At 48.8% G+C, this 71,897-nt stretch overlaps 2 protein-coding genes across 2 annotated transcripts in view; both read left to right on the forward strand.

The window, feature by feature from the left end:
• LOC140720220 (nuclear factor 7, brain-like) overlaps positions 1-6,417 on the forward strand; it is a 14,544-nt gene extending 8,127 nt beyond the window's left edge. Inside the window, exon 6 of the mRNA XM_073035107.1 lies at positions 5,802-6,417. Within this exon, the coding sequence (XP_072891208.1) occupies positions 5,802-6,334 (533 nt within the window). The 3' untranslated portion in view covers positions 6,335-6,417. The remainder of the gene's footprint in view (positions 1-5,801) is intronic.
• Positions 6,418-28,902: 22,485 nt separating this feature from the next.
• On the forward strand, positions 28,903-56,381 carry LOC140738231 (zinc-binding protein A33-like). Its single transcript, XM_073065360.1, has 6 exons — positions 28,903-29,321; positions 29,400-29,495; positions 36,050-36,283; positions 37,344-37,366; positions 37,463-37,581; positions 55,760-56,381. The coding sequence occupies exons 1-6, from the start codon at positions 28,908-28,910 to the stop codon at positions 56,296-56,298; spliced, it is 1,425 nt and encodes a 474-aa protein (XP_072921461.1). The 5' UTR covers positions 28,903-28,907; the 3' UTR covers positions 56,299-56,381.
• Positions 56,382-71,897: the final 15,516 nt, after the last annotated feature.

Raw genomic sequence — 71,897 nt, forward strand, 5'->3', positions numbered from 1 at the left:
CAGAATTATCTTATGCAAAGTCACGGTCTCAGTCCCCTTTCCAATACCTTTGATAATATTCACCACCATATCACCATATAACAATTACAGCACGGAAACAGGCCTTCTCGGCCCTTCTAGTCCGTGCTGAACACTTACTCTCAACGCCCCCGACTCTCAAATCTCCATCTCAGCACCGAACTCCAAAACACTCTTTCATATCAGTGACTGAAAAGCTCCAGTATCGCTCCAGATTCTCACTGGAACCGGAGTTGATCCCTCCTTCACAGACACAAACCCATTTGAAATAAATCTCTCAAATCCCTCTTGAACTCGGTCAGACCCCTCCTTCTTCAGTGGTGTTTTAACCGTCTGAACGCAGGCATTTGGGGTTCTCTCTCTCTCTGTCCTGTTTTCCCTTTTCATAGCAAAACAATTGGATGCCGCATGACCAGGCTTCCCACAAAAGTAACACTTGAAACTGGGAAATTTTTCTTTTGACTGCTTCCCTTCCTCCTGACTTTTATCACTAGTCCCCGGTTTACTCTCTGGTTTAGCCGGTGGGTTATCTTTGTTATCCCTGCTACTCCTTTGGTAGCTCTTGCTCGGGAAAAACTTTACCTTGTGGGTTAAAGCATACTCGTCTGCTAACTTAGCAGACTCTGACAGAATCTCAGCCTCTCTCTCATTCAGGTACGTCCTTATGTTGTCAGCGACCCGGGTTCATGTCCCGTTACTGCCTGTCAGGAGTTTGTACGTTCTCCCATGACCACGTGGGTTTCTTCCAGGTGCTCTAGTTGCACAGTCCAAACCTGTACTGGTTGGCAGGTTAATTGGTCATTGTAACTTGTCCCATGGTCAGGCTGGGATTAAATCAGGGGTTGCTGGGTGGTGGGGGTCATTGTAACTTGTCCCATGGTCAGGCTCGGATTAAATCAGGGGTTGCTGGGTGGTGGGGGTCATTGTAACTTGTCCCATGGTCAGGCTCGGATTAAATCAGGGGTTGCTGGGTGGTGGGGGTCATTGTAACTTGTCCCATGGTCAGGCTCGGATTAAATCAGGGATTGTTGGGTGGTGATGGATGTCATTGTAACTTGTTCCATGGTCAGGCTCGGATTAAATTGGGTTGCTGGGTGGTGGGGGGTCAAAGGGTCGGAAGGGCCTATTCCGTGCTGTATCTCAATAAATAAATTACAGCTGATGAAAGTGCAGTAGACATCGTCTCCATGGAGTTTAGCGAGGGATTGGACAAGGTAGCAGAGAGTTAGATCACATGGGATACGGTACGATCTGGAATAGGATACAGAGTTGTCTGGGTGGAGTCCTGTGACCAGTGGTTGTTCTGCAGGGATCGGTGCTGGGTCCACTGTTTTTCATCATTCATATGAATGATTTGGAGAGAATGTAGGTGAAGTGTTTAGTAGGTTTGTGAAGGACTCTAAATTTGGTGGTTTCATGGACAGTGAAGAGGTTATTTATTTATTTAGAGACAGTGTGAAACAGGCCGTCCCAGACCAACGACCCGCTCCACCCAGCACCCCAACTATTTAAAACCAGCCTAATCACGGGGCAATGTACAATGACCATTAACAACAACACAGGCCCTTCAGCCCATCTGGTCTATACTGAAGCATTTAAACTACCTGCTCCCATCGACCTGCACTGGGACCATGGTCCTCCAACTCCGACCATCCATGTACCGTCCAAACTTCACTTAAATGTTTAAATCGAGCTTGCTTGCACCACTTGGGCTGGCAGCTCGTTCCACACTCTCACAACCCTCTGAATGAAGCAGTTTCCCCTCATCTTCCCCTTAAACTTTTCATCTTTCACCTTTAACCCATGACCTCTGGTTGTAATCCCACACACCCTCTGTGGAAAAAGCCTGCTTGCATTTACCCTATCTATACCCCCTCATTATTTTGTATACCTCTATCAAATCTCCCCTCAGTCTTCTATGTTACAGGAATAAAGTCCTAAACTATTCAATCTTTCCTCATGACTCAGGTCCTCCAGTCCCAGCTACATCCCTGGAAATTTTCTCTGTACTCTTGCAAACTTATTTACATCCTTCCTGTAGGTAGGTAACCAAAACTGTACACAATATCCCAAATTAGGCGGCCCCAGGTCTCAGACAACTTCAACGTAACATCCATCTACCTGTAACATCACTTTCAATGTATTCTGGACCTGTGTTCCCAGATCTGCTGTAGAACAGAGTCCTCAGTGCCCGACCATTCACTGTGAAAGACCGACACTGGGGTCCTACCGAAGAGCAACAGCTCACACTTGTCTGCATTAAATTCCAGCTGACACTTTTCAGCCCATTTTCCCAGCTGCTCCAGATCCCACTGCAAGCAATGATGGTCTTCCTCGCTGTCCACTCCTCCCCAATCTGAGGGATGAATCCGGAGCACCCAGAGGAAATGCACGAGGTCCCGGGGAGAAAGTACAAACTCCTTACAGATGGTGTTGGAATTGAACTCTGAACTCTGGAATGCCCCAAGGTGCAACAGTATTGTGTTATCCACTACATAACCCTCTTGCTCATGGTTTATCCAAGATTACAACGAGATCTTGATTAATTGGGTCTCTGGGCCATTGGATGGAATTTGATTTTAATTCAGAGAGATGAGGGTGTTGCATTTTGGAAGGTAAACCAGGACAGGATTTACACATCAATCGGGGGCCCTGGAGAGTGTTGTGGAACAGAGAGACCAGGAGGTGATTGCCTTCATCAGACAGAATACTGAGTACAGGAACTGGGACGTCACGTTATGAGTGTACAAGACATTGGGAAGGCCACATTTGGAGCAGAGTAACATACAAACTGCTGGAGGAACTCAGCAGGTCAGGCAGCATCTATGGATATGAATAAACAGTTGATGATTTGGGCCAAGGTTTTGTGTGTGTTGCTTTGGATTTCCAGCATCTACAGACTTTCTTGTCTTTATGATTTTGATCACCCTGTACAGTTCTGGTTATCTTTCTACAGGAAGGATGTCATTAAACTGAGAGGGTATAAAACAGATTTACAAGGATGTTACTGGGACTGGAGAGTTTGGGTTATAAGGAGAGGCTGAATATTCTGGGTCTCTCTCACACCCGTTTCCACTGCTATCTCCCGTCTTTCTTTCCAATCGAGGAAAGGTCTCGGCTTGAAACAGCGACTGTACATCTCCCTTATCACACGCTGCTTGACCCGCTGAGATTCTCCAGAATTTTGTGTTGTTGATCGAGGAAAATCCGCTCTCCATGTCGAGGAAAAACCTCGGGACGATGCCGGTTGTCCATCCGCTGTATTTGGGTAAAACCCCGGGAAAGGGTCCTGTCGCCCATCCAACTGCGCCTGAGGCCCTGCGGCCTCTCCCCACGGTCCCGGGGCCGCGCTGCCCGAGTCTCCCCCCGATCCCCGGGGCCGCGCTGCCCAAGACTCCCCCCGATCCCCGGGGCCGCGCTGCCCGAGTCTCCCCCCGATCCCGGAGCCGCGCTGCCCGAGTCTCCCCCCCGATCCCCGGGGCCGCGCTGCCCGAGTCTCCCCCGGTCCCGGAGCCGCGCTGCCCGAGTCTCCCCCCCGATCCCGGGGCCGCGCTGCCCGAGTCTCCCCCCGGTCCCGGAGCCGCGCTGCCCGAGTCTCCCCCCGGTCCCGGGGCCGCGCTGCCCGAGTCTCCCCCCGATCCCCGGGGCCGCGCTGCCCAAGACTCCCCCCGATCCCCGGGGCCGCGCTGCCCGAGTCTCCCCCCGATCCCGGAGCCGCGCTGCCCGAGTCTCCCCCCCGATCCCCGGGGCCGCGCTGCCCGAGTCTCCCCCGGTCCCGGAGCCGCGCTGCCCGAGTCTCCCCCCCGATCCCGGGGCCGCGCTGCCCGAGTCTCCCCCCGGTCCCGGAGCCGCGCTGCCCGAGTCTCCCCCCGAACCCCGGGGCCGCGCTGCCCGAGTCTCCCCCGGTCCCGGAGCCGCGCTGCCCGAGTCTCCCCCCGATCCCCGGGGCCGCGCTGCCCGAGTCTCCCCCCGATCCCCGGGGCCGCGCTGCCCGAGTCTCCCCACGGTCCCGGGGCCGCGCTGCCCGAGTCTCCCCCCGATCCCCGGGGCCGCGCTGCCCGAGTCTCCCCACGGTCCCGGGGCCGCGCTGCCCGAGTCTCCCCCCGATCCCCGGGGCCGCGCTGCCCGAGTCTCCCCCCGATCCCCGGGGCCGCGCTGCCCGAGTCTCCCCCCGATCCCCGGGGCCGCGCTGCCCGAGTCTCCCCACGGTCCCGGGGCCGCGCTGCCCGAGTCTCCCCCCGATCCCCGGGGCCGCGCTGCCCGAGTCTCCCCCCGATCCCCGGGGCCGCGCTGCCCGAGTCTCCCCCCGATCCCCGGGGCCGCGCTGCCCGAGTATCCCCCCGATCCCCGGGGCCGCGCTGCCCGAGTCTCCCCACGGTCCCGGGGCCGCGCTGCCCGAGTCTCCCCCGGTCCCCGGGGCCGCGCTGCCCGAGTCTCCCCCCGATCCCGGGGCCGCGCTGCCCGAGTCTCCCCCCCGATCCCCGGGGCCGCGCTGCCCGAGTCTCCCCACGGTCCCGGGGCCGCGCTGCCCGAGTCTCCCCTGGTCCCGGGGCCGCGCTGCCCAAGACTCCCCCCGATCCCCGGGGCCGCGCTGCCCGAGTCTCCCCCCGATCCCGGAGCCGCGCTGCCCGAGTCTCCCCCCCGATCCCGGGGCCGCGCTGCCCGAGTCTCCCCCGATCCCGGGGCCGCGCTGCCCGAGTCTCCCCCCGATCCCCGGGGCCGCGCTGCCCGAGTCTCCCCCCGATCCCCGGGGCCGCGCTGCCCGAGTCTCCCCACGGTCCCGGGGCCGCGCTGCCCGAGTCTCCCCTGGTCCCGGGGCCGCGCTGCCCAAGACTCCCCCCGATCCCCGGGGCCGCGCTGCCCGAGTCTCCCCACGGTCCCGGGGCCGCGCTGCCCGAGTCTCCCCTGGTCCCGGGGCCGCGCTGCCCAAGACTCCCCCCGATCCCCGGGGCCGCGCTGCCCGAGTCTCCCCCCGATCCCGGAGCCGCGCTGCCCGAGTCTCCCCCCCGATCCCCGGGGCCGCGCTGCCCGAGTCTCCCCCGGTCCCGGAGCCGCGCTGCCCGAGTCTCCCCCCCGATCCCGGGGCCGCGCTGCCCGAGTCTCCCCCGATCCCGGGGCCGCGCTGCCCGAGTCTCCCCCCGATCCCCGGGGCCGCGCTGCCCGAGTCTCCCCCCGATCCCCGGGGCCGCGCTGCCCGAGTCTCCCCACGGTCCCGGGGCCGCGCTGCCCGAGTCTCCCCTGGTCCCGGGGCCGCGCTGCCCAAGACTCCCCCCGATCCCCGGGGCCGCGCTGCCCGAGTCTCCCCCCGATCCCGGAGCCGCGCTGCCCGAGTCTCCCCCCCCGATCCCCGGGGCCGCGCTGCCCGAGTCTCCCCCGGTCCCGGAGCCGCGCTGCCCGAGTCTCCCCCCCGATCCCGGGGCCGCGCTGCCCGAGTCTCCCCCGATCCCGGGGCCGCGCTGCCCGAGTCTCCCCCCGATCCCCGGGGCCGCGCTGCCCGAGTCTCCCCCCGATCCCCGGGGCCGCGCTGCCCGAGTCTCCCCCCGATCCCGGAGCCGCGCTGCCCGAGTCTCCCCCCCGATCCCCGGGGCCGCGCTGCCCGAGTCTCCCCCGGTCCCGGAGCCGCGCTGCCCGAGTCTCCCCCCCCGATCCCGGGGCCGCGCTGCCCGAGTCTCCCCCGATCCCGGGGCCGCGCTGCCCGAGTCTCCCCCCGATCCCCGGGGCCGCGCTGCCCGAGTCTCCCCCCGATCCCCGGGCACTCTCTAATTCTCTGCTTCTCCCCCCAGTCTCTGTCACCCTGGATGTGGAAACGGCGCATCCGGGGCTCGAGGTGTCTGAGGATCGGAAGAGTGTGAGATACACTGGGACCCGGAGGAATCTCCCTGACACCGGGAAGAGGTTCACAGACCGGGCTTGTGTGCTGGGATCGGAGGGATTCACATCGGGGAGACATTACTGGGAGGTGGAGGTGACGGGGAATCGGGGCTGGGGTCTGGGAGTCGCCGCAGAGTCTGTGGAGAGGAAGGGACGGGTCACAGAGAGTCCGGAGACCGGATTCTGGACCATCTCGCGGCTTGATGACGTGATGTGGGTTTACATCTCCCCTTTGTCTCGTCTCCCGGCCGATCCCATCCCCAGGAGGGTGGGAGTTTATCTCAGTTACGAGTCCGGGACAGTTTCATTTTACAACGCGGAGACCAAGTCCCATCTCCACACCTTCACCGGGAATAAATTCACGGAGAAACTTTATCCTTTCTTCTGGACTATCTATAAAAACGAGTGGCTGAGAATCTGCTCCGGTTCCGCTCCGGGTCTGTAAACGGGTCGGGTCCGGGACCGGCGTCAGGAGTCAGTCAGTGTAAATATAAATGTGCGGAGAGTGAAATAAACACGATGTGAGAATTATCGATCCATTAATTTTAACTCGTTCACCGCATCCGTCAACGGAACAGAAACACTGCGGATTCAGCAGCAGCCGCGGGCGGCGTGTCCTGAGCTCCCCGGCTCCCCCGGGTGCTAAAGTCCACCAGGACTGACAGGGTAACTGGGGCAAGTGGTGGTGGTGCTGACTGGGAGAGGGAGGTCAGGGTGAATCTTGGTAACACGGGACATGTTGTGGTGGTAACACACAAAGCGCCTGGGTCTCCCACCGTGTCAGGCAACATCTATGGAGGGAAATGGGCAGGTGAGGGGTGGATCCAGGTGAGGGGTAATACCTGAGGGAGGGGTGATAGATGAGGGACGGGTGGAAATGTGTCAGAAATTGGGAGGTGAGAGGTGTCAGTGACAAAGGGCTGAAGATTTTGGAATCTGACAGGAGGGGAAAGTGACCCCGGAGTAAAGGGAGGGAGGTGGGGATGAGTGTGAGGGTGATGGGCAGATGGAGAGGGTCAGGAGGAGAGTGGGTGATCGGCAGATGGAGAGGGTGGGGAGGAGTGTGGGGGATGGGTAGATGGAGAGGTGGGGAGGAGTGTGAGGGTGATGAGCAGATGGAGAGGGTGGGGAGGAGGGTGTGGGTGATTGGCAGATGGAGAGGGTGGGGAGGAGTGTGTGGGGGATGGGCAGATGGAGAGTGTGGGGAGGAGTGTGTGGGGGATGGGCAGATGGGGAGGAGTGTGTGGGTGATGGACAGATGGAGAGGTGGGGAGGAGTGTGTGGGTGATGGGCAGATGGAGAGGGTGGGGGGGGGAGTGTGGGTGATGGACAGATGGAGAGGGTGGGGAAGGAGGGGAAAGAGAGAGGGTGATGGGGCTGGTGGAGCAGGAGGAGAGAGACAATTAAACAGGAAAAGTGACAGGGAACGACTTCCAGAAGTTTGAAAGTTCGATGTTGATGCTGCCAGGTTGCCAATCACCCTGACGGAAAATGGGGAGCTGTTCCTCTAATTTACGAGGCAAATAGAGTCCGGATCTCTACTTTGAATCAGATATTCAGTTTTGGACCCAGTTTATATGCAGGAAATGCTGGAAAAACACAGCAGGTTGGTCAGGATCTGTGGAGAGAGGAACAGGTTTCACGTTCCACGTCGGTGACCTCTCCCGGAATTGATTCAAACACTGCCTGCTCTGTTGTGGGTTTCAAGTAATTTCTGTTTTGTTTTAGTTCTTCCAGCATCTGATTGAAGAAAAAATGGGAGTGCAGTGTAATTTCATCTGGAAGGGGGATAAAGAAGGAGGAATGTGATAGGAGAGGGGAGTGGACCATTAGAGACATCGATGCTCAGGTTGGAACTACCCAGAGAGGTACGGTGAAGGGGAGAGAGACGTGGACATGATATTTTGGAGCCGGAAGTGTGGCAACACATGCAGGCTGATCCCAGCACAATCCTCGGGCAGACTGTGTTGGTCATTGACGCAATGGAGAAATGTAAATGGTGAAGCCCCCTGTGTGTATTTGTGTATGATGGAGACAGAGAGAGAGACTGAGATTTACTCCAGGCTCCCCAGGTAGATGTAGGGATGATGTTTCTGGTAACGGGAGTGTCAGGATGAGGAGACACAGTGAGGGGACGACCTTTCAGAGGTGAGTAAATGTATTTACACAGCTCACAATCTAACAGGGCTCTGCACATTTACACATTAACTATGTTGAGGAGAGACGTGGATAGAGTTTTGGATACAAAGTGAATCAGTAGAAACAGCATGAGCACAGGGAAGTGGTATTGATCATGTCTAATGGGAGAGCAGGTGTGAGGGGCTGAATGGCCTCCTTGCTTCTGTTTCTGATGTTCTTCAGAGCAGTGTACAGACTGACCAGAGGGAGGATAGAAGGGTCCGGGGAATAAATAGAGGTGTAAAGCAGGAGGGTGGAAAGGTGATTAAATATCGATTATTTAAATTGTCAGGAAAATATCTTTGACACTGAAATGGGGGATCTTGATGCAGCAGAAGATTGTGAGGTGTTGGATACACTGGGATTACTCAAACACGAATGCAGGAAAACTTCCTGACTTCCCCCCTGTACAGCCCTGCTCTGATGTGAGGTTCCACTCTTCCTAATGAGACTAATGGAGGTGACAGCACACACACCGGCCCTTCGACGTAACATGTCCCTGACAACCAAGGTGGCTTCCTCAGCACGTCCCACTTGACAGCATTTGGCCAGCATTCCTCTAAACGTTTTCAATCCAAATGTCCTAAAAATGTTTCATTTCTATCGGCCTCTACCATTTCCTCCGGCAGCTCATCCCATTTACCGACCACTGACTGTGTGGAAAATTTGCCACTCAGGTCCCCTGCTAATCTTTACCCTCTGAGCTTAACTCTATATCCTCTAGTTTTAGACTCCCCTCCCCTGGCGAAAGACTGTGACCATCGACCTCATCACTGCCCTGCAGGATTTCATCAATCACAATAATGTCAACCCTCAGTCTCCTTTGCTTCAGGAAAACAGTCCAGGTCGATCCAGATTCTCCTGAAGCCCTTGAGCCCCGGTAACATTCCTGTGAATCTTGTCTGCACACATTCCAGCTGAATGTCATCCTTTCTACAGCTCGGTGACCAGAACTGTACCCAGTACTCTGAGTGTGGTCTCCCCAATGTCTTGTACAGCTGTAAGATGACAAACCATCTCATGTACTTAATCCCCGATCGATGAAGGCCAGCGTACCAGACCCCTTCTTCACTACACTGTCTACCTGTGTCCCTACTCTCAGGAACTATGTACTTGTTCCCCTGGGTGTTTCTATTCTACAACACTCCCCAGGGCCCTGACATTCACTGTGTATATTCCGAAAATTTCAGTTTCTGTGCCTGTTCCTGTGCTGTAATGTACTGTTGTCACTTTGCCCATTTCTATTTTGAATTCTTTCTGCCATTCCTTTGCCCATATTCCCAGTTGTTTGAGGTCCTGTTGTAACTTTAGACAAACTTCACAGTCCACATCAGAAATTTCAGTTTCTGTGCCTGTTCCGTACTGTTGTATGTTCTCAGAGAACATAACATTCTCCTGTTTAGAAGAATGAGAGGAGATCTCGGGGAAGCGCAAAATCGTTCAGGGCTCAACAGACAGGATGCAGGGAGGATGTTTCCCCTGTCGGAGGAGTTGAGGGTCAGGGGTCACTGTCACAGGATGGAGTGAACCCTCAGTGACTTCGCAGACTCTGGATCTTTCAATGATTTCACGTTCCCTGGCCCCGAGCATCTTATTTTCACTGTGGATGTCCAGTCCTTGTACACCTTCATCCACCAGCAGGAAGGTCTCAGAGCTCTCTCTTTCTTTCTGGACACACGTCCCAACCAGTTCCCTTCCACCACCACTCTCCTCCGTCTAGCGGAACTTGTCCTCACTCTTAATAATTTCTGTAATTTCCACCGTCTCCAACAGGATCCCACCACCAAGCACATCTTTCCCTCTCCCCCACTTTCTGCTTTCAGCAGGGATCACTCCCTACACGACTCACATCCATTCGTCCCTTCCCACTGAACTCCCTCCTGGCACTTCCAGGTGAGGCGACACTTCATCTGTGTGTCAGGTGGGGTCATACACTGTGTTTGGTGCCTCTGGTGTGGCCTGTACATCGGTGAGACCCGACATAGATTGGGAACATAGTTTCACCCATCACCTCGTGTTTCTCACCCTCCCCTCCCCCACCACCTTTTGACTGATTCCTCATGTTTTTTTCTCCAGTCCTGCTGAAGAGTCTCGGCCCGAAATGTCGACTGTACTTTTTTTCGTAGATGCTGCCTGCCCTGCTGAGTTTCTCCAGCATTTTGTGTGTGTTGCTCGGATTGAATTGAAATGACTTTATTTCTTACATCCTTCACATACATGTGGAGTAAAAATCTCCGTCTCAATGTGCAATCATAGTAATTTATAATGAACAGAACAGTCAGTGTGATGTTTGATGGCCCGATGGGAGAAGCTGCACTGGAGCCTGTTGGTCCTGGGGTTTATGCTGTGGTACCGCTTCCCGGATGGTGGCAGCTGGATTAGATTGTGGTCAGGGTGACTTGTGTCCCCAGTGATCCTACGGGCCCTTTTTACACACCTGTCCTTGTAAATGTCCTGAATCATGGGAAGTTCACAAGTACGGATGTGCTGGGCAGTCGGCACCACTCTCTGCCGAATCCTGCGATTAAGAGAGGTACAGTTCCCATATACCAGTCAGGATGCTCTCAATTGTGCCCCTGCAGAAAGTTCTTAGGATTTGCGGACCCCTACCGAACTCCCTCAACCGTCTGAGGTGAAAGAGGCGCTGTTGTGTACAGACCACGTGAGTTCCTCAGTGACGTGGATGCTGAGGAACTTGAAGCTGTTTACCCTCTCAACCCCAGATCCAGTGATTCAATAGGGGTTAGCCCGTCTCCATCCCTCCTGTAATCCACGACCAGCTCCTTTGTGTTTGTGACATTGAGGGAGAGGTTGTTTTCTTGACACCACTGTGTCAGAGAGATGACTCCTACCCTGTAGGCCACCTCGCTATTGTTTGAGATAAGGCCAATCAATGTCGTGTCGTCAGCAAATTTAATCAGCAGATTGGAGCTGTGGGTGTCGACACAGCTCTGAGGAGCTCGTGTGTTGAGAGTCGGAGGGGTGGAGGTGAGGGAACTGCTGGCGATCTGACAGGAAGTCCAGGATCCAGATGCACAAGGCAGAGGTTTCTGAGCTGCCTGTCGAGCCTGGAGGGAATTGTGTTGAATGCTGTAGTCCAAGAACAGCATTCTCACATAAGCATCATTCTTCTCCAGATACGTAAGGACGGTATGTCGAGCAGTGGCTATTGCATCATCTGTTGATCGGTTGTGAATTGTAGGGGGTCCGGTGGGTGGTAGCAAGCTGTAGATGTAGTCCTTGACCAAACTCTCAAAGCATTTGCTTATCATTGAGGTGAGTGCAACAGGACGTTAGTCGTTCGGGCTTGTTACCTTGGTCTTGTTTGGTACAGGGACGATGGAGGATAATTTGAAGCAGGAAGGTGCTCCACACTGGGAGAGGGAGAGGTTAACAATTTCCAGCACTGCGGATTTTCCCTTGTTTCTCGTTTCACGGTGCAGGATCCCCACCTGCTGCTGGGAACCGGTACTGCAGGAAGAGCAGAACACAATGCTGTAACTCGGCTGGAATGTGGGCATTGGTAGCTGGGCCAACATTAACTGCCCACCGACTGCCCAGAAGAAAGTCGAAATGAGGTACTTGTGGCCCACTCATACACAGACAGATCGCTAAACCGAGGAAGGAATCAGAATCAAATCAGGTTTATTATCAACGGCATGTGTTGTGAAATTGTTAACTTAGCAGCAGCATTTCAATGCAATAGATCATACAGAAGAACAAAGACTAATAAGTAAATAAATAAGTAAATCAATTACAGTATACGTATAACCAAAAAACCGTATAACAATTATAGCACGGGAACAGGTCATCTCGGCCCTTCTAGTCCACGCTGAACGCTTACTTTCATCTAATCCCACCGACCTGCACTCATGCCATAACCCTCCATTCCTTTCCTGTCCATATTCCTATCCAATTTTACTTTAAATGACAATACCGAACCTGCCTCTACCATTTCTACTGGAAGCTCGTTCCACACAGCTACCACTCTCTGAGTAAAGAAATTCCCCCTCGTGTTACCCTTAAACTTTTGCCCCCTAATTCTCAGATCATGTCCTCTTGTTTCAATCTCCCCTACTCTCAGTGGAAAATGCCTAACCACATCAACTCTATCTAACCCCCTCATAATTTTAAATTCCTCTATCAAGTCCCCCCTCAACCTTCTACACTCCAAAGAATAAAGAACTAACTTGTTCAGCCTTTCCCTGTAACTTAGGTGCTGAAACCCAGGTAACATTCTAGTAAATCTTCTCTGTACTCTCTCTATTTTGTTGATATCTTTCCTATAATTCAGTGACCAGAACTGTACACAACACTCCAAATTTGGCCTTACCACTGCCTTGTACAATTTTAACATTATATCCCAACTCCTATACTCAATGCTCTGATTTATAAAGGCCAGCATACCAAAAGCTTTCGTCACCACCCTATCCACATGAGATTCCACCTTCAGGGAACTATGCACCATTATTCCTAGATCACTCTGTTCTACTGCATTCTTCAATGCCCTACCATTTACAATGTATGTCCTATTTGGATTATTCCTACCAAAATGTAGGACCTCACACTTATCAGCATTAAACTCCATCTGCCATCGTTCAGCCCACTCTTCTAACTGGCCTAAATCTCTCTGCAAGCTTTGAAAACCTACTTCATTATCCACAACACCACCTACCTTAGTATCATCTGCATACTTACTAATCCAATTTACCACCCCTTCATCCAGATCATTAATGTATATGACAAACAACATTGGACCTAGTACAGATCCCTGAGGCACACCACTAGTCTCCAGCCTCCAACCTGACAAACAGTTATCCACCACTACTCTGTGGCATCTCCCATCCAGCCACTGTTGAATCCATTTTACTACTTCAATATCAATACCTAACGATTGAATCTTCCTAAATAACCTTCTGTGCGGAACCTTGTCAACGGCTTTACTGAAGTCCATATAGACAACATCTACTGCTTTATCCTCGTCAACTTTCTTCGTAACCTCTTCAAAAAATTCAATAAGATTAGTCAAACATGACCTTCCACGCACAAATCCATGCTGACTATTCCTAATCAGACCCCGTCTATCCAGATAATATTGACTAGATTAAAAATTGTGCAAAAGCAATTATATTAAAAAGTTGAGGTAGTGTTCACAGGGTCAGTGTTCATTTAGGAATCGAATGGGAGAGGGGCAGAAACTGTTCCTGAATCACTGAGTGTGTGCCCTCATGCTTCCGTACCTCCTTCCTGATGGTAACAAGGAGAAGAGGACATGTCCTGAGTGATGGGGGTCCATAATGATAGACTCTGCCTTTCTGAGACACCGCTCCTTGAAAATGTTTTGAATACCATGGAGGCTAGTAGCCAAGATGGAGCTGACTAATTCTACAGCTTTATGTAGCTGCTTTTGATCCCGTGCAGTCACACCGTCCCCAAACCAGACAGTGATGCGGCCTGTCAGAATGCTTTCCATGGTACATCCATAGAAGTTTTCAACTGGTTTAGGTGACAAACCAAATCTCCTCAAAATCCCAATGAAAAATAGCTCCTGTTCTAGTTAGACCAGATTAGATCTTCAGAGATCTCGACACCCAGGAACCAATTGCTCACTCTCTCCGCTTCTGATCCCTCTATGAGGATTGGTTCATGTTCCCTCGTCCTACCCTTTCTGAAGTCCACAATCAGTTTTTTGGTCTTACTGACGTTGAGTGCAAGGTTGTTGCTATAACTCCACTCAACTAGCTGGAATATCTCTCTCCTGTACTCTCTCTCGTCACCACCTGAGATCCTACCAACAATGGTTCTATCATCAGCAAATTCACAGATGGCATTTGAGCTTTACCCAGCCACACAGAGAAAGTAGAGCTGTGGGTGAGCACACGTCCCTGTTGTGTGCCAGCGTTGATCGTCAGCGAGGTGGAGATATTATTACCAATCCGCACATATTGTGGTCTTCCAGTTTGGAAGTCAGTGATCCAGATGCAGAGGGAGATACAGAGACTCAGGTTCCGTAGCTTATTGATCAGGACCGTAGTAATGATGGTGTTAAACGCTGAGCAACAGTGAATGAACAGCATCCTGATGGAGGTATTTGTATTGTCCGGGTGATCCAAGGCCATGTGGAGAGCCATTGAGATTGTGGGTGCTGTAGACCTATTGTGGCGATAGACAAATTACAGCAGGTCCAGGTCCTTGCTGAGATAGGAGTTGAATCTAGCCACGACCAACACTCAGTCACTGTCGATGTGAGTGCTACTGGACGATAGTCATTAAGGCAGCTCACACTACTCTTCTTGGGCACTGGTATAATTGTTGCCCTTTTGAAGCAGGTGGGAACTTCGCACCATAGCAACGAGAGGTTGAAAATGTACCTGCCAGTTAGTTGGCACAAGTTTTCAGAGCATGACCAGGTAGTCCAACAGGGCCTGCTGCCTGGCGAGGGTTCTCCCTCCGGAAAGCCAGCCTGACATCGGCCTCCGAGACAGAGATCACAGAGTCACCAGGTGCACCTTTCAAAGCGGGCATAGAAGGCGTTGAGCTCATCTGGTAGTGAAGCATCGGTGCCAGTCATACTATGGGGTTTCACTTTGTAGGAAGTAATGTCCTGTGAACCCTGCCAGAGTTGCCATGCATCCGATGTTGCCTACAGCGTTGCTCGGAATTGTTTCGTCACTCTTGAAACAGCCCTCCACAAGTCAGACTGGCTTTCTGGTTCAGACCTGGGTTGCCAAGACTCATACCACAGATCTAGCCCTCAGCAGACGACATACCTCCTGGTTCATCCACGGCTTTTGGTTTGGAAATGTACGGCAAATTTTAATAGGCACACACTCATCCACACAGGTTTTAATGAAGCCGGCATTAAACAACTGCGGCAGACTCATCTGGATTCGAAGATGAATCCCTGAATACAGTCCAGTCCACCGATTCAAAGCAGTCCTGTAGGTGCTCCTGTGCTTCCCTTGTCCAAACCTTCTTGGTCCTCACTGCTGGTGCTGCAGTCTTCAGTCTCTGCCTGTACTCCGGGAGTCGAAGTACAGACAGGTGATCAGACTTCCCGAAGTGAGGTTCTGCTGTTTCGTGTTTAGCACAGAATTCATTTCCTTCACTTCCACCATTCCCCCCACCCCCCATTAAACTGTTTACTGCCTGGTCTTCTGTTAACTATCCTCTGTTAAACCGTTCATGGTGTGAAACTCCTCCGTTCACTCTCCCCTCGTCCTTTCTAGCTCACTTCCTTCACTGCTTTGTAAACCTGATGCAGAATTTAGGTTTTCTGCCATTGTCTGTGCCTGTATTGCTGCTGAAAGTGTTTCATTGCAACACATGAGCTGCTGGAGATGGTGGGGTGTCTGATTCCTCAGCAGGGTTAGGGGTCAGGCAGCATCTATGAAGGGAGATGGACAGTCATCATTTCCCCTCAAAACCCTTCCTCTGAACAGAACTGGACTGCCTGTTTCCCTCCACAGATACCGCCTGGCCCACTGACACTCCTCCAGCATTTTGTGTGTTGCTCTGGATTCCAGCACCTGCAGCCTGTCGTGCCTCCAGACTGTAACGATGCCTTGTACACACCACAATAAATTCGGCAGGACTTCACCTGATCTCTCTTTGCTTGGAGGACAGCCCTCTTCCCTCCTCCCCAGTCTTTTTGCACAATCAAAATCCCTCACTCCACACATGTCCTGTAGGGAGCATTTATTCCAGTCACATACCGACAGTGTGAGGTACCATTGCACGGGATCGGAAACCATCACAGAGGTTTGAAAACTCAGCCGGCTCCATCGTGGCACTAGCCTCCCCACCATTATGGATATCTTCAAATGAGGCTGCCTCCAGAGTGTGGAGTCCATCATTAAAATCCTTGCCATCCAGGACAAGTTCTCCGATGCCATCAGGGGAAGGTACAGGAGCCTGAAGACACATTTGATGTTTTCGGGACACTTTGTTCTTTCCGCCATCACATTTCTGAATGGGCCATCAGCAGTCTCACTACTCTGCACCACGGATTTATTTCTTATTGTAACGTACAGTAAAATTATTTACTGCGCTCTCCTGCTGCCGCAGACCAATAAATTTCATAACATATGTCAGCGATAATAAACCTGATTCTGATTCTAGTTCTTGACCCACACTGGGAAATCCTGTCTTCCTAAAGTGCGGTGAGCAGAATTGGAACCAAGTCTCTATCGCTCAGCTGCGGAGACGTTCCCATTGTTTGTCATTTCCCTGCCAGAGTTTCTGTTCACAGCTTTTGCTCTCAGCTTTCCTGCCTTGCTCACCTGTCATCTCTTTCGGAAGAGATATGACTCACCAGTCTCCCCCACCCCCACACATAGTGCTGATATATTTTTCTCTTGTCCCCTGTCTCACCCAATAACCTGGCATTCCATTTGTTAATCATTACAGCGCCTTGTGTGGGTTAAGTCTGGTAACACATGACTGTAATTCTATCCCGTTGCCTTCTCATTCTGAGACTTGACTTCCTTCAAAACCTGTTGACCTAAATTTGCTCTTCACTCTTTGACAGCCAGTTTCAAGTCAGCTGCTGTTCAAAGTGTCTTACTGTTGTACTCCAGGGACGATCGGTTCCCTTCCCTGGCCCATTTTGTCTCTCATCCTTCACTCCTGGGTCGGGTGGCTTGACGATCAGCGTAGCGGGGGAAACTCTGGGACGGTGATATTGCCAAGAATCTGAAGTCTCGTCCAGTCCAGAGGGGGTAAGGAAGGCAGCTGTCCTCCCTGAACAGCATTTGTGAATTTAAATTGGCTTTGCCTGTCACACTGAAACATACAGTGAAATGGGTCGTTTGTGTCGGTCACCAACACATTCTGAGGCTGTGCTCCGGGCGAGAGTCACCACTCTTCTGGCCCCAACACAGCACGTCCACAACTTACTGACCCCAACCTATACATCGTTGGAATGTGGGAGGAAACCGGAGCATCCGGAGGAAACACACACGGTCACAGGAAGAATCTACAAACTCCTTACAGACAGCAGCGGGAATTGACCCCGGGCACAGGCTCTGAAATAGTGTTACGTTAACGACTGGGCTACCGTGACACCCGAATTGGGTGGATTTTTACAACAATCCTGTAAAAATGTCACTGTCACCGATGCTAGTGTTTACTTAAGGCAAGATTTAGTTGTATTAGAAGTATTAGTTATATTAGTTGTTTAGAAGTATTTCCCAGGTCAGCAATGGCTAATACGAGGGGGCATCATTTTAAGAAGAATGGAGGAAGATCTGGGGGGGTTGTCAGAGGTAGATTTTTACACAGAGATTGGTGGGTGCGTGGAACGCTCTGCAAGGGTGGTGGTGGAGGCAGATACATTCGGGGCATTTAAGATGCTCAGACAAGCACGAGGATGAAGGAAAAGTGGAGAGCTATGTGGAAGGAAGGGTTATGTTTATGGTAGAGCAGGCTAAAATGTCAGCACTCCATCATTAGGTGAAGCACCTGTACTGTGTTGTATTTATGGAGAGAAATAAATAGTCGATATTTTGGGCCGAGACCCTTCATCAGTATCTCAAATCATCGCACACTGATGAATGGTCTCGACCTGAAAAGCCGAGTCTTAATTTGACTCCAAAGATGCTGCCCGACCTGCTGAGTTCCTCCTGTTACGTACCCCGTCACTGGGCTAACAAACCTGCAGAAATGGAATGGTATGTTGGAGTCTGGTGGTACTGTAACTAAAGGTGTTTATTAGTAAACTAAGTAATACAGTATCAAAAATGCAAATATACATATAAAACAGGTTAGCAATAATAAAAACAGAAGTGTAGGAATAAGAATCAAAACCAAGCTCCATCGAAGTCTAGGGGTAAATGAATAGTCTCAAGCTAATGCAGAGTTCAGTTCAGTTCAGTTTGGGTTGAGGTAGTTGCTGTTGTGACGTGAGAGAGAGAGAGAGAGAGAGAGAGAGAGAGAGAGAGAGAGAGAGAGAGAGGAGAGAGAGAGAGAGAGAGAGAGAGAGAGCGAGAGAGCGAGAGAGAGAGCGAGAAAGAGAGATAGAGAGAGAGGGGAGAGAGAGAGAGCGAGAAAGAGAGAGGGAGAGAGAGAGAGATAGAGAGAGCGAGAGAGAGAGAGAGAGATAGAGAAAGAGGGAGAGAGAGAGAGCGAGAGAGAAAGAGATAGAGAGAGAGAGAGAGAGATGTGAACAGATGCAGCAGACAAACCTTCCGTTGTCTTCTTGTTCCGTTGTATCGTTGTGGTCATTTGGTCAGAACAACAACACAACACAACAAAAACAAGACCACAACAGCAGAACAAACCTCTTTCCCACCCTCTCTCTCTCACACACACTTCCAACCACAGGACAGGGCACCTCTAGGCCTTCAGTCCTTGACTACAAACTCACATCCTGGCTCAGACTCGCAGACAATAGACCTCTGACTCCGGACAATCTAACCCATCGGACCTCTGTATTTTCTTCTTTATTCCTTTTTATTACACTGTATTTACTTTTGTAGTTTATAGTGTTTCTATGTCATCACATTTTACCCTTTTCTCGCTGTTGCCATCAGGCAGAAGGTACAAGTGTCACGACTGGCCACTCCACCACATTCAAAACAGCTCCTACCCCTCAACCATCAGTTTCTTTCACAAAAGGGGATAAATACACTCATTCTGCTTCTGGTGTTCCCACAGCCAATTGTCTCACTTTACAAACTCTTTATGTTGTTATTTCATGATCATTATTTATTGCTAGTTATTTATATTTGCATTGGCATGGTTTGTTGTCCGTTGATCCTGTTTACATACTGTTCTATAGATTTGCTCAGTGTGCCCACAGAAGAAGAATCTCGGGGTTGTGTGTGGAGACGTGTCTGTACTCTGATCATAAAGTTTACTTTCACTTTGAACTTTGCTGCTGCAAAACCACACATGTAAGCGGTGATGATGAATCTGTGACCCTGAGGATTGGATTCAGTCCTGGGGAGGAGGGCCACGCTTCAGGGAAAATGTGCAGGATGTAGAGAGAGTGCAGAAATGTTTGACTGGAATTAGTCCAGGGATGAGAGATGGTCGTTCCATGCATAGTCTGGAGACCCTGGGGTTATTCCACATGGAGCAGAAGAGGATCTGATAGGTAAGACCATGAGGGATCACGGGAAGGGTTTGGAGAGGATGTGGAAGAGGTTTACCAGGGAACTGCCTGGATTACACAACACGATAATAGGAGGCTGGGTTGTTTTCCCAGGAGCGACGGAGTCTGAGGGGAGATCTGATAGAGATTATGAGAGGAACAGATAGAGTAGACAGACAGTATCTGTTGTCTAGGGTTGAAATCTCTAATACCAGAGGGCATGCAGTTAAGACGAGGGGGGTATTTTCAAAGGAGATGTGAGGGGCAAGTTTTTTCTTACACAGAGAGTGCTGGGTGCCTGGGGTGGTGTGGGTACATATGGAGCTTTTAAGATATGTTCAGATAGGCTAATTTCATTTCGAGATGGCTGGGGTCCTGTCAGTGATCTACAGTTGAAGTTCAGACTATGGTTCTCCACGGGCAGTGGGTTCTCATCGTGTGGTCCCGCGTTTCAGTATCTCCAGGTGTGGCCTGGAAGACGCGCGCCATTGGACGCGGCCCTGTGGACCACGCGGTTCCTCGCTGATGTCACCGACTGCAGCGTTGCAGGAGACTGAAACAGTGGGACGGTGGGCAGTGTGCACTGCTGTCGGAATGAAGAAAAATTACTTGTAAAGAGTTGTTGAAGGTGAGTCTAGGGTGTGGGATCGGTTCCGAGTTGTGGTGAGTGAGTTGTCCACGCCGGTTCAAGAGCCTGATGTTTGTAGGGTAACAGCTGTCCACGAACTTGGCAGTGTGGGACCTAAGGGTTCTGAACGTCCCGTTCGATGGGAGCGGAGAGAAGAGAGCATGGTGTGGATGGTTGGAGTCCTTGATGACGGTTGCTGCTTTCTTGTGGCAGGGCTCCGTGTAAATGGTCTCATTGCTGAAGATTAGAACATTTGCAGATGATACCAAGATTGGGGGTGTAGTGGACAGCAAGGAGGACTAACAGAGCTTGCAGTGGGATCTGGTCCAGCTGGAAATCGTACTGGAAAATGGCAGATGGAATTCAGTGTGGACAACTGCAAAATGTTGCACTTTGGTAGGGCCTACCTGAGTGAGGAGTGCAGCAGAACCAAGAGATCTGGGAATACAGGTCAAGTATTTTCAGTTTATTTTGAGTTATTTGAGCATCTGATTCAAATAAACAAACAAGCAAGCAACAACAAATGGATCTGACAGACGAGAGTCTGCAGACGCTTGAAATCCCGAGCAACACAAAATGCTGGAGGAACTCAGCGGGAACGGCTGCATTTATGGAAGGAATAAACAGACGATGTTTCCCTTCATCGGGACTGGGAAGGAGGGGGTTAAAGTCGGAATAAGGCAGAGGAGGGTAAGGAGTACAAATGACATGTGATAGATACACCAGGTGAGTCTGGGGTGGGAAGAGGTGAAGAAGGGCTGAAGAGAATCTGACTTTCTTTTTCCCGGCACCCCTTGCAGTACCGGTTCCCAGCAGCAGGTGGGGATGTTCACCGTCAAACTGCTCCTTGGACAGCTCACTATCCCCATCTACTGGTTGAAAGCGGTACCGCCATGAACTGAACGTCCAAACGTTTATCAGCTGGATTGGCGGAATCCTGAGTTCAGAGCATTAACACGATGTCTGAGTGTGGGTTTCTTTCTGCCCCTCCTTCACTCACTGTTCCATTGCCCCTTTCGGCCCATCCATCACTCAGCCTCGCTCACATGATCATTTGTCACCCAAGCAAGGATTGTGTCACCCACCCGAGTGGGAAGGTTAAACGGTGGGGGGAGGGAGGGAGAAACACAGGGTGAGAGGTAAAACCGGGAAGGGGGAGGGGTGAAGTGAAGAGTTGGGAAGTTGATTAGTGAAAGACGTACAGGGCTGGAGAAGGGGAAATCCAATAGGAGAGGACAGAGGGCCGTGGGAAAAAGGAAAGGGGGAGGAGCACCAGAGGGAGGCGATGGGCAGGCAAGGAGATAAATTGAGAGAGGGAGAAGGGGACAGGGAATGGTGAAGGAGGGGGTGAGAAATCGATGTTCATGCCATCAGGTCAGACGATTCCCAAGTAGAATATAAGGTGTTGCTCCTCCAAACTGAGCGTGGGCTCATCGCGACAGTAGAGGAGGCCATGGATTGATGTGTCGGAATGGGAATGGGAAGTGGAATTAAAATGGGTGGCCACTAGGCGATCCTGCTTTCTCTGGCAAATGGAGCATAGGTGCTTGGCGAAGCAGTCTGCCAATCTATGTCAGGTTTCACTGATGTACAGGAGGCCACACCGGGAGCACCGGACACAGTATACGACCCCGACAGACTCACAGGTGAAGTGTCGCCTCACCTCTTTGGGGTCCAGCATGGTAGTGAGGGAGGATGTGTACCAGACGTTCTGTTTGCCAGGAGGGTGATCAGTGAGGGTGGCGAATAGACAAGGGAGTCGTGTAGGGGGAGAACCCTGCAGAGAGCAGAAAGTGAGGGGGAGGGAAAGATGTGCTTGGTGGTGGGATTGTGTTGGAGATAGTGGAAGTTAGTAGAAGTTACAGAGAATTATGTGCTGGACACAGGCTGGTGGGGTGGCAGGTGAGGACCAGAGGAACCCCATCCCTGGTGGGGTGGCAGGTGAGGACCAGAGGAACCCTATCCCTGGTGGGGTGGCAGGTGAGGACCAGAGGAACCCTATCCCTGGTGGGGTGGTAGGTGAGGACAAGAGGAACCCTATCCCTGGTGAGGTGGCAGGTGAGGACAAGGGGAACCCTATCCCTGGTGGGGTGGTGGGTGAGGACAAGAGGAACCCTTTCCCTGGTGGGGTGGCAGGTGAGGACCAGAGGAACCCTATCCCTGGTGGGGTGGCAGGTGAGGACCAGAGGAACCCTATCCTTGGTGTGGTGGCAGGTGTGGACAAGCGGAACCCTATCCCTGGTGGGGTGGCAGGTGAGGACCAGAGGAACCCTATCCCTGGTGGGGTGGCAGGTGAGGACAAGGGGAACCCTATCCCTGGTGGGTTGGCAGGTGAGGACAAGGGGAACCCTATCCCTGGTGGGGTGGCAGGTGAGGACAAGGGGAACCCTATCCCTGGTGGGGTGGCAGGTGAGGACAAGGGGAACCCTATCCCTGGTGGGGTGGCAGGTGAGTACAATGGCAACCCTATCCTTGGTGGGGTGGCAGGTGAGGACAAGAGGAACCCTATCCCTGGTGGGGTGGCGGGAGAGGACCAGAGGAACCCTATCCCTGGTGGGGTGGTGGGTGAGGACCAGAGGAACCCTATCCCTGGTGGGGTGGTGGGTGAGGACCAGAGGAACCCTATCCGTGGTGGGGTGGTAGGTGAGGACCAGAGGAACCCTATCCCTGGTGGGGTGGTGGGTGAGGACCAGAGGAACCCTATCCCTGGTGGGGTGGTGGGTGAGGACAAGGGGAACCCTATCCCTGGTGGGCTGGCGGGAGAATGGGGTGGGAGCAGACATCGGGAACTGGAAGAGATGTGGTTGAGGGCAGCATTGATGGTGGAGGAAGGGAAGCTCCTTTCTTTGAAGAGTTTCCATCTTTCTGGAATGAAAAGCCTCTTCCTGAGAGTAGATGTGGCAGAGACAGAGGAATTGAGAGAAGGGGATGTTGTTTTTACAAGTAACAGGGTGGGAAGAGGTATAATCCAGGTAGCTGTGAGAGTCTGTGGGTTTATAATAGGCATCAGTAAATAAGCTGTCTCCAGAGATAGAGACAGTGAGATCGAGAATGGGGAGGGAGGTGTCAGAAATGGACCAGGTAAATTTGAGGGCGGGGTGAATGTTGGAGGCAAAGTTGATGAAATCGAAGAGCTCAGAATCAGTGCAGGAAACAACACCAATTCAGTCGTCGATGTAGTGTAGGCAAAGTGGGGGACGGACACTAGGGTTGGCTTGTAATATAAACTGTTTCACAAAGCTGACAAAAAGGTACCCGTGACAAAGCTGGGACCCTTGTGAGTGCCCATAGCTACACCTTTGGTTTGAAGGAAGTGGGAGGATCCAAAGGAGAAATGAGTGAGAGTGAGGACCAGTTCTGCCAGACAGAGGAGAGTGGTGGTGGAGGGGAACTGGTTGGGTCTGCTGTTCAGTAGGAAATGGAGAGCTTTGAGGCCTTCCTGGTTGGGGGTGGAGGTGTATAGGCACAGGACATCCAGAGTGAAAATCAGATGATTGGGGCCAGGGATTGTGAAATCATTGAAAAGATCCAGAGAGTGTGAAGTGCCACTGTTGTAGGGAGGAAGGGACTGGACCAGGAGGGATAAAACAGAGTCAAGTTATGTCGATATGAGTTCAGGGGCAGGAACAAGCTGAAACAATGGGTCTGCCTGGAGAGGCAGGTTTGTGGATCTTGGGTAGAAAGGGGAGGTACAGGAACTATGAGGTTGGAGGCAGTGGATAGGAGATCCCCAGAGCTTACAAAGTCGGTGATGGTGTGGGAGGCAGTGGCCTGGTTCTCCTCTGTGAGGTCCTGTTCGAGGGGTAAGTAAGTAGGAGGTGTCTGAGAATTGTCGCTGGGCCTCAGCGGTGGAGGTCAGTACGCCAGACTACTACAGCACCCCACTGATCCGCGGGTTTGAGGGTGAGGTGAGGATTAGTGCTGAGGGAGTGGAGAGCAGGGAGTTTGGAAGTAGTGAGGTTGGAATTGGAGGGAGGAGTGGGGAAGTGGAGACGGTTGATGTCTCGTCGGCAGTTTGCAATGAAAAGATCCAGATCGGGGTGACCAGGGAGAGGAGGAGGGTTGAGGACGGCAGAAAGGGTCATCGGTCCTTGTCCTCCCTCGCCCTTCAGTCTGTCGTATTGCACGGGAGAGAGGTGAGAGCACCAGAGATCCATCAGCAGCTCCGGTCTCCCAGCAGCAGGAGGCGGGTTTCGGAGGCAGCTGCGGACAACAGGCCCCGATCCCCGGCGAGGAAAGGCCGGGCACCCTCAGGCAGCTGCGGACAACAGGCCCCGATCCCCGGCGGGGAAAGGCCGGTCACCCTCAGGCAGCTGCGGACAACAGGCCCCGATCCTCGGCGAGGAAAGGCCGGTCACCCTCAGGCAGCTGCGGACAACAGGCCCCGATCTCCGGCGGGGAAAGGCCGGTCACCCTCCGGCAGCTGCGGACAACAGGCCCCGATCCCCGGCGGGGAAAGGCCGGGCACCCTCAGACAGCTGCGGACAACAGGCCCCGATCCCCGGCGGGGAAAGGCCGGGCACCCTCAGGCAGCTGCGGACAACAGGCCCCGATCCCCGGCGGGGAAAGGCCGGTCACCCTCAGGCAGCTGCAGACAACAGGCCCCGATCCCCGGCGGGGAAAGGCCGGGCACCCTCAGGCAGCTGCGGACAACAGGCCCCGATCCCCGGCGGGGAAAGGCCGGGCACCCTCAGGCAGCTGCGGACAACAGGCCCCAATCCCCGGTGAGGAAGCACCCGCCAGTAACTTTGTTTATCGCCTGTGCATGTGAACTTTGCGTTAATGAACTTGGGCACAATTCCTCCAGACTAACACCACCGACCACAAGTCACCAGGAAGGACTCGATGTACACGGTGAACACACACAAAATGCTGGAGGAACTCAGCGGGCCAGGCAGCCTCTATGGAAATAAAGTACAATTGACACTTCGGACCGAAACGCTTCGGCAGGTCTGGTGGGAAAAAGGCTGAGGAGATTTAAAAGGTGGGGAGGGGAGAGAGAAACACTCGGTGAGAGGTGAAACCTGAAGGGGAAGAGGTGAAGTAAAGAGCTGGGAAGTTGATTGGTGAAAGAGGTATAAGGCTGGAGAAAGGGGAGTCTGACAGAAGAGGACAGAAAGCCATGGAAGGAAAAAAGAGGGGAGGAGCACCGTAGGGAGGCGATGGGCGGCAAGGAGTTAAGGTGGGAGAGGGAAAAGGGGGATGGGGAATGGTGAAGGAGAGGGATTGGGGGCATTACCAGAAGTTTGAGGGATCCAAGGAGACCTTGCTTTTTGGCTTGAGCACAGAGGGTAAAGAGTGGTTGTAGATGGTTCCTATCTGTATGGAAGATGGTGACCAGTGGCTTTCCGCAGGGATCTGTTCTGGGATCCCTCCTCTTTGTGGTTTTAATTATTGACCTGGATGAGGAAGCAGAAGGATGGGTTGGTAAATTTGCTGAGGACACAAAGGTTGGGGTGTTGTGGATAGTCTGAAGGGTTGTCAGAGGTTACAGCAGACATCGATAGGATGCAGAACTGGGCTGAGAAGTGGCAGATGGACTTCAACTGAGGTAAGTGTGAGGTGGTTCATTTTGGTAGGTCAAATTTGAAGACAGAATGTAATATTAATGGTAAGAATATTGGCAGTGTGGAGGATCAGCAAGACCTTGTCCAGGGGACACTCATATCTGCTGCGCAGGTTGACAGTATGGTTAAGAAGGCGTATGTTGTGTTGGCCTTCATCAACTGTGGGATTGAGTTCAAGAGCCGTGAGGTAATGTTACAGGTATATAAGACCTTGGTCAGACCCCACTTGGAGTACTGTGTTCAGTTCTGGTCACCTCACTACAGGAAGATTGTGGATACTCTAGAGAGAGTGCAGAGGAGATTTACAAAGATGTTGCCTGGATTGGAGGGCGTACCTTATGAGACAAGTTGAGTCAACTTGGCCTTGAAGTGACGGAGGATGAGAGGAGACGTGATAGAGGTGTATAAGATGATGTGAGGCATTGATCGTGTGGATGGCCAGAGGCTTTTTCCCAGGGCTGAAATGGCTAACATGAGGGGGCATAGTTTTAAGGTGCTTGGAAGGAGGTACAAGGGGATGTCAGAGGTGAATTTTTCACACAAAGAGTGGTGGGTGCATTGAATGCAAAGTGAAGGTGGCAGAGCCGGGTACAATAAAGGCTTTTTAGAGACTCTTGGATATCTACATGGAGCTTAGGGAAATAGAGGGCTGTGTGGTTGGGAAATTCTCGGCAGCTTCTGGAGCAGGATTCATGGCTGGCTCATCATTGTGGGCGGAAGGGCCTATAATGTGCTGTGGATTTTCTATGTTCTATGCTGGAGGAACCGGTCAGACAGCATCTATGGAAATGGGATTTCGGGCCGAGATCCTTCTTCACAACTGGAAAGGAAGTGGGAAGTCTCCAGAATAGAAAGGTGGGGGATGGGAGGGAGGATAGCTGGAAAGGGATAGGTGAAGCCAGGTAGGTTGGAAAGGTAAAGGGTTGGAGAAGAAGGAATCTGATACAAGAGCAGAATGGCCGATAGGGGAAATGGAAGGAGGAGGGGATGCACGGGGAGATGATAGTCAGGAAGGTGAAGGTAAGGGGCCAGAGTGGGGGATAGAAGAAGGGAGAGGGAGGGAATTTTTTTTCGGGAAGGAGAAATCAATATTCATGCCATCTGTTTGGAGGTGACCCAAACATACTACACGGTGTTTTCCCTTCGGCCTGAGGGTAGCTCCGTCGTGGCACAAGAGAAGGCCGTGGACTGTCAGGTCGGAATGGGAATGAGAATTGGAAGTAAAATGTTCCATCTTTGGCAGATGGAGCAGAGGTGCTTGATGAAGCAGAACCCCAGTTTACAACAGGTCTCACCAGTGTGGAGGAGGCTGCATTGGGAGCGGCAGACCAAATAAATGACCCAGCAGATGACGTGTTGCCTCGCCTGGAAGGACATTTTGGGTCCTCGAATGGAGGTGAGGGAAGAGGTGAATAGATACTTTGGCCACTTGCAGGGTTAAGTATCAGGAGTGAGACTAGTGGGGAGAGTGAATGGACAAGGGAGTCATGGAGGGAGTGATCCCTGAGGAAAGTAGAGAAGGGAGGAGGTAAAGATGTGTTCGGTGATCAGATACCATGACAATGTGGCTAGGCACAGCTCAAATACCATCTATATACCTGCTGATGATACAACTATTGTTGGCAGAATCTCAGGTGGTGACGAGAGGGCGTACAGGAGTGAGATATACCAACTAGTGGAGTGCTGTCGCAGCAACAACCTGGCACTCAACGTCAGTAAGATGAAAGAGCTGATTGTGGACTTCAGGAAGGGTAAGACGAAGGAACACATAGAGTGAGAAGTTTGAAGTTCCTGAGTGTGAAGATCTCTGAGGACCTAACCTGGTCTCAACATATTGATGCATTTATAAAGAAGGCAAGACAGCGATTATACTTCATGTCAACAAAAACACTCAGAAACATCTATAGATGTACCGTGGAGAGCATTCTGACAGGCTGCATCACTGTTTGGTATGGGGGGTGGGGGAGGGGGAGGGTGCTACTGCACAGGACCGAAAAAAGCTGCAGAGGGTCATAAATTTAGTCGGCTCCATCTTGGGTACCAGCCTTCAAAGTATCCAAGACGTCTTCAAGGAGCGGTGTCTCTGAGTCAGCGTCCTTTATTGAGAACCCCCCAGCACCTAGGACATGCCCTTTTCTCACTGTTACCATCAGGGAGGAGGTACAGAAGCCTGAAGGCACACACTCTGCAATTCAGGAACAGCTTCTTCCCCTCTGCATCCGATTCCTAAATGCACAGATTGAACCCATTAACACTACCACACGTTGTTTATATATATATAGTCCTTCAATATTATGTATTGCATTGAACTGTTGCTTCTAAGTTAACAAAATACAGTACATGACACATGACACATGCTGGTGAGAATAAACCTGATTCTGATTCTGAGATGGTGGAGGTTTATGGAGGATGAGGTGATGGATGCGGACACTTATGTGCTGGTAGGTTAGGACAAGAGGAACTCTATCACTGTTGAGGCAGAGGGAAGATGAGGTGAGCACAGATGTTCGGGAAATGAAGGAGATGCAGGTAAGGGCAACATCAATAGCGGAGGAAAGGAAACCCTGTTCTTTACAGAGGAGGACATACCTGATGTTCTGGAAGGGAGAACTGCATTCTGGGAACAGATACAGTGGAAATGAAGGAGTTTAGAAAAGTTACAGGAGACTGGGTGGGAAGAGGTATAGTCAAGCTACCTGTGGGAATCAGTAGCTTTATAGAGTATGTCAGTTGACAATTTGTTTCCAAAAATATGGGCAAATGGGAGGGACGTGTTTGAAATGGACCAAGTGAGTTCAAGTGGAGGGTGGAAGTTAGTGGCAAAGTTGATGAAATTGATAAACTCAGCATGGGTGCATGAAGCAGCACCAATGCAGTCATTAATGTTTCTGAGGAAGATTTGGGGAGCGTTACTGGGGAAGGCCTGGAACATGGGCTGTTCTTCAACAGGCATTGCTGGGGCTCATGCAGATACCCGTGGATAGCCCTCGAGTCTGGAGAAGGTGGGAGGAGCGGAAGGAAAATTGGTGAGGGTGAGCACCAGCCCTTCCAGATGAAGGGGAACTGGTTTGTTCTTTTATTGAGAAAGAAACAGAGAGCGGTAAGGCCTTCTTGATGGGGGATAGAAGTTATAACTGGACATCCATGGTGAAGATGAGGCAGTCAGTGCCTGGGAATTGAAAATTGCTGAGGAGATTGAGGGCATGAGAAGTGTCGCGGATGTGGGTTGGGAGGGATTGACCTGAAGGGTTTAGAATGGAGTCATTGTACGAGGACAAGTTCAGTGGGGCTGGAGCAGGAATTCCCTTTCAGTTCTACTTTACACTGAACCTGGCTCCGCGCTCCGGGTTCATTTATATTCAGACCTCTTTAATGTGTTTCTGATCCCACCCTGACGTGGAAATTGCCGCGATTCCTGCCCAGAGAACACTTGGAGCAACGTTGTTCATTCCCGAGACTGCAGCGCGCCTAGTGGACATTCCCGGTACTGCCGGGTTCAGCAGCTCCCGAAAGTGAAGGGATCCTGAACCCGGAAGTACCGGGAGTTAACATGGCTTCGAAAGGACAGGTCGAGAGTTGGACCGAGGAGGCAATTTGTCCCATCTGCCTGGATTTCTTCACCGATCCGGTGTCACTGGAGTGTGGTCACAACTTCTGCCGCTCCTGTATCACACGGTGTTGGGAAAGGGAGGAGAGAAACTCCTGCCCGGAATGTAGAGAGGAGTTTGCAGACCGCACCCTCAGGGCCAGTTGGGTGTTAGCAAGACTGGCTGAAAAAGCTCGAAAACTGCACCACCTGAAGCCGAAAGGGAAGGAAAGTAAACGTTTCTGCGAGGAACATGAGGAAGAACTGAAGCTGTTTTGTGAGACGGACAGGAAACTGATCTGTCTGATCTGTAGAGATGCACTGGAACACAAGTCTCACAACTTTATGCCGATTAAAGAAGCCGTTAACATTTACCAGGTAAAAATAACCCGCTTTCGATCGTCTGTTTATGTTGTGTCTTTTTTTTGTCTAATCCATTCCTCCTTTAATTCCCAGGATCGGGTTAAATCTTCCTTGGACTCTCTCATAAAAAGACAAGCAGACTTCCAGGAAATTAAGCAGGAACAGAAAGAGAAGATTTCTGGAGTTCGGGTGAGGCTCGTGAGCAGAATTTCCAATATCCTTGTGCAGTCTTGATCCCTTTAATGAAGAATAGCAGAGTATCGCAGCTCCAGTAACCTGGGATGATCTTCTTCTCTTCGGCGGTTGTCACCCAGCTTAATGGTGCATTACCGCCACCTTCTGCTCTGGAGTGCGGATCAGACGATAGACTTAACAGTTGAAATGCCTTCTCTCTCTCTTTCTCTCTCTCTCTCTCTCTCTCTCTCTCTCTCTCTCTCTCTCTCTCTCTCTCTCTCTCTCTCTCTCTCTCTCTCTCTCTCTCTCTCTCTCGCTCTCTCTCTCTCTCTCATACACACACACACACACACACACACACACACACACACACACACACACACACACACTCTAAACTACACTTTATCCTTCCTTATTTGGCCATCCTAGTACCCTATTCCTGCTTATCCATCATAATCCTATAAAAAAAACCCCTGTATCCCTTAAGAAAGCTAAAAGTACCCAGACCTGTACCCTCTCACCCATGCCCAGTAACCCTTTTAATGTGAATTCCTGCACCCCCAATTCCCTTAGATTAATTGTCATCATCTCTCTCTGTATCCTAAACTTCCTGCAACTCAGAATTACATGTTCTACTGGCTCCTCTTCCTGACATTCCTCACACAAACCTGTCTGGTGTTTCCCTATCATTTACAATGTTTTGTTTAGTGCACAGTGCCCCAACCTTAACCTAGTCCACAGTTTCCTCTCTTCTGTATCCACTGCCTACCCTAGTACTTGTAACACTCTTTTGTATTTGATATAAATGCCTCCCTTTCCCCCTCTGTCTCATCTTCCTTGCCACATTTGGATGATTTTTCCCCCAGATTACACACTTAGCCTCTGCTTTGCTGATACTAATGTGCATTTCTATATTTTCTTTCTTTAATGCTCTCTTTGCCAACTCATCCACCTTCTCATTCCCCTTCACCCCTACATGAGCTGGAACCCGTAGAAATTTAACCTGACCTCCCTGATTTGTAACTCTTGTGACTGACTGAAGGACTTCATAAAGTACATCTTGCCGGCTGTTTGAGTGAGAAGACTTTAAACTTGCTAGAACTGAGGATGAATCTGAGCATATCAGTTTGGGCTTTGGCTTTGGCTCAATCAGGGTTCGACGAGAACAGGCAAAGGGGAGGTTGAACAGGGCACGACTGCGCAAGCGCGTGAAAGTCGGTCTCTGAGATCAGCGGGGGAATTTAAAAAGCGAGCAGAGGCTGAGTACGAGCTTCACTCCAGGTGAGGTAAGGCCGAGTAAGCTCCTTTAATTAATCTAATTAGCTTAGGAGTAGGTAATGGAGGCAGCAGTTAGGGCAGTTGAGTGCTCCGTTTGCAGTATGTGGGAAGTCAGGGCGAGCTCAGCTGTCCCTGATGACTACACCTGCAAAAGGTGCATCCAGCTGCAGCTCCTGACAAACCATGTTAGGGAACTGGAGCTGGAGCTGGATGAACTTCCGATCATTTGGCAGAAAAAAAAAACAGGAGTTACAGGGAGATAGTCAACCCTAAGAGTCAGGAGACAGGTAGCTGAGTGACTGTCAGGAGAGGGAAGGGGAATAGACAGAATGAACAGAGCACCCCTGTGGCCGTTCCCATCAACAATAAGTATACTGTTTTGGATTCTGTTGGTGGGGATGATCTACCAGGGACAAGTTGCAGTGGTTGCGTCTCTGGCACCGAGACTGGACCCTCAGCTCAGAAGGGAGGGAGGGAAAAGAGGAGAGCAGTAGTGATAGGGGATTCAATAGTTAGGGGGACAGTTAGGAGGTTCTGTGGAAGAGATCGAGAATCCCGGATGGTCTGTTGCCTCCCTGGTGCCAGGGTGTGCGACATCTTTGATCGACTTCTCAATATTCTCAAGAGGGAGGTTGAACAGCCGGATGACGTGGTCCATGGAGGGACCAATGACGTGGGTAGGAAGAGTGAGGAGGTCCTGAAAGGTGAGTTTAGGGAGTTCAGCACCAAGTTAAAGGACAGGAACTCCAGGAGAGCAATCTCAGGATTGCTACCAGTGCCACGTGCAGGTGGGTTTGGAAATAGTAAGATAGTGCAGATCAACATGTGGCTGAAGACATGGTACAGGAGGGAGGGCTTCAGATTTATAGATAATTGGGCAGTTTTCCAGGGAAGGTGGGACAGTTTACATCTGAACTGGAGGGGAAACAAATATTCTTGCAGGTAGGTTTGCTAGAGAGGCTCCAGTGGATTTAAACTAGATACAAGAGGGGGGGGGGGGAGGGGAACCAGAGTGCAGGAACAGATGTATGGGAGAAGGAAGAAAAAGAAGATAGTAAAGTTGTTTGCACTGTCAGAGATAACTAGAGAGGAAGAGGTGGAGAATTTCTTAAATGCATTTATTTTAATGCTAGGAGCATTGTAAGAAAGGAGGATGAGCTTAGAGCATGGATTGATACCTGGAAATATGATGTTGTAGCTATTAGTGAAACATGGTCGCAGGAGGGGTGTGATTGGAAACTAAATATTCCCAGATTTCATTGCTTCAGGTGTGATAGAATCGGAGGGACAACAGGGGGAGGTGATACATTGCTTGTCAGTGAAAATATTACAGCTGTGCTCTGGCAAGATAGATTAGAGGGCTCGTCTAGGGAGACCATTTGGGTGAAATTGAGGAATGGGAAAGGTGTAGTAACACTTATAGGGGTGTTCTATAGACCACCTAATGGGGAGCAAGAATTGGAGGAGCAAATTTGTAAGGAGATAGCAGATATTTGTAGTAAGCACTGGGTTGTGATTGTGGGAGATTTTAATATTCCACACATAGACTGAGATGCCCATACTGTAAAAGGGCTGGATGGTTTGGAGTTTGTAAAATGTGTGCAGGATAGTTTTTTGCAGCAATACATAGAGGTACCGAATAGAGAAGGGGCAGTGTTGGATCTCCTGTTAGGGAATGAGATAGGTGAGGTGACGGAGGTATGTGTTGGGGAGCACTTCGGGTCCAGTGATCACAATGCCATTAGTTTCAATATAATTATGGAGAAGGATAGGACTGGACCCAGGGTTGAGATTTTTAATTGGAGAAAGGCTAACTTTGAGGAGATGCGAAAGGATTTAGAAGGAGTGGATTGGGACAATTTGTTTTATGGGAAGGATGTAATAGAGAAATGGAGGTCATTTAAAGGTGAAATTTTGAGGGTACAGAATCTGTTTGGTTGAAAGGAAAGGTTAGAAGTTTGAGAGAGCCATGGTTTTCAAGGGATATTGGAAACTTGGTTCGGAAAAAGAGAAAGATCTACAATAAATATAGGCAGCATGGAGTAAATGAGGTGCTCGAGGAATATAAAGAATGTAAAAAAAATCTTAAGAAATTAGAAAAGCTAAAAGATATGAGGTTGCTTTGGCAAGTAAGGTGAAAGTAAATCTAAAGGGTTTCTACAGCTATATTAATAGCAAAAGGATAGTGAGGGATAAAATTGGTCCCTTAGAGAATCAGAGTGGACAGCTATGTGTGGAGCCAAAAGAGATGGGGGAGATTTTGAATAATTTCTTTTCTTCGGTATTCACAAAGGAGAAGGATATTGAATTGCATAAGGTAAAGGAAATAAGCAGGGAAGCTATGGAAACTATGACAATTAAAGTGCTGACGCTTTTAAGGAATATAAAAGTGGATAAATCTCCGGGTCCTGACAGGATATTCCTTAAGACCTTGAGGGAAGTTAGTGTAGAAATAGCAGGGGCTCTGACAGAAATATTTTGTCGTTAGAAACGGGGATGGTGCTGGAGGATTGGCGTATTGCTCATGTGGTTCCATTGTTTAAAAAGGGTTCTAAGAGTAAATCTAGCAATTATAGGCCTGTAAGTTTGACGTCAGTGGTGGGAAGTATTCTTGGAGATGCTATATATAATTATCTGGATAGACAGGGTCAGATTAGGAACAGTCAACATGAATTTGTGCGTGGAAGGTCATGTTTGACAAATCTTATTAAATTTTTTGAAGAGGTTACTTGGAAAATTGACGAGGGTAAAGCAGACATTGCCTATATGGACTTCAGTAAGGCCTTTGACAAGGTTCCGCACGGAAGGTTAGTTAGGAAGATTCAATCTTTAGGTGTTAATATTGAAGTAGTAAAATGGATTTAACAGTGGCTGAATGGGAGATGCCAGAGAGTAGTGGTGGATAACTGTTTGTCAGGTTGGAGGCCGGTGACTAGTGGTATGCCTCAGGGATCTGTACTAGGTCCAATGTTGTTTGTCATATACATTAATGATCTGGATGATAGGGTGGTAAATTGGATTAGTAAGTGTGCAGATGATATGGTGTTGTGGATAATGAAGTAGATTTTCAAAGGTTGCAGAGAGATTTAGGCCAGTTAAAAGAGTGGGCTGAACGATGGCAGATGGAGTTTAATGCTGATAAGTGTGAGGTGCTACATTTTGGTAGGAATAATCAAAATAGGACATACATGGTAAATGGTAGGGCATTGAGGAATGCAGTAGAACAGAGTGATCTAGGAATAATGGTGCATAGTTCCCTGAAGGTGGAATCTCATGTGGATAGGGTGGTGAAGAAAGTTTTTGGTATGCTGGCCTTTATAAATCAGAGCATTGAGTATAGGAGTTGGGATGTAATGTTAAAATTGTACAAGGGATTGGTGAGGCCAAATTTGGAGTATTGTGTACAGTTCTGGTCACCGAATTATAGGAAAGATATCAACTAAATAGAGAGAATACAGAGGAGATTTACTAGAATGTTACCTGGGTTTCAACACCTATGTTGCAGAGAAAGGTTGACCAAGTTAGGACTTTATTCTTTGGAATGTAGAAGGTTGAGGGGGGACTTGATAGAGGTATTTAAAAATTATGAGGGGGCTAGATAGAGTTGATGTTGATAGGCTTTTTCCATTGAGAATAGGGGAGATTCATACAAGAGGACGTGAGTTGAGAGTTAGGGGGCAACCCCAATCATAACTCCACTCCACCACGTCATCAATTGTTCCTTGTAGCTTCCTGATTATATGCTCCATGTTCCTAACTCTTTTCCACAAGGCCCCATCGTCCGCAAACAGTGACCTACCTATATCCACTGGTACCTCTATGAAGACATAATGATGAAAAGTATCAGACTAATCACACTACCCTGAGGTGTACCTATGTTATGCTAAAAAAGATCTAGGCTAAGGAGCGCTCTTGAAGTTGCTGCATCTTTACAACAGATTGTGGGAGGAGGTAAGATTACCAAGTGCGTGGAAAGAAGCAGTAGTAATTCCAATAAGGAAACCTGGCAAAGATCCGTCAAAACACACTAGCTACAGGCCAACAGCATTAACGTCAAATATATGCAAGATAATGGAAAATATGATAACAGAAAAGTTATCATATGATCTTGAGAAGAGAGGAATGCTGGCAAGTTATCAGAGTGGTTTTAGGAAAGGAAGGAATTCCATAGACTCAGTGATAAGGTTAGAGACTGAAATAAGAAAGGCTCGGGCAAATAGAGTCAGTAGTTGCAGTGTTTTTTGACATAGAAAAAGCCCATGACATGATGCACAAACTGCACGAGATGGGGGGTTGGTGGAAGAGTTTTTAATTGGATAAAAGATTTTTTGTTCAGTAGGAAAATTCAAGTTCAGATTGGGTCAGAATGATCAAATCAGTAACCTGGGATCGATCCTGACCTCCAGTGCTGTCTGCGTGGAGTTTGCACGTTCTCTCAGTAACCGGTACCTTCTTTTAGCCGACAATCCACTGGTGTTTGGAACAGCAATGAAGGTCCTCCATCTCCGGCAGTGTTCATGTCTTCATTCAACATGTCAGTAGCTACTTCTCGGTTTTCACTACTGTCAGTCATGCAGGTCCTGAGTGGAGACTCGGGAATAACATGGCACTCAGATGTAGAAAGACTCTTCATTGTTTCCGTAACAGTTTTGTTTTACCAGTCAGTATTGTTAGCCCTGAGCTGAACCCATGAACCTGGAGGACCAGTGGACCACTCTTACTCTGGCCCCTACCTTTGATCTGTTTGGCATGGGTGACCCTACCAAGAGTCAAAGCATAAAGCCCACATTCCAGCCAACGGAGTTCTTTGGGCCATTGAGGCACACAAGGTCAATTATGGAAAACTCTGAACATCCTCTACATAGCACCATCCAGAGACAGAGAAGCAGTTTCAGCGACAGGTTACTATCGATGCAATGCTCCTCAGACAGGATGAAGAGGTCAATACTCCCCAATGCCATTAGGCTTTACAATTCAACCGCCAGGACTTAAGAACTTTTTAAAAGCTATTATTAATGCTTTTTGAGATAGTGATTTAGATGCATATCACATTTTTTTACTGAGTTAAGTATTGCATGTAATTAGTTTTGCTACAACAAGTGTATGGGACATTGGAAAAAAAAGTTGAATTTCCCCATGGGGATGAATAAAGTATCTATCTATCTATCTATCTAAACCCAACGGCAAGGTTGTGGTCCTCTTGGATGATAATGGGCTGGACAGACCCTTCCATATCATAAGGAAATACATCAGGGCCAAATAATAAACTAGCCTCTCCTTTCCTTCGACAGGAACAGTCACAAAACGTTCAGTCCCACATCACATCCCAGTTTGATGAACTGCGCCGGATTATCACTGAGAAAGAGCAACGTGCACTCCGAGATGTCAGGGAAGAAGAGGAGAGAATTCTAAATCCAATGGAGAAAAATCTTCAGGAGATTCAAGAGAATTTAAATTCCATCTACGAAGAAATCTCAAAGTTACGGGAACAGATGGATCAACAAGACAATATCATATTCCTCATGGTGAGAGATTTCAGTTTGGTCCTGTAAAAGTACATAGGCACAAAATGATGTATTTTAACTCAGTGTGGGATTTACAGATACTGGAGTTGTAAACTGATTGAAACCAGTCAGATGTTTTGACTGTTCAGAGTTGTTGTCTCCAAACTGGCCTCTCACAACATCTGTACATCACAGGACTGTCTGCACCCTTCTGGGGAATGAGTTACTGTAATCATAGCACTGAGCCAGTAATCGCTTCTGTGATTCCCACGTATAATATCCCCTGAGACTCAGAGTAACATCCCATTACACTAACAGACTGTGAGTGTGTCTGGTGCAGTGGGTGTGAGTCTCTCTCTGTTGATCAGTGGGAACTGAGGTTGAATTCCGGAATGTGACCTACACATTGGATTTACCATCTATATCTGGTTTGTATCAGGTTCAGTGTTTTGGAGAATTTTGCACTGTCTTTTGTTTTTCAGAAATATTCTTCATCAGATTATATCCCATTTTCATCAGAGACAGGACTTTCAGTCCATTCTCTCCTATCAGTTTCCCTGGTGCACAAGCCTCCTCCCACCTACTCACCACACCCAGTAACAGTGTCCCCGACTCCATGGTCCCTCATGTGTTTATCCAGCTTCCCCATTACATTCAATCTCTGCTGTTCCACTTCAGCCACTCCTGTGGCAGTGAGTTCCACATTATTTTCACAACATTTCTTGTGGCATTTATTAACGACCAACTGATGTTTTATCTTTGACTTATGCTCTCCACACAAGCAGAAATATTTTTGATCAAATTCATTCAGAATCTTAAATTCTCCATCTGATCCTCCTTGACATCATGTCCAGATAAAAACAGACAACCTGTCCAGTCTCTCCTGTAAGTTCCTTCTCTCAGTTATGGTATAATTCTCATAATCATTCCTTGTACTGTCTCCCATGGTTTTATGTCCCTCTTTCTCTGTTTCTGTCAGGGGGAATTTTCAGCAGTTTTTAATAACTTGTCTCAGATTCCTGCTGTCGGGATGCCGACAGTCAGTCTCAGTCAATTGAGATCTGTGTTTGATTTCTTTCAGGAGGAAGCTCGTCGGAAGAGGAGGTAGGATGTGGTCCTTATGAAAACTTTGTATGGATTTGTAAAATAGTTCAAATATTACTGATGCTTACTTTATAACCAACTGTGTAATATTTACAGGATTAGTGAGGATACCCAGACATTGTCAGTGACAGATGGTGCCCTATTGGTTGAAAAATTCGATCACCCCTATTTGCTCAACATAGCATCGGAAGAAGTGATTAGCGGCATTAAACAAGGTAAGACATAAGATTCATTTGTCCTTGTTTATGAGACACAACAAATTTATAATCAGATGCAAAATATGGCTGTAATTATAGGCTGAAGGGAAACTATAGACAATAAGACTCAGGAGTAGAATTAGTCTCTTTGGCCCATTGAGTTTCTCTGCCATTTAATCATGGCTGTTCCTTTCTTCCCCTCCTTAGCCCCTCTCCCCGGCCTGCTCCCTGTAACCTTTGATGCCATGTCCAATCAGAAATCTATCAAGCTCTGCCTGAAGTACACCCAATGACCTGGCCTCTACTGCTGCCTGTGGTGATAAATTCCCTAAATTCACCAACATCTGGCTAAAGAAGTTTCTCTGCATCTCTGTTTAAATGGATTTTCCTCTATCCTGAGGCTGTGCCCTCTTGTCCTAGATTCCCCACCATGAGGAACATCCTTTCTACATCTACTCTGTCTAGGCATTTCAGCATTCGAAAGGTTTCAATGACATTCCCCCTCATCCTTCTGAATTCCAGAGAGTACAGACACAGAAATGTCAAATATTCCTTGTATGACAAACATTTCATTCCCAGAATCGTCATTGTGAACCTCCTTTGAACCCTCTCCAATCCCAGCACATCTTTTCTTAGATGAGGAGCCCAAAGCTGTTCATAACACTCAAGGTGAAGCCTCACCAGTGCCTTATAAAGTGTCAGCATCACATCCCTGCTCTTGTCTTCTAGACCTCTTAAATCAAATGCTAACATTACATTTGCCCTCCTCACCACTGACTCAGTCTGCAACTTAACCTTTAGGGTGTTCTGCACAAAGACTCCCAAGTCTCATTGCATCTCAGATTTTTGAATTTTCTCCCCTCTTAGAATACAGTCTGCAGATCTATTTCTACTACCAAAGTGCATGATCATGCATTTTCCAACATGGTGTTTCATTTGCTGCTTTCTTGCCCATTCTCCTAATCTGTCTAAGTCTTTCTGAAGCCTATCTGTTTTCTCAACACTACCTGCCCCTCCACCAATCTTTGCATCAGCTGCAAACTTAGCAACAAAGCCATCCATTGCATCATCTAAGTCATTTATATACAGCATAAATTGAAGTGGTCCCAACACCAACCCCTGCATACACCACCAATTACTGACAACTAACCAGGATGTGATAATTTTATTCTCACTCACTGCCTCCTACCAATCAGCCAAGGCTCTAAACATGCCAGTAACTTTCCTGTAATACCATGGGCTCTTAACTTGGTAAGTAGCCTCATGTGGCAACTTGTCAAAGGCCTTCTGAAAATCCATATATACAACATCCCCTTTATCTTACGCCGAATCTTCACAAAGAATTCCAACAGGTTCATCGGTCAAGATTTTTGCTTAAGGAAACCATGCTGAATTTGTCATAGCTTGTCCTGTGTCACCAAGTACTCCATCACCTCATCTTTAACAATTGACTCAACATCTTCCCAACCACTGAAGTTAGGCTAACTGGTCATAATTCCCTCTCTGCTGCCTCCCTCCTTTCTTAAAGAGTGGAGTGACATTTTCAATATTCCAGTCGTCTGGCACCATGCAAGAGTCAAATGATTTTTGAAAGATCATTACTAATGGCTGCACAATCTGTACCACTATCTCTTTCAGACCCCGAGTGTAGTTCATCTGGTCTGAGTGATTTATGTAACCTTAGGTCTTTCAGTTATTTGAGCACCTTCTCCCTTGGAAAATTAACTGCACTCACTTAGTTCATCTGCCACCTCCTTGTCCCTTGTTATTATTTCTCCGGCATCATTTTCTAGCTATCCTACATCCATTCTCATCTCTCTTTTATTTTCACATATTTGAAAAAGCTTTTACTATCCACTTTGATATCGTCTGCTGGATTGCTTTCATATTTCATCTTTTCCCTGCTAATGATTCTTTCAGTTGCTCTCTGTAGAGTTTTAAAAACTTCTCAATCATCTCTTCCCACTATTTTTTGCTTTGTTGTATGCCCTCTCTTTTGGTTTTACATTAGTTTTGACTTCCCTTGTGCTATTTTACCATTTGAGTATTCCTTTGTTTTTGGAGTACATCCATCCTGCACCTTCTCATTTTTCCCCGAAACTCACTCCATTGCTGCTCTGCTGTCATCCCCGCCAGCATCTCCTTCCAAATTATTTTGGCAACTCCTTTCTCGTACCACTGTAATTTCCTTTACTCCACTGTAATACTTCTGTCAGACTTTACTTTCTCCCTATTGAATTTCAAGTTGAACTCAATCATTTTGTGATCTCTGCGTCCTCGGGTTTCTTTTACCTTAAGCACCCTAATTGCCTCTGGTTCATTACATAACACCAAATCCAGTATAGCTGATCTCCTAGTAAGCTCAACGACAAACTGCTCTAAAAAGCCATCGCTTAGGCATTCAACACTCACTCTCTTGAGATCCATTTCCGACCTGATTTTCCCAATGGATCTGTATGTTAAAATCTCCCATGACTATCATAACATTACCCTTTTGACACGCCTTTTCCATATTAGACCAAATGATATAGGAGCAGAAGTAGGCCATTTGGGCCTTCGAGTCTGTTCCGCTATTCAATCATGGGCTGATCCAATTCTTCCAGTCATCCCCACTCCCCTGCTTTCACCCCATACCCTTTGATGCCCTGGGTAATCAAGAACCTATCTATCTTTGTCCTAAATACACCCAAATCCTGAAACGGCAAGAGAGGGTCGATGTGGAGAGGATGTTCTCTATGGTGAGAGTATTCAGAACTATAGAGCATAGCTTCAAAATTGAGGGGCGACACGATAGAAGAGAGGTAAGTAGGAATTCTTTTGGGCTGAGAGTGGCAAATCTGTGGAATGCTCTGCCACAGACTGTGGTGGAGGCCAAGTCCATGTGTATATTTAAGGTGGAAGTTGATAGTTTCCTGATCGGTCAGGGCATCGAAGGGTCTGGCGAGAAGGCACGTGTTTGTCATGGAGTGAGATCCAGGATCAGCCATGATGGAACGGTGGAGCAGACACGCTGGGCTGAACAGCATAACTCTGCTCCTATGCTTTATGGTCACAGAACCAGACTCAGTGCCAGAGTCCCACCACCATGGCTCTCCTCTGTTCGGTCAACACCCCCAACAGTATCCAAAATGATATAACTGTTGTTGAGGGGGATGGCCACAGGGGCACTCTACAATGGTTCCTTAACCATTTTCCATAAGATGTAGGAGCAGAAGTAGGCCATTCGGCCCATCGAGTCTTCTCTGCTATTCAATCATGGGCTGATCCAATTCTTCCAGTCATCCCCACTCCCCTGCCTTCACCCCATACCCTTTGATGTCCTGGCTGATAAAGAACCTATCTATCTCTGCCTTAAACACACCCAATGACTTGGCTTCCACTTCCACTCGTGACAACAAATTCCACAGATTTACCACCATCCCATGAAAGTAATTTCTCTGCATCTCTGTTGTAAAAGGACGTCCTTTAATCTTGAAGTTGTGCCCTCTTGTCCTAGAATCCCCTACCATGGGAAATAACTTTGCCATATCTAATCTGTTCAGAATTTTAACATTTGAAATATTTCTATGAGATCTTCCCTCTCCTGAACTCCAGGGAATACAGCTGAAGAACTGCCAGATGTTCCTCATACGGTAACCCTTTCATTTCTGGAATCATACTCATGAATCTTCTCTTAACCCTTTCTAAAATAAGGAGCCCAAAATTGCTCACTATATTCCAAGAGTGGTCTCATGAGTGCTCAACATCACATCCCTGTTCTTATATTCTATACCTCCAGAAATGCATGCCAATATTGCATTTGCCTTCTTCACAACCGACTCAACCTAGTGGTTAACCTTTAGGGTATTCTGCACAAGGACTCCCAAGTCCCTTTGCATCTCTGCATTTTGAATTCTCTCCTATGCTCTTGGAGTCTGTGGTCCACATCTCAGCTACTATTGGGAGGCCTGTATATACCGTTGCATTTTCTGCTTCTGCTTGGTACTGCGCAAGCACTGCCGGACGGCTGTTATAACGCGCAGTCGGTGTGAACGGCATGGGAGTTAAGTTGTAAAGTGACCTTTTTTGACTAGATCCCCTAAATTGATTTGATTGAGTCTATCTTTAAAAATATTAATGCCAGAAATATTGAGCAGGTCTGGCAGCAGAAGATTCCACTCTCTTGTTGATCTTGGGTAGAGGGAGTACTGGTAGCAAATCTTGTTGAATGAAAGGGTTTCCAGTATGTCAGGTCCAGTTTGGTGTCGAGTTGAACTGACCCTGTGACGAATTTGGATGTTTGATGGAGTGATGTTGTGAACTTCTTTGAAAATGAAAATTAACAGTAGTTTAATATGTCGGTTTTCAAGTGGTTCCCATTGAAGGTTAGACAGCATGTTGGTGACACTGGATTTCCTGCTGTAATCGTTTAACACAAAGTGAGCAGTGCGGCGTTGGATTTTTTCGATGGACTTCTTATTGTTAGCTTGATGGGGATCCCATTTGGCCGTGCAATACTCAAGCTTTGGACGGACGAGTGTGTTGTATGCCGTGTCCTCGATGGATTCACTACATGGGTGGAGGTTTCATCATAGGATACCCAGCATTTTGTTTGCTTTGGCTGTAATCTGATTGATGTGGCATGTCCAGTTAAGATCCTTGCTAATTTCAACACCAAGATATGGGTGGTGGGTGACTGTTTCAAGAATCTCTCCACTGATGTATGTCATGTTGATTGGTTTAACTTTGTGACTGACATGCATAGTTGAAGGACATTTGCCATGGAGACTCCCATTGACATAATGAATCAACATCGTTTTGCAGCAGCTGAGCATCTTGGTCATTTTTTAATCTCACGGTAGATTATGCAGTCATCTGCAAAGAGTCTGATTTTGGACTTGACTATATTTGACAAGTCGTTGATGTAAATGAGAAAAAGTAAGGGTGCCAAAACGGTCCCCTGGGGCACTCCAGGTGTTACTGGAGATTCAGGGGACTCTGCCCCCTCGAGAAGCACACTTTGCTGTCTGTTGGTAAGGAACATGTTTAACCAATGTAGAAGGCTGTTGTTAATGCTCACGTGTTCAAGCTTACTTAGCAATCTCTGGTGGGGAACCGTGTCTGATGCCTTACTGAAGTCGAGTATGATCAAGTCTTCTTGGCTTCTATTGTCAAGGATCTTTGCTAAGTCATTGATCAACCCGACAAGTTGTGTGTCACAAGATCTGCCCTGTCGGAACCCATGTTGGTGGTGAGGAAGAATATTGTGTCTGTCTAGATGGTCCATAATGTGACGGTGAATAATTTGTTCAAGAATTTTACAAGGGATGGAAGTGAGTGAAACTGGTCTGTAATTTCCCAGATTTATGCGCTCACCCTTCTTATAAATTGGAACGATATTCGCTTTCAACAAATCGTCTGGTAATGTCTCAGTATCAATAGACTTCTGGAATATCTTTTGCAAAACGGGAGCTAGACTGGAAGCACAACTCTTCAGAATCATGGCTGGTATTTGATCAGGTCCTGGTGCTTTCTTGGGCTGTAATTCACCGAGAGGCTTCTTAACGCCTGTTACAGTTATAATGAGATCTGCCAAGTCTGGGGTATTGCGGGGGAGTAAAGTGGGGTGTTCATTCAAAATTTCCTTTGTAAACACAGAGCAAAACTACTGGTTAAGTGTTTGTGCTTTGTCTGCAGCAAGAGATACAATGCGGCCCCCGGTGAGAGAGAAGAAATTCCACAAACTTCTTGCCTTATAGATTTAATAAAACTCCAGAACGGTTGGTGTTGTCACACTTTAAGCTCTCACCTATTACCTCATTAACGTACTGATGGTTTTCTTAACTCAACCCACAAGGATTCAACATCTGACATTTCTAATGTCACATCCTTCTACTGATTTGATGTCATTCTTTACCAGTAGAGCCACACCACCACCTCTGTCTACCTTCCTATCACTCCGATATAACATGTAACCTTGGACATTCAGATCCCAACTACAACCATCCTTCAGCCACAATTCAGTGATGGCCACAACTTCATACTTGACAATCTATAATAGTGCAACAAGATCATCCACCTTATTTCTTATCCTCCATGCATTGAGAGATAACACTGAGTACTGCATTTCTACCCTTTTTGATCTGCATCCCTAATTCACTGATACTCACCCTGCTGGCTGCAATTTTGTCCTGTCATCTGCCTGCCCTTCCTGACAGTCTGACTACAGGCTATCTTTGCTTTTTTTACCATCCTGAGCCCCATCACTCCAGTTCCCAACCCCCTGCCTAATTAGTTTAAACCTTCCCCAACAGCTCTAACAAACCTGCCTGCGAGAATATTGGTCCCCCTCTGGTCCAGGTGTAACTTGTCACTTTTGAACAGGTCATACCTCCCCAGAAGAGATCCCAATGATCCAAGAACCTGAAGCCCCCCTTGCACCAGCTTCTCAGCCATGCATTAATTTGCCAAATCATCCTGTTTCTACCCTCACTGGTCCGTGGCACAGGCAACAATCCAGAAACTACTTCCCGGGAGGTCCTGCTTCTCAGCTTTCTTCCTAGCTCTCTAAATTCTCTTTTCAGGACCTCTTTTCACTGCGCTAACTGCCTATTCACATTTCCATTTCTCCTGACAGACTCCCAGATACTGACCTCCTGCTACTTTGGGGTGACTACTTTCCTGTAACTCTGATTAATTATCTCTTCACTCCTCTCTGCAATCCGGTCATCCAGCTGCTGCTCCAGATCCCTAATATAATCTTCAAGCAGCTGCAGCCCGATACACTTCACACAGACGGTGTTCACTGGGAGACTCTGGGTCTCCCAGGACTCCAACATGAAGAACACACAACAGCCATTTACTACACTAGGTGTAGTAAGAGGGAAAATGGGAAGTTTAACAGAAGCTGAAGCCTCCTTCGAGCTGAAGCCTCCTTCGAGCCGAAGCTTGACACTCCTACTCTCACCACTGACCGAATCCCAACAATGGCCGCTCCGTTTGTCCCTTCTGTACTTTTAAACAAGTGTCGCCAACCTGCGAGGAACCTCGTTGCTGTGGCCTGCTCGTGCCTCCGATTGTTGTCGGAATTGAAGTTAATTCCAGCACCAACCCCACCTGTTGGGATGCATCACAGTCACATGGTCAGCTGGAGATGTCAAATCCCTGAACAGACCAACACAGGGGGCAACATACAACCCATACACAGCACTGTTATGTGAAGCACTGCCACTGATCCCATTCGCACTGGACAAATACGCCAATGCATGAGTTTGAATCTGAACACAGTAGCTCTGGAATTAACATTCAATGACTGACATTAAAGGGGTTAAAATTGGGATTGTCAGAAAAATACACCAGTCCTTCGAGCCACTCACCCTGTCTGACCTGTCCGTGACCGCAGTCTGATTGACTCAGCTCTGCCCCCTGCTGGACTCGCCAGTCTCACTGTTGTGATCAAACCACCACATTGAGACTGAACCCGGACACACCAATCAGCATTGATCTCGGTGAACGACGGGAGAAGCCCACACAGCATAACTGGTCTGGCACATCTCCCTCACACTCATTCACAAGGATGATTGATAGAGTGTAGTCAGAGCCTCAACATTGCACATTGTTAGTTACAAACACACACACACACACACACACACACACACACACACACTGTTAGTTACACACACACACACACTGTTAGTTACACACACACACACACACACACACACACACACACACACACACACACACACACACACACACACAACAACAACAGTGAACAGTGATAAAGACAGTCAGAGACACAGACACAAATTTACATTTAAGAATTAAATCTGCCACCTTTATCCAATCTGCCTGTTTCTGTGGCACTGAACTGACGTCACACCAACAGTTCACAGACAGACTCCAGGGTGAGATTCCTCAGGAGGATGATCTGGGAAGGGGTTTGGTAGATGTTGAACCCATGGCCCAACTCATCCATCCGGGCGAAGATGTCTTCTTGAGTAAGTCCCATCACCGTGTGTTTGTCCAATATCCCTCTAAACATTTTCTATCCGTGTACTTGTCTAAATTTATTTTAAAACATTTTAATTATACCATAGACCATAAGAGTAAGATATAGGAGCAGGATTAGGCCATTTGGCCCATTGAGTCTGCTCCACCACTTCATCGTAGCTGATCCAATTTTCCTCTTAGCTCGAATCTCCTGCCAGCTCCCCATATCCCTTCATGCCCTGACCAATCAAGAATCTATCAACCTGCCTTAAATGTACATAAAGACTTGGCCTCTACAGCAGTTTGTGGCAAAGAATTCCACAGATTCACCACTCTCTGGCCAAAGAAATTGCTCCACATCTCCTTCCGAAAAGGATGCTTTCCCCATTTTGAGACTGTCCCCTCTGGTCTTAGACTCTCCCACCACAGGAAACATCCTCTCCATATCCACTCTATCAAAGCCTTTCACCATTCAATAGGTTTCAATGAGATCACCCCTCATTCTTCTGAATTCCAGTGAATACGGACCCAGAACCATCAAACGCTCTTCATACGACAAGCCATTCAACCCTGGAATCATTTTCACGAACTTCTTTTGAACTCTGTCCAGTTTCAGCTCATCCTTTCTAAGATAAAGGGTCCAAACCTGCTCACAATACTCCAAATGAGGCCTGACCAGTGCTTTATAAAGCTTCAACATTACAACCTTGCTTTTATGTTCTAGTCTTCTTGAAATGAATCCTAAAATCACATTTACCTTCCCCACCACAGACTCAATCTGCAAATTAACATTTAGGGAATCCTGCACAAGGACTCCCAAGTCCCTTTGTACCTCAGTTTTTCTATATTTTCTCTCCATTTGGAAAATAGTCAAGCCTTACATTTCTTCTACCAAAGTGCATGACCATACACTTCCCGACACTGTATTCCTCTGCCATTTCTTTGTCCATTCTCCAAAACTGTCTAAATCCTTCTGTAGCTTCGCTACTTCCTCAAAAGTACCTGCCCTTCCACCTATCTTCATATCGTCTGCACACTTTTTAACAAAGCCATTAATTCCATCATCCATATCATTGATAGATAATGTAAAAAGAATTGGTCCCAACACAGACCCCTGTGGAACACCACTAGTCACGGGCAGCCAGCCAGTAAAGGCTCCCTTTGTTCCCACTCTTTGCCTCCTGCCAATCAGCCACGGCTTTGTCCATGCTAGGATCCTTCCAGTAATACCGTGGGCTCGTAGCTTGTCAAGTAGCCTCATGTGTGGCACCTTGTCAAAAGCCTCCTGAAAATCCAAGTACACAACATCAACTGATTCTCCTTTGTTTATCTGGCTTGTTGTTTCTTCAAAGAATTCGAACTGATTTGTCAGGCAAGATTTTCCCTTGAGGAAACCATGGCCTATTTTATCATGTGCCTCCAAGTTCCCTGATAACTCCTCCTTAATAATCAACTTCACCATCTTCCCAGTCACTGAGGTCAGACTAACTGGCCGAGAGTTTCCTTTATTGTCTCTCTCTTCTTGAACAGTGGAGTGACATTTTCAACTTTCCAGTCTTCCAGAACCATTGAAGAATCTAGTGATTCTTGAAGGATCGTTACAAATGCCTCCATGATCTCTTCAGCCACCTCTTTCTGAACTCTGGCATGTACACTATCTAGTCCAGGTGACAGCTACCTAAAGATCTTTCCGTTTCCCAAGAACCTGTTCTCTAGTAATGCTAATTTCACGCCCGGCACGTTGCCTGACACTTGGAACTTCCACCATACTGCTAGTGTCTTCCACAGTGAAGACTGATGCAAAATATGTCTTCAGTTCATCCACCCTTTCGTTGTCCCCCATTACTACCTCTCCAGCATTGTTTTCCAGCAGTCCGATATCCACTCCTGCCTCTCTCTAATCCAGAGATTAGGACCACCTGGGTACTAATTTCTGGATTGCTGCCTGTGCCAGGTGCCAGTGAGGGTAGAAACACGATGATCTGGCAGGTAAATGTGTGGCTGAGAAGCTGGTGCAGGGGGCAGGCTTCAGGTTCTTGGATCATTGGGATCCCCCTGGGGGAGGTATGACCTGTTCAGAAGTGATGGGTTGCACCTGAACCCGAGGGGGACCAATATTCTTGCAGGCAGGTTTGTTGGAGCTATTGGGGAGGGTTTAAACTAATTTGGTAGGGGGCTGGGAACTGGAGTGAAGGGACTCAGGATAGGACGGATGGTAAAAATGGTAATGATAGCCTGCAGTCAGACTGTCAGGAAGGACAGGCAGGTGATGGAACTCAGATGCAGCCAACAGGCTGAGTATCAAAACTTTAGGGATGCAGAATCAGAAAGGACAGCAAATACGGTATTCAAGCTGTTGTATCTAAATGCACGTAGTGTAAGAAATAAAGTGGATGATCTTGCTGCACGATTACAGATTGCCAGGTATGATGTTGTGGCCGTCACTGAATTGTGGCTGAAGGATGGTTGTAGTTGGGAGTTGAATGTCCAATGTTACACATTATATCGGAGTGATAGGAAGATAGGCAGAGGGGGTGGTGTGGCTCTACTGGTAAAGAATGGCATCAAATCAGTAGAAGGATGTGACATAGGATCGGAAGATATTGAATCCTTGTGGGTTGAGTTCAGAAACAGCAAGGTTAAAAAGACCTTGATGGCAGTTATACACAGGCCTCCAACAGAGCTGGGCGGTGGACCACAGATTACAACAGGAAATAGAAAAGCTGTGTCAAAAGGGCAATGTTCTGGTAGTCATGGGAGATTTTAACATGCAGGTTGATTGGGAAAATCAGGTTGATAATGGATCTCAAGAGTGAGTCTGTTGAATCCCTAAGAGATGGCATTTAAAGCAGTTTGTCATTGAGCCTACTAGGGGATCAGCTATACTGGATTGGCTGTTACGTAATGAACCAGAGGCGATTAGGGAGCTGAAGGTAAAAAACCCTGAGGAACCAGTGATCACAGTATGATTGAATTTAACTTGAAATTTGATAGAGAGAAAGTAAAGTAGCAGTCGCCAACCCGTTGATCACAATTGACTGGTCGATCTTTGAGACTTTCCCAGTAGATCCTGAAAAAAATTCAAAAATAAATACACAAATACCGTTGAAAGATTGTTTTTGGGTTGCGGGGTTTTGTTCCGTTCTTTCTGCCCAGTTACGCGTGTGTGTAGCTCCCCCACATTACACAGTGTAATTCAACACGTACAAACACACTGGATGAACTCAGCAGGTCGGGCAGCGTCCGTTGAAATGAGCAGTCAACCTGCTGACTGCTGAGTTCATCCAACTTGTTTGTACGTGTTGATGTGACCACAGTATCTACAGTGTACTTTGTGTTTACACAGTGTAATTCAGTGGTCCCCAACCACCGGGCCGCGAGGAAACGATATGAGTCAGCTGCACCTTTCCTCACTCCCTGTCTTGCCCACTGTTCAACTTGAACCCATGCGAGGTCATCAGTCGCCTAAATGCAGTGATACCCTCGCGCCAGGAATCACTGGTTCGCCTCACGCGGCCGGCGAGAAGTGCCGTTGGTACTGGCCGGAGCGCGGAGAGGTGGGCGCCGCCTCTAAACCTGTTCACCACACCGAATGTTCGTGGGGAACCCGGTGCTAAAATATTCGCAGACGATCTAATTCGGGCTCAGGGTTCCGTAAGTAGCAGAGCAGCTACCTCTCTGTGATCTGTTGATACAAACTTTTGTCGGCCGATAGATCCTACAAGGTGGGTGGGCACCCTGTCACTCTCCCCGCTCTGTCGCTTTCTCCGGACTGGAACCGGCACGGGGACCTCCGGCCCTGACCTTGACCTCTCACCCCACCCACAACCAGCCACATTTGGCCAGGGTGTCTGGCGGAGGCTGCAGTTTGGGCCTGGAGGCTGTCTAATGAGGCAGTGAAATCCTCAAAACTGCTTCGGTACCTTGATTCCAAGCACCCCGCACTTAAAGACAAACCCGCTGAGTTTTTTGAGCGGAGAAAACGTGAGCAAGTGGGACAAAAGCTAAGTGCCGAGAGCCGCAAAAACTAAATTGTGCAATAGACTGGACATAAGGAACCTGCTTCGAGTATCGCTGTATTCTGGTCGTGTTTAATCACCCCCCCCCCCCACCCCGCCGGCGGCCGGTCGGCAAGAATATTGTCAATATTAAACCAGTCCGCGGTGCAAAAAAGGGTGTGCACCCCTAGAGTTTATACATTATTTCTACTTCCTTGTTGCCCGGTTTTACTTCCGGTCTCTCCTGCCCCAGTGCGCATGTGTTTAACTAATCAATCTGGGGGTCGATGTCTTCTTTGACTGTGGCCGAGGTAGGGTATCTTGGGCTTAAAAAGGTTGGTGACCACTAAAGTAAAGGCTGATGTAGCAGTATTTCAGTGGAGTAAGGCAAATTACAGTGGTATGAGACAGGAGTTGGCCAAAGTAGATTGGAAAGAGCTGCTGGCAGGGATGTCAGCAGAGCAGCAATGGTGTGTGTTTCTGGGGAAATGATGAAGCTGCAGGACGTGAGTATGTTTTCATTTCTTCCAAAAACGAAGAACTACACAAATTGTAAAATAGTACAACCATGACTGACAAGGGATGTCAAAACTATTGTAAAAGCAAAAGAAAGGACATACAACAAAGCAAAAATTTGTGGGATGATAGTGGATTGGGAAGTTTTTAAAAACCTAAACAGAGCAACTAAAACAATCATTGGAAAGGAAAAGATGAAATGTGAAAGCAAGCTAGCAAACAATATCAAAGTGGATGGTAAAAGTTTTTTCACATATGTTAAAAATAAAAGAGAAATGAGAGTGGATATAAGACCGCCAGAAAATGAGGCAGGAAAATTAATAACAGGGGACAAGGAGATGTCGGATGAACTAAATGACTATTTTGCATCAGTCTTCACTGTGGAAGACACTAACAGTATGCCTGATGTAGTGTGTGAAGGAAGAGAAGTGGGTGCAGTTACTATTACAAGAGAGAAGGGGCTCAAAAAGCTGAAAGACCTAAAGGTACATAAGTCACCTGGACCACAGGAACTGCACCCTAGGGTTCTGAAAGATGTAGCATTAAATATTATGGTGGCATTAGAAATGACCTTTCAAAAATGATTGGAGTCTGGCATGGTGTCAGAGGAGTGGAAAATTCTTTAAGAAAGGAGGAAGGCAGCAGAAAGGAAATTATAGACCAGTTAGCCTGACCTCAGTGGTTGAGAAGAAGTTTGAGTCAGTTGTTAAGGATGAGGTGATGGAGCACATGGTGACACAGGACGTCGTGATACAGGACAAGATGGTATAAAATCAGCATGGTTTCCTTCAGGGAAAATCCTGCCTGACAAACCTGTTGGAATTCTTTGAGCAGATTACAAGTAGGATAGATAAAGGGGATGTAGTGGATGTTGTATATTTGGAGATTCAGAAGGCCTTTGATAAGGTGCCACACATGAGGCTGCTTCCCAAGTTAAGAGCCCGTGGTATTATAGGGAAGTTGCTGACATGGTTAGACATTGGTCCCTCCCAACTAATCAATGCACACCTAAATTATTGGTCACCTTAATTGGATTATTGCGCCCAGCCCCATGCTTTAAAAGGTGAGACTTGCCCTTAGCTCGCCCTCTCTTACAGGCAACCACATTGGAGGTAAGTGCATTGATTTATGCTTGGTAAGGTCTATCGTTTGTCCTGATAAGGGAGCCACAGCTATCCAAGGTCAAGGGGGATAGCTGTTGTAGTGCCTTTCCCTTGTTCTTTGTTTGTGTAACCGTACCCTGTCCCCACACCGCTTCCTGTGTATTGTAGTTGCTTGTGTTGACCCGACTTGCCCTTGTAAATAAATTTCTTAGTATTAAAACTGTACGTGTCCAGGCCTCTACTGTTGAGACTCAAAGAACCAGTTATTTTCCGTCACAACAGCATATAAAACACTTAAGAACCAATGTTTCAGCGCCGGGTTCGATACAGTGACAGACCACTCCCAAGTGTGCTCTTCACCGTGCCGGTTTGATGTGGAAGATCAAAAACCCAAAACCCAATAATTAAACCACTGCGTTGCTTAGTAATCATTGTAGCTTTCATCGGGGCAGAGCCTTTCTCACTTTATCCTTTAAAATTGTTCCGATCGTTGACCGACTGCAGCCTAACGCTTTACAATGACCGATGGCATTTCACCACTTTCTGGGTAAACATGCCCACCTGCAAGGTCATTTCCGAGTAAGAGATCAACATTGTCTATCGGTAGTTCAGATCGCACCCCTATTGTGACTGGTCCAGATACCAAGTCGCATTTCAGAATTATCTTATGCAAAGGCACGGTCTCAGTCCCCTTTCCAATACCTTTGATAATATCCACCACCATATCACCATATAACAATTACAGCACGGAAACAGGCCTTCTCGGCCCTTCTAGTCCGTGCTGAACACTTACTCTCAACGCCCCCGACTCTCAAATCTCCATCTCAGCACCGAACTCCAAAACACTCTTTCATATCAGTGACTGAAAAGCTCCAGTATCGCTCCAGATTCTCACTGGAACCGGAGTTGATCCCTCCTTCACAGACACAAACCCATTTGAAATAAATCTCTCAAATCCCTCTTGAACTCGGTCAGACCCCTCCTTCTTCAGCGGTGTTTCAACCGTCTGAATGCAGGCATTTGGGGTTCTCTCTCTCTCTGTCCTGTTTTCCCTTTTCATAGCAAAACAATTGGATGCCGCATGACCAGACTTCCCACAAAAGTAACACTTGAAACTGGGAAATTTTTCTTTTGACTGCTTCCCTTCCTCCTGACTTTTATCACTAGTCCCCGGTTTACTCTCTGGTTTAGCCGGTGGGTTATCTTTGTTATCCCTGCTACTCCTTTGGTAGCTCTTGCTCGGGAAAAACTTTACCTTGTGGGTTAAAGCAGACTCGTCTGCTAACTTAGCAGACTCTGACAGGGTATCAGCCTCTCTCTCATTCAGGTACGTCCTTATGTTGTCAGCGACCCGGGTTCATGTCCCGTTACTGCCTGTCAGGAGTTTGTACGTTCTCCCATGACCACGTGGGTTTCTTCCAGGTGCTCTAGTTGCACAGTCCAAACCTGTACTGGTTGGCAGGTTAATTGGTCATTGTAACTTGTCCCATGGTCAGGCTGGGATTAAATCAGGGGTTGCTGGGTGGTGGGGGTCATTGTAACTTGTCCCATGGTCAGGCTCGGATTAAATCAGGGGTTGCTGGGTGGTGGGGGTCATTGTAACTTGTCCCATGGTCAGGCTCGGATTAAATCAGGGGTTGCTGGGTGGTGGGGGTCATTGTAACTTGTCACATGGTCAGGCTCGGATTAAATCAGGGATTGTTGGGTGGTGATGGATGTCATTGTAACTTGTTCCATGGTCAGGCTCGGATTAAATTGGGTTGCTGGGTGGTGGGGGTCAAAGGGTCGGAAGGGCCTATTCCGTACTGTATCTCAATAAATAAATTACAGCTGATGAAAGTGCAGTAGACATCGTCTCCATGGAGTTTAGCGAGGGATTGGACAAGGTAGCAGAGAGTTAGATCACATGGGATACGGTACGATCTGGAATAGGATACAGAGTTGTCTGGGTGGAGTCCTGTGACCAGTGGTTGTTCTGCAGGGATCGGTGCTGGGTCCACTGTTTTTCATCATTCATATGAATGATTTGGAGAGAATGTAGGTGAAGTGTTTAGTAGGTTTGTGAAGGACTCTAAATTTGGTGGTTTCATGGACAGTGAAGAGGTTATTTATTTATTTAGAGACAGTGTGAAACAGGCCGTCCCAGACCAACGACCCGCTCCACCCAGCACCCCAACTATTTAAAACCAGCCTAATCACGGGGCAATGTACAATGACCATTTAACCTACAAACCGTTATGTCTTTGTACAAGCGTTACAGAGTGATAGAAACTAACAACACAGGCCCTTCAGCCCATCTGGTCTATACTGAAGCATTTAAACTACCTGCTCCCATCGACCTGCACCGAGACCATGGTCCTCCAACTCCGACCATCCATGTACCGTCCAAACTTCACTTAAATGTTTAAATCGAGCTTGCTTGCACCACTTGGGCTGGCAGCTGGTTCCACACTCTCACAACCCTCTGAATGAAGCAGTTTCCCCTCATGTTCCCCTTAAACTTTTCATCTTTCACCTTTAACCCATGACCTCTGGTTGTAATCCCACACACCCTCTGTGGAAAAAGCCTGTTTGCATTTACCCTATCTATACCCCTCATAATTTTGTATACCTCTATCAAATCTCCCCTCAGTCTTCTATGTTACAGGAATAAAGTCCTAAACTATTCAATCTTTCCTCATGACTCAGGTCCTCCAGTCCCAGCTACATCCCTGGAAATTTTCTCTGTACTCTTGCAAACTTATTTACATCCTTCCTGTAGGTAGGTGACCAAAACTGTACACAATATCCCAAATTAGGCGGCCCCAGGTCTCAGACAACTTCAACGTAACATCCATCTACCTGTAACACCACTTTCGGTGTATTCTGGACCTGTGTTCCCAGATCTGCTGTAGAACAGAGTCCTCAGTGCCCGACCATTCACTGTGAAAGACCGACACTGGGGTCCTACCGAAGAGCAACAGCTCACACTTGTCTGCATTAAATTCCAGCTGACACTTTTCAGCCCATTTTCCCAGCTGCTCCAGATCCCACTGCAAGTAATGATGGTCTTCCTCGCTGTCCACTCCTCCCCAATCTGAGGGATGAATCGGGAGCACCCGGAGGAAATGCACGAGGTCCCGGGGAGAAAGTACAAACTCCTTACAGATGGTGTTGGAATTGAACTCTGAACTCTGCAATGCCCCAAGGTGCAACAGTATTGTGTTATCCACTACATAACCCTCTTGCTCATGGTTTATCCAAGATTACAACGAGATCTTGATTAATTGGGTCTCTGGGCCATTGGATGGAATTTGATTTAAATTCAGAGAGATGAGGGTGTTGCATTTTGGAAGGTAAACCAGGACAGGATTTACACATCAATCGGGGGCCCTGGAGAGTGTTGTGGAACAGAGAGACCAGGAGGTGATTGCCTTCATCAGACAGAATACTGAGTACAGGAACTGGGACGTCACGTTATGAGTGTACAAGACATTGGGAAGGCCACATTTGGAGCAGAGTAACATACAAACTGCTGGAGGAACTCAGCAGGTCAGGCAGCATCTATGGATATGAATAAACAGTTGATGATTTGGGCCAAGGTTTTGTGTGTGTTGCTTTGGATTTCCAGCATCTACAGACTTTCTTGTCTTTATGATTTTGATCACCCTGTACAGTTCTGGTTATCTTTCTACAGGAAGGATGTCATTAAACTGAGAGGGTATAAAACAGATTTACAAGGATGTTACTGGGACTGGAGAGTTTGGGTTATAAGGAGAGGCTGAATATTCTGGGTCTCTCTCACACCCGTTTCCACTGCTATCTCCCGTCTTTCTTTCCAATCGAGGAAAGGTCTCGGCTTGAAACAGCGACTGTACATCTCCCTTATCACACGCTGCTTGACCCGCTGAGATTCTCCAGAATTTTGTGTTTGTTGATCGAGGAAAATCCGCTCTCCATGTCGAGGAAAAACCTCGGGACGATGCCGGTTGTCCATCCGCTGTGTTTGGGTAAAATCCCGGGAAAGGGTCCTGTCGCCCATCCAACTGCGCCTGAGGCCCAGCGGCCTCTCCCCACGGTCCCGGGGCCGCGCTGCCCGAGTCTCCCCCCCGGTCCCCGGGGCCGCGCTGCCCGAGTCTCCCACCCCCCGATCCCCGGGGCCGCGCTGCCCGAGTCTCCCCCCGGTCCCGGGGTCGCGCTGCCCGAGTCTCCCCCCCACCCCCGATCTCCCCCCGATCCCCGGGGCCGCGCTGCCCGAGTCTTCCCCCGATCCCGGGGCCGCGCTGCCCGAGTCTCCCCCCCACCCCCGATCTCCCCCCGATCCCCGGGGCCGCGCTGCCCGAGTCTTCCCCCGATCCCGGGGCCGCGCTGCCCGAGTCTCCCCCCCACCCCCGATCTCCCCCCGATCCCCGGGGCCGCGCTGCCCGAGTCTCCCCCCCACCCCCGATCTCCCCCCGATCCCCGGGGCCGCGCTGCCCGAGTCTCCCCCCCACCCCCGATCTCCCCCCGATCCCCGGGGCCGCGCTGCCCGAGTCTCCCCCCGATCCCGGGGCCGCGCTGCCCGAGTCTCCCACCCCCCGATCTCCCCCCGATCCCGGGGACTCTCTAATTCTCTGCTTCTCCCCCCAGTCTCTGTCACCCTGGATGTGGAAACGGCGAATCCGTGGCTCGAGGTGTCTGAGGATCGGAAGAGTGTGAGACAGACCGAGACCTGGAGGGATCTCCCTCACACCGGGAAGAGGTTCACATACTTCGCTTGTGTGCTGGGATCGGAGGGATTCACATCGGGGAGACATTACTGGGAGGTGGAGGTGGAGGTGACGGGGAATCGGGGCTGGAGTCTGGGAGTCGCCGCAGAGTCTGTGGAGAGGAAGGGATGGGTCACACTGAGTCCGGAGACCGGATTCTGGATCATCGGGCGGCGTGATGACGTGATGTGGGTTTACACCTCCCCTGTGTCCCGTCTCCCTGCCGGTCCCATCCCCGGGAGGGTGGGAGTTTATCTCAGTTACGAGTCCGGGACAGTTTCATTTTACAACGCGGAGACCAAGTCCCATCTCCACACCTTCACTGGGAATAAATTCACGGAGAAACTTTATCCTTTCTTCGGGTTTGGATATAAAAACGAGTGGCTGAGAATCTGCTCCGGTTCCGCTCCGGGTCTGTAAACGGGTCGGGTCCGGGACCGGCGTCAGGAGTAAGTCAGTGTAAATATAAATGTGCGGAGAGTGAAATAAACACGATGTGAGAATTATCGATCCATTAATTTTAACTCGTTCACCGCATCCGTCAACGGAACAGAAACACTGCGGATTCAGCAGCAGCCGCGGGCGGCGGGTCCTGAGCTCCCCGGCTCCCCCGGGTGCTAAAGTCTACCGGGACTGACAGGGTAACTGGGGCAAGTGGTGGTGGTGCTGACTGGGAGAGGGAGGTCAGGGTTAATCTTGGTAACACGGGACATGTTGTGGTGGTAACACACAAAGCGCCTGGGTCTCCCACCGTGTCAGGCAACATCTATGGAGGGAAATGGGCAGGTGAGGGGTGGATCCAGGTGAGGGGTAATACCTGAGGGAGGGGTGATAGATGAGGGACGGGTGGAAATGTGTCAGAAATTGGGAGGTGAGAGGTGTCAGTGACAAAGGGCTGAAGATTTTGGAATCTGACAGGAGGGGAAAGTGACCCCGGAGTAAAGGGAGGGAGGTGGGGAGGAGTGTGTGGGAGATGGGCAGATGGAGAGGGTCAGGAGGAGAGTGGGTGATCGGCAGATGGAGAGGGTGGGGATGAGTGTGAGGGTGATGGGCAGATGGAGAGGGTCAGGAGGAGAGTGGGTGATCGGCAGATGGAGAGGGTGGGGAGGAGTGTGGGGGATGGGTAGATGGAGAGGTGGGGAGGAGTGTGAGGGTGATGAGCAGATGGAGAGGGTGGGGAGGAGGGTGTGGGTGATTGGCAGATGGAGAGGGTGGGGAGGAATGTGTGGGTGATGGGCAGATGGAGAGGTGGGGAGGAGTGTGAGGGTGATGAGCAGATGGAGAGGGTGGGGAGGAGTGTGGGGGATGGGTAGATGGAGAGGGTGGGGGAGGAGTGTGTGGGTGATGGGTAGATGGAGAGGTGGGGAGGAGTGTGAGGGTGATGAGCAGATGGAGAGGGTGGGGAGGAGTGTGTGGGTCATGGGCAGATGGAGAGGGTGGGGAGGAGTGTGTGGGTGATGGGCAGATGGAGAGGGTGGGGGGGAGTGTGTGGGTGATGGACAGATGGAGAGGGTGAGGAAGGAGGGGAAAGAGAGAGGGTGATGGGGCTGGTGGAGCAAGAGGAGAGAGACAATTAAACAGGAAAAGTGACAGGGAACGACTTCCAGAAGTTTGAAAGTTCGATGTTGATGCTGCCAGGTTGCCAATCACCCTGACGGAAAATGGGGAGCTGTTCCTCTAAGTTACGAGGCAAATAGAGTCCGGATCTCTACTTTGAATCAGATATTCAGTTTTGGACCCAGTTTATATGCAGGAAATGCTGGAAAAACACAGCAGGTTGGTCAGGATCTGTGGAGAGAGGAACAGGTTTCACGTTCCACGTCGGTGACCTCTCCCGGAATTGATTCAAACACTGCCTGCTCTGTTGTGGGTTTCAAGTAATTTCTGTTTTGTTTTAGTTCTTCCAGCATCTGATTGAAGAAAAAATGGGAGTGCAGTGTAATTTCATCTGGAAGGGGGATAAAGAAGGAGGAATGTGATAGGAGAGGGGAGTGGACCATTAGAGACATCGATGCTCAGGTTGGAACTACCCAGAGAGGTACGGTGAAGGGGAGAGAGACGTGGACATGATATTTTGGAGCCGGAAGTGTGGCAACACATGCAGGCTGATCCCAGCACAATCCTCGGGCAGACTGTGTTGGTCATTGACGCAATGGAGAAATGTAAATGGTGAAGCCCCTGTGTGTATTTGTGTATGATGGAGACAGAGAGAGAGTCTGAGATTTACTCCAGGCTCCCCAGGTTGATGCAGGGATGATGTTTCTGGTAACGGGGGTGTCAGGATGAGGAGACACAGTGAGGGGACGACCATTCAGAGGTGAATAAATGTATTTACACAGCTCACAATCTAACAGGGCTCTGCACATTTACACATTAACTATGTTGAGGAGAGACGTGGATAGAGTTTTGGATACAACGTGAATCAGTAGAAACAGCATGAGCACAGGGAAGTGGTATTGATCATGTCTAATGGGAGAGCAGGTGTGAGGGGCTGAATGACCTCCTTGCTTCTGTTTCTGATGTTCTTCAGAGCAGTGTACAGACTGACCAGAAGGAGGATAGAAGGGTCCGGGGAATAAGTAGAGGTGTAAAGCAGGAGGGTGGAAAGGTGATTAAATATCGATTATTTAAATTGTCAGGCAAATATCTTCGACACTGAAATGGGGGATCTTGATGCAGCAGAAGATTGTGAGGTGTTGGATACACTGGGATTACTCAAACACGGATGCAGGAAAACTTCCTGACTTCCCCCCTGTACAGCCCTGCTCTGATGTGAGGTCCCACTCTTCCTAATGAGACTAATGGAGGTGACAGCACACACACCGGCCCTTCGACGTAACATGTCCCTGACAACCAAGGTGGCTTCCTCAGCACGTCCCACTTGACAGCATTTGGCCAGCATTCCTCTAAACGTTTTCAATCCAAATGTCCTAAAAATGTTTCAATTCTATCGGCCTCTACCATTTCCTCCGGCAGCTCATCCCATTTACCGACCACTGACTGTGTGGAAAATTTGCCACTCAGGTCCCCTGCTAATCTTTACCCTCTGAGCTTAACTCTATATCCTCTAGTTTTAGACTCCCCTCCACTGGGGAAAGACTGTGACCATCGACCTCATCACTGCCCTGCAGGATTTCATCAATCACAATAATGTCAACCCTCAGTCTCCTTTGCTTCAGGAAAACAGTCCAGGTTGATCCAGATTCTCCTGAAGCCCTTGAGCCCCGGTAACATTCCTGTGAATCTTGTCTGCACACATTCCAGCTGAATGTCATCCTTTCTACAGCTCGGTGACCAGAACTGCACCCAGTACTCTGAGTGTGGTCTCCCCAATGTCTTGTACAGCTGTAACACGACAAACCATCTCATGTACTTAATCCCCGATCGATGAAGGCCAGTGTACCAGACCCCTTCTTCACTACACCATCTACCTGTGTCTCTACTCTCAGGAACTATGTACTTGTTCCCCTGGGTGTTTCTATTCTACAACACTCCCCAGGGCCCTGACATTCACTGTGTATATTCCGAAAATTTCAGTTTCTGTGCCTGTTCCTGTGCTGTAATGTACTGTTGTCACTTAGCCCATTTCTATTTTGAATTCTTTCTGCCATTCCTTTGCCCATATTCCCAGTTGATTGAGGTCCTGTTGTAACTTTAGACAAACTTCACAGTCCACATCAGAAATTTCAGTTTCTGTGCCTGTTCCGTACTGTTGTATGTTCTCAGAGAACATAACATTCTCCTGTTTAGAAGAATGAGAGGAGATCTCGGGGAAGCGCAAAATCATTCAGGGCTCAACAGACAGGATGCAGGGAGGATGTTTCCCCTGTCGGAGGAGTTGAGGGTCAGGGGTCACTGTCACAGGATGGAGTGAACTCTCAGTGACTTCGCAGACTCTGGATCTTTCAATGATTTCACGTTCCCTGGCCCCGAGCATCTTATTTTCACTGTGGATGTCCAGTCCCTGTACACCTTCATCCACCAGCAGGAAGGTCTCAGAGCTCTCTCTTTCTTTCTGGACACCCGTCCCAACCAGTTCCCTTCCACCACCACTCTCCTCCGTCTAACGGAACTTGTCCTCACTCTTAATAATGTAACGGGGGTTTTTTTCTTCTCATGACTTCTTCCAGATCAACCTTCAGGTTTTGCACTTCATTTGAACTGTCGATGGTCATCTTCAGGTCCTCTTCAAGCTACCGCTTCCCCCTTTCGAGATTTGTCCGCAATTTCTTCACCTCCGCAAACTCCCTTCTCCAGGCTCTCAGTTTGCTGTGGCCCTTAGTCAAACAACTTTCTTCGTTTTCTCCAACTTGTAAGTCTTTCAAATGGTTCCAGATCACTCTCTCCGGTCTCTCAGTCTTCATTTCAAACTTGATTCCGTAGAGACAGACACTCACGAGCTGTGACCTTCGCCAGCCCTGGCACGTGTCCAGAAAACACTGTAACTCTGTAGTTCTCAGCCGCTCCTGCAATGACCTCACTTCATATTCTCCTGAAGCAAATCCAAATACCAGGAGATCATCCACATACGTCAAAATTCCAAACGCCTCCACACCCCCATGGTCTTCCACATGCCCTGCAGGAAGGTTGCAAGGGCTCCGGAGATACCCTGTGGTATCTTTTCGGACCGGAAGGACTCCTAGGGAACTTTTAACCGCCGTCTTCTCCTTGGCGGCCTCACTCATCGGGATCTGGCAACATCCACTCCTCAGATCCAGCACCTTAAACCTCTTCGCACCACTCAGATAGGCCATCGCCTCTACGGCCCAATATAATCCACACACACGCTGCCTACGTCTGCCACGCTGTAGGGGCCAGTCGCCGCAACCTCTGCCTCACCGAGGTGTCTTCAGCAGTCAACTCCCCTCCCTGGTGGTATTTCGCAGCGTCCACTAAGAGGGTCTCACCCTCAGATACTCCTCCAGGCCATACCACCACCGGCTCTGGTTTGAATTCGGTATCGGCCCAATGCTGCTACACACGTCCGCACAAGCAGCTCGAAACTCTGGGTGCATCGATAATACCTCCAAACAGCTCTCACCCGCCTCCTCCGGGCAGGCCCCCAAGCGCACCAACAGGATATTGGTTCTCTCCATAACCGAAACGCTGCCCGTCTCAACAGGGTCCGAACACATCAGCATTAACGATTCACGAACCTCAGTCACCTCCACATTTGCCTCTAAGAACTCCATTTTCACTGACCAACAACCGTCGTCTTTATAATCACCGGCACTGGTACCCCAAATCTCCAGTGCCGTCAATGTCATCAAGGGTAAAGGCTTCCAAAAGCGGTTATAAAACAAACTGTACAGCAACTTAACCGGTGCCCCGGTGCCGAGGATGGCTTTAACTTGACTTCCATCCATCCGTAACAACACCTGAGTGCGTGGTCCCTCTAAGCCTTCAGGAATAGGGTCTGTTCCTTGCGGGAGTTCCTTGGTACATTGCTGGGAACGTGCTCCCCCAGAGACCCCAAGCCGTTTCCCCACTGGGCCTCCTCTAAGTTTCCCGACATCTCTCGGATCAACGGAACAACTGATCCCCTTGACAGATCCCCCTGTCTCCGCAAGCAATTTATCTGCCCTCCTAACCAAAAGGGATACCCTAAAAACCCCACCAATCTCCTGCCACGGATATGATAAGCCCCCCAGCTGCGGCATTTGACTTCCAGTCGAACCACACGCATTTTCCCACACTTTCCCAGAACTGGCAGCTGTCACTTCGAGATAATTGCGCCCGACAGTTCTAACAACGCTACCAGCCCGCCTACTCAAACTTTCAACCAATCCCTGTCGCTTTCCCGCAGTCAAGCACTGCCACTCACCCAACAACTGAGAGGTCTGCTCCGCCCACGTCTCCGCCCCTTTAGGGCTGGACATTATTCCAACAACCGGGCGGAACCACCATAGCTGAAACATCCCAACCTGTCACTCCTCACTCTCCAAACAGTACGGACAACCCATGGTACCACCACCATTTCGTCAGCGCTAGTCGGAACTCGAACAACGACCCCCGGGCTACCAACAGCAGCCACCCCACCCAACACACATGCAGAGATAACCGGCAATCGCACACCCACAAAGGCACACCAGCTCTTCGCCGCAGACACAATTTAAAGAGGGCGATCACACAGCTTCCACAGAAATCAATCCCGGACGATCGCACCCACAATGTAACCCCTGGGTCACCTCAGGCATCGCTCAAACTCGTTCTAGTCTAGGGGGAGCAGCCTTCGGCCCCGCCAAACTGGGTAATCAGCTGGTGTGGATGCTGTGTGATGTCCCCGCCTCGCTCAAAAAACAGACAGTACACCTTATGCGATTAAATGAGTACAATTTATAAAGATTACTATAACTAAGCGATTACTAACGATACAGTATATATGAATAAGAGGAAAAAAAAGAAAAGGCGCCAAACTTATCAAAGTCCAAACCACTTCGTGCACAACCGTTGGAGCTCAATTACTGAAGTCTTCTGGTATTCGATCCCCTCCGAACTCCTCGACCCGCCTCCTGGGACCCCCACGGTGGTCGACCAGACGCTCCACACTCCTCTGTCTCCGTCTCCTCTCCTCACCGAAAACCTTCGGCCGGGGACCCCCGCTCGGGGTCCGTACCGTCACCCAGCTTCCAGCACCCCGTCCTCTCTCTCTCACTCCATCGCGCCGACTCCCCAAAACCCCCACCAACAATCAGCTTATAGTCCCAAACAAGCTTCCAGCACTTATCATAACAAAGACGCTAGCATTCCTACTATTAACACAGGCGCCAGCATTCCTACTTTTAACAAAACAAAGACGCCATTTTGATTACATACACAGTAACAAAGAAAAAGAAAAAAACCCCCGTTACACTACCAAGGTATCCTCAGCTGTGTCCTAGCCTAAGGGTTTAGGCGAGGGGGGTACGGAGGTCTCAGAAGGGTTTGGGAACGCCCAGATAGTTGGCCTATATAGCGCCTAAGGAACAGGGCGTGAGGTTTACTGTGTGGGGAGGAGATGTCACTGCTTGTGCTTGCGTTACGGTGTGTTGGCAGGGAAGGTGACGAGTTATCTAATAGTCATGAGGACATGACTTTTATTTGGTGGGGGGAGAGTGTAACGGGGTTTTTTTTCTTTTTCTTTGTTACTGTGTATGTAATCAAAATGGCGTCTTGGTTTTGTTAAAAGTAGGAATGCTGGCGCCTGTGTTAATAGTAGGAATGCTAGCGTCTTTGTTATGATAAGTGCTGGAAGCTTGTTTGGGACTATAAACTGATTGTTGGTGGGGGTTTTGGGGAGTCGGCGCGATGGAGTGAGAGAGAGAGGACGGGGTGCTGGAAGCTGGGTGACGGTACGGACCCCGAGCGGGGGTCCCCGGCCGAAGGTTTTCGGTGAGGAGAGGAGACGGAGACAGAGGAGTGTGGAGCGTCTGGTTGACCACCGTGGGGGTCCCAGGAGGCGGGTCGAGGAGTTCGGAGGGGATCGAATACCAGAAGACTTCAGTAATTGAGCTCCAACGGTTGTGCACGAAGTGGTTTGGACTTTGATAAGTTTGGCGCCTTTTCTTTTTTTTCCTCTTATTCATATATACTGTATCATTAGTAATCGCTTAGTTATAGTAATCTTTATAAATTGTACTCATTTAATCGCATAAGGTGTACTGTCTGTTTTTTGAGCGAGGCGGGGACATCACACAGCATCCACACCAGCTGATTACCCAGTTTGGCGGGGCCGAAGGCTGCTCCCCCTAGACTAGAACGAGTTTGAGCGATGCCTGAGGTGACCCAGGGGTTACAATAATTTCTGTAATTTCCACCGTCTCCAACAGGATCCCACCACCAAGCACATCTCTCCCTCTCCCCCACTTTCTGCTTTCAGCAGGGATCACTCCCTACACGACTCGTGTCCATTCGTCCCTTCCCACTGAACTCCCTCCTGGCACTTCCAGGTGAGGAGACACTTCACCTGTGTGTCAGGTGGGGTCATACACTGTGTTTGGTGCCTCTGGTGTGGCCTGTACATCGGTGAGACCCGACATAGATTGGGAGTCTGCTTCACCAGAAAAAGCAGGATCTCCCAGAGGCCGCCCATTTTAATTCCACTACCTATTCCCATATGTCCATCGAGGGCCTCCTCTACTGTCGCGATGAGGCCACACTCAGTTGGAGGAGCAATATCTTATATTCCGTCTGGGTAGCCTCCAACCTGATGGCATGAACATCGATTTATCGAACTTCCAGTAATGGCCACCCCTCCTTCACCATTCCCCGTGCCCATTTTCCCTCCCTCACTTCATCTCCTCGCCTGCCCATCGCCTCCCTCTGGTGCTCCTCCCACTTTTCTTCCATGGCCTCCTGTTCTCTCCTATAGAACTCACCCTTCTCCAGTCCTGTGTCTCTTTCACCCAATCAACTTCCCAGCTTCCGGTTTCACCCATCACCTCGTGTTTCTCCCCCCTCCCCCACCACCTTTTGACTGATTCCTCATGTTTTTTTCTCCAGTCCTGCTGAAGAGTCTCGGCCCGAAATGTCGACTGTACTTTTTTTCGTAGATGCTGCCTGCCCTGCTGAGTTTCTCCAGCATTTTGTGTGTGTTGCTCGGATTGAATTGAAATGACTTTATTTCTGACATCCTTCACATACATGTGGAGTAAAAATCTCCGTCTCAATGTGCAATCATAGTAATTTATAATGAACAGAACAGTCAGTGTGATGTTTGATGGCCCGATGGGAGAAGCTGCACTGGAGCCTGTTGGTCCTGGGGTTTATGCTGTGGTACCGCTTCCCGGATGGTGGCAGCTGGATTAGATTGTGGTCAGGGTGACTTGTGTCCCCAGTGATCCTACGGGCCCTTTTTACACACCTGTCCTTGTAAATGTCCTGAATCATGGGAAGTTCACAAGTACGGATGTGCTGGGCTGTCGGCACCACTCTCTGCCGAATCCTGCGATTAAGAGAGGTACAGTTCCCATATACCAGTCAGGATGCTCTCAATTGTGCCCCTGCAGAAAGTTCTTAGGATTTGGGGACCCCGACCGAACTCCCTCAACCGTCTGAGGTGAAAGAGGCGCTGTTGTGTACAGACCACGTGAGTTCCTTGGTGACGTGGATGCTGAAGAACTTGAAGCTGTTTACCCTCTCAACCCCAGATCCAGTGATTCAATAAGGGTTAGCCCGTCTCCATCCCTCCTGTAATCCATGACCAGCTCCTTTGTTTTTGTGACATTGAGGGAGAGGTTGTTTTCTTGACACCACTGTGTCAGAGAGATGACTCCTAACCTGTAGGCCACCTCGCTATTGTTTGAGATTAGGCCAATCAATGTCGTGTCGTCAGCAAATTTAATCAGCAGATTGGAGCTGTGGGTGTCGACACAGCCCTGAGGAGCTCGTGTGTTGAGAGTCGGAGGGCTGGAGGTGAGGGAGCTGCTGGCGATCTGACAGGAAGTCCAGGATCCAGATGCACAAGGCAGAGGTTTCTGAGCTGCCTGTCGAGCCTGGAGGGAATTGTGTTGAATGCTGTAGTCCAAGAACAGCATTCTCACATAAGCATCATTCTTCTCCAGATATGTAAGGACGGTATGTCGAGCAGTGGCTATTGCATCATCTGTTGATCGGTTGTGAATTGTAGGGGGTCCGGTGGGTGGTAGCAAGCTGTAGATGTAGTCCTTGAGCAAACTCTCAAAGCATTTGCTTATCATTGAGGTGAGTGCAACAGGACGTTAGTCGTTCGGGCATGTTACCTTGGTCTTGTTTGGTACAGGGACGATGGAGGATAATTTGAAGCAGGAAGGTGCTCCACACTGGGACAGGGAGAGGTTAACAATTTCCAGCACTGCAGATTTTCCCTTGTTTCTCGTTTCACGGTGCAGGATCCCCACCTGCTGCTGGGAACCGGTACTGCAGGAAGAGCAGAACACAATGCTGTAACTCGGCTGGAATGTGGGCATTGGTAGCTGGGCCAACATTAACTGCCCACCGACTGCCCAGAAGAAAGTCGAAATGAGGTACTTGTGGCCCACTCATACACAGACAGATCGCTAAACCGAGGAAGGAATCAGAATCAAATCAGGTTTATTATCAACGGCATGTGTTGTGAAATTGTTAACTTAGCAGCAGCAGTTGAATGCAATAGATCATACAGAAGAACAAAAACTAATAAGTAAATAAATAAGTAAATCAATTACAGTATACGTATAACCAAAAAACCGTATAACAATTATAGCACGGGAACAGGTCATCTCGGCCCTTCTAGTCCACGCTGAACGCTTACTTTCACCTAATCCTACCGACCTGCACTCATCCCATAACCCTCCATTCCTTTCCTGTCCATATTCCTATCCAATTTTACTTTAAATGACAATACCGAACCTGCCTCTACAATTTCTACTGGAAGCTCGTTCCACACAGCTACCACTCTCTGAGTAAAGAAATTCCCCCTCGTGTTACCCTTAAACTTCTGTCCCCTAATTCTCAGATCATGTCCTCTTGTTTCAATCTCCCCTACTCTCAGTGGAAAATGCCTTACCACATCAACTCTATCTAACCCCCTCATAATTTTAAATTCCTCTATCAAGTCCCCCCTCAACCTTCTACACTCCAAAGAATAAAGAACTAACTTGTTCAGCCTTTCCCTGTAACTTAGGTGCTGAAACCCAGGTAACATTCTAGTAAATCTTCTCTGTACTCTCTCTATTTTGTTGATATCTTTCCTATAATTCGGTGACCAGAACTGTACACAACACTCCAAATTCGGCCTTACCACTGCCTTGTACAATTTTAACATTATATCCCAACTCCTATACTCAATGCACTGATTCATAAAGGCCAGCATACCAAAAGCTTTCATCACCACCCTATCCACATGAGATTCCACCTTCAGGGAACTATGCCACATTATTCCTAGATCACTCTGTTCTACTGCATTCTTCAATGCCCTACCATTTACAATGTATGTCCTATTTGGATTATTCCTACCAAAATGTAGGACCTCACACTTATCAGCATTAAACTCCATCTGCCATCGTTCAGCCCACTCTTCTAACTGGCCTAAATCTCTCTGCAAGCTTTGAAAACCTACTTCATTATCCAGAACACCACCTACCTTAGTATCATCTGCATACTTACTAATCCAATTTACCACCCCATCATCCAGATCATTAATGTATATGACAAACAACATTGGACCCAGTACAGATCCCTGAGGCACACCACTAGTCACCAGCCTCCAACCTGACAAACAGTTATCCACCACTACTCTGTGGCATCTCCCATCCAGCCACTGTTGAATCCATTTCACTACTTCAATATCAATACCTAACGATTGAATCTTCCTAAATAACCTTCTGTGCGGAACCTTGTCAAAGGCCTTACTGAAGTCCATATAGACAACATCCATTGCTTTACCCTCGTCAACTTTCTTCGTAACCTCTTCAAAAAATTCAATAAGATTATTCAAACATGACCTTCCATGCACAAATCCATGCTGACTATTCCTAATCAGACCCTGTCTATCCAGATAATATTGACGAGATTAAAAATTGTGCAAAAGCAATTATATTAAAAAGTTGAGGTAGTGTTCACAGGGTCAGTGTCCATTTAGGAATCGAATGGGAGAGGGTCAGAAACTGTTCCTGAATCACTGAGTGTGTGCCCTCATGCTTCCGTACCTCCTTCCTGATGGTAACAAGGAGAAGAGGACATGTCCTGGGTGATGGGGGTCCATAATGATGGACGCTGCCTTTCTGAGGCACCGCTCCTTGAAAATGTTTTGAATACCATGGAGACTCGTAGCCAAGATGGAGCTGACTAATTCTACAACTTTATGTTGCTGCTTTTGATCCCATGCAGTCACACCGTCCCCAAACCAGACAGTGATGCAGCCCGTCAAAATGCTCTCCATGGTACATCGATAGAAGTTTTCAACTGGTTTAGGTGACAAACAAAATCTCCTCAAAATCCCACTGAAAAATAGCTCCTGTTCTGGTTAGACCAGATTAGATCTTCAGAGATCTCGACACCCAGGAGCCAATTGCTCACTCTCTCCACTTCTGATCCCTCTATGAGGATTGGTTCATGTTCCCTCGTCCTACCCTTTCTGAAGACAACAATCAGTTCTTTGGTCTTACTGACGTTGAGTGCAAGGTTGTTGCTATAACTCCACTCAACTAGCTGGAATATCTCTCTCCTGTACTCCCTCTCGTCACCACCTGAGATCCTACCAACAATGGTTCTATCATCAGCAAATTCACAGATGGCATTTGAGCTTTACCCAGCCACACAGAGAAAGTAGAGCTGTGGGTGAGCACACGTCCCTGTTGTGTGCCAGCGTTGATCGTCAGCGAGGTGGAGATATTATTACCAATCCGCACATATTGTGGTCTTCCAGTTTGGAAGTCAATGATCCAGATGCAGAGGGAGATACAGAGACTCAGGTTCCATAGCTTATTGATCAGGACTGTAGGAATGATGGTGTTAAACGCTGAGCTACAGTGAATGAACAGCATCCTGACGGAGGTATTTGTATTGTCTGGGTGATCCAAGGCCATGTGGAGAGCCATTGAGATTGTGTCTGCTGTAGACCTATTAGGCAAATTATAGCAGGTCCAGGTCCTTGCTGAGGTGGGAGTTGAATCTAGCCACGACCAACCACTCAGTCACTGTCGATGTGAGTGCTACTGGACGATAGTCATTAAGGCAGCTCACACTACTCTTCTTGGGCACTGGGATAATTGTTGCCCTTTTGAAGCAGGTGGAAACTTCGCACCATAGCAATGAGAGGTTGAAAATGTACCTGCCAGTTGGTTGGCACAAGTTTTCAGAGCATGACCAGGTAGTCCAACAGGGCCTGCTGCCTGGCGAGGGTTCTCCCTCCGGAAAGCCAGCCTGACATCGGCCTCCGAGACAGAGATCACAGAGTCACCAGGTGCACCTTTCAAAGCGGGCATAGAAGGTGTTGAGCTCATCTGGTAGTGAAGCATCGGTGCCAGTCATACTATGGGGTTTCACTTTGTAGGAAGTAATGTCCTGCGAACCCTGCCAGAGTTGCCATGCATCCGATGTTGCCTACAGCTTTGCTCGGAATTGTTTCGTCACTCTTGAAATAGCCCTCCACAAGTCTGACTGGCTTTCTGGTTCAGACCTGGGCTGCCAAGACTCATACCACAGATCTAGCCCTCAGCAGACGACATACCTCCTGGTTCATCCACGGCTTTTGGTTTGGAAATGTACGGCAAATTTTAATAGGCACACACTCATCCACACAGGTTTTAATGAAGCCGGCATTAAACAACTGCGGCAGACTCATCTGGATTCGAAGATGGATCCCTGAATACAGTCCAGTCCACCGATTCAAAGCAGTCCTGTAGGTGCTCCTGTGCTTCCCTTGTCCAAACCTTCTTGGTCCTCACTGCTGGTGCTGCAGTCTTCAGTCTCTGCCTGTACTCGGGGAGTAGAAGTACAGACAGGTGATCAGACTTCCCGAAGTGAGGTTCTGCTGTTTCATGTTTAGCACAGAATTCATTTCCTTCACTTCCACCATTCCCCCCACCCCCCATTAAACTGTTTACTGCCTGGTCTTCTGTTAACTATCCTCTGTTAAACCGTTCATGATGGGAAACTCCTCCGTTCACTCTCCCCTCGTCCTTTCTAGCTCACTTCCTTCACTGCTTTGTAAACCTGATGCAGAATTTAAGTTTTCTGCCATTGTCTGTGCCTGTATTGCTGCTGAAAGTGTTTCATTGCAACACATGAGCTGCTGGAGATGGTGGGGTGTCTGATTCCTCAGCGGGGTTAGGGGTCAGGCAGCATCTATGGAGGGAGATGGACAGTCATCATTTCCCCTCAAAACCCTTCCTCTGAACAGAACTGGACTGCCTGTTTCCCTCCACAGATACCGCCTGGCCCACTGACACTCCTCCAGCATTTTGTGTGTTGCTCTGGATTCCAGCATCTGCAGCCTGTCGTGCCTCCAGACTGTAACGATGCCTTGTACACACCACAATAAATTCGGCAGGACTTCACCTGATCTCTCTTTGCTTGGAGAACAGCCCTCTTCCCTCCTCCCCAGTCTTTTTGCACAATCAAAATCCCTCACTCCACACATGTCCTGTAGGGAGCATTCATTCCAGTCACATACCGACAGTGTGAGGTACCATTACACGGGATCGGAAACCATCACAGAGGTTTGAAAACTCAGCCGGCTCCATCGTGGCACTAGCCTCCCCACCATTATGGATATCTTCAAATGAGGCTGCCTCCAGAGTGTGGAGTCCATCATTAAAATCCTCGCCATCCAGGACAAGTTCTCCGATGCCATCAGGGGAAGGTACAGGAGCCTGAAGACACATTTGATGTTTTCGGGACACTTTGTTCTTTCCACCATCACATTTCTGAATGGACCATCAGCAGTCTCACTACTCTGCACCACGGATTTATTTCTTATTGTAATGTACAGTAAAATTATTTACTGCGCTCTCCTGCTGCCGCAGACCAATAAATTTCACAACATATGTCAGCGATAATAAACCTGATTCTGATTCTAGTTCTTGACCCACACTGGGAAATCCTGTCTTCCTAAAGTGCGGTGAGCAGAATTGGAACCAAGTCTCTATCGCTCAGCTGCGGAGACGTTCCCATTGTTTGTCATTTCCCTGCCAGAGTTTCTGTTCACAGCTTTTGCTCTCAGCTTTCCTGCCTTGCTCACCTGTCATCTCTTTCGGAAGAGATATGACTCACCAGTCTCCCCCACCCCCACGCATAGTGCTGATATATTTTTCTCTTGTCCCCTGTCTCACCCAATAACCTGGCATTCCATTTGTTAATCATTACAGCGCCTTGTGTGGGTTAAGTCTGGTAACACACGACTGTAATTCTATCCCGTTGCCTTCTCATTCTGAAACTTGACTTCCTTCAAAACCTGTTGACCTAAATTTGCTCTTCACTCTTTGACAGCCAGTTTCCAGTCAGCTGCTTTTCAAAGTGTCTTACTGTTGTACTCCAGGGACGATCGGTTCCCTTCCCTGGCCCATTTTGTCCCTCATCCTTCACTCCTGGGTCGGGTGGCTTGACGATCAGCGTAGCGGGGGAAACTCTGGGACGGTGATATTGCCAAGAATCCGAAGTCTCGTCCAGTCCAGAGGGGATAAGGAAGGCAGCTGTCCTCCCTGAACAGCATTTGTGAATTTAAATTGGCTTTGCCTGTCACACTGAAACATACAGTGAAATGGGTCGTTTGTGTCGGTCACCAACACATTCTGAGGCTGTGCTCCGGGCGAGAGTCACCACTCTTCTGGCCCCAACACAGCACGTCCACAACTTACTGACCCCAACCTATACATCGTTGGAATGTGGGAGGAAACCGGAGCATCCGGAGGAAACACACACGGTCACAGGAAGAATCTACAAACTCCTTACAGACAGCAGCGGGAATTGACCCCGGGCACAGGCTCTGAAATAGTGTTACGTTAACGACTGGGCTACTGTGACACCCGAATTGGGTGGATTTTTACAACAATCCTGTAAAAATGTCACTGTCACCGATGCTAGTGTTTACTTAAGGCAAGATTTAGTTGATATTACATCCTTAGTCAATAGTGATAAGGTTTGAATCCTTGAGAGATGGGTAAGAGTTAACAGGAATCTGAGGGACAGTGTTTTCACCTGGAGGGCAATCAGCATAAACCATAGGAAGTATTTCCCAGGTCAGCAATGGCTAATACGAGGGGGCATCATTTTAAGAAGAATGGAGGAAGGTCTGGGGGGTTGTCAGAGGTAGATTTTTACACAGAGATTGGTGGGTGCGTGGAACGCTCTGCAAGGGTGGTGGGGGAGGCAGATACATTCGGGGCATTTAAGATGCTCAGACAAGCACGAGGATGAAAGAAAAGTGGAGAGCTATGTGGAAGGAAGGGTTATGTTTATGGTAGAGCAGGCTAAAATGTCAGCACTCCATCATTAGCCAAAGCGCCTGTACTGTGTTGTATTTATGGAGAGAAATAAATAGTCGATATTTTGAAAAATAAAGAAAACAATAAAATTTCTGT

The sequence above is a fragment of the Hemitrygon akajei genome, chromosome 2 (assembly GCF_048418815.1).
Source record: "Hemitrygon akajei chromosome 2, sHemAka1.3, whole genome shotgun sequence".
NCBI lineage: Eukaryota > Metazoa > Chordata > Chondrichthyes > Myliobatiformes > Dasyatidae > Hemitrygon > Hemitrygon akajei.

Bases quoted from the DNA above. Each gene is read 5' to 3' on its own strand.
- LOC140738231 (XM_073065360.1), top strand. From the start codon at position 28,908: ATGGCTTCGAAAGGACAGGTCGAGAGTTGGACCGAGGAGGCAATTTGT. The intron at 29,322-29,399 runs GTAAAAATAACC...TTTAATTCCCAG, and splicing joins AAGCCGTTAACATTTACCAG to GATCGGGTTAAATCTTCCTT. The intron at 36,284-37,343 runs GTGAGAGATTTC...GATTTCTTTCAG, and splicing joins ACAATATCATATTCCTCATG to GAGGAAGCTCGTCGGAAGAG.